Source organism: Ranitomeya imitator, chromosome 2, assembly GCF_032444005.1.
Source record: "Ranitomeya imitator isolate aRanImi1 chromosome 2, aRanImi1.pri, whole genome shotgun sequence".
Lineage (NCBI taxonomy): Eukaryota > Metazoa > Chordata > Amphibia > Anura > Dendrobatidae > Ranitomeya > Ranitomeya imitator.
In genome coordinates, this window is record NC_091283.1 from 268,304,352 (window position 1) to 268,365,299 (window position 60,948).

At 39.3% G+C, this 60,948-nt stretch overlaps 1 protein-coding gene across 1 annotated transcript; it reads left to right on the plus strand.

Annotated features, from left to right (window-relative positions):
* The first annotated feature begins 27,219 nt into the window (after window positions 1-27,219).
* LOC138666389 (myosin-1B-like) lies at window positions 27,220-57,745 on the plus strand. Its single transcript, XM_069754617.1, has 39 exons — window positions 27,220-27,423; window positions 27,505-27,648; window positions 29,094-29,250; window positions 29,385-29,412; window positions 32,086-32,206; window positions 32,415-32,507; window positions 32,707-32,770; window positions 34,910-35,008; window positions 35,091-35,194; window positions 35,437-35,575; window positions 35,954-36,072; window positions 36,252-36,401; window positions 36,484-36,654; window positions 36,760-37,069; window positions 37,153-37,220; window positions 37,308-37,395; window positions 37,521-37,638; window positions 39,085-39,208; window positions 39,521-39,657; window positions 40,511-40,766; window positions 40,903-41,145; window positions 47,096-47,272; window positions 47,373-47,518; window positions 48,142-48,232; window positions 48,728-49,117; window positions 49,288-49,414; window positions 51,328-51,446; window positions 51,522-51,718; window positions 51,999-52,182; window positions 52,289-52,454; window positions 52,550-52,674; window positions 52,951-53,259; window positions 53,422-53,625; window positions 53,859-53,984; window positions 55,482-55,652; window positions 56,396-56,500; window positions 56,618-56,713; window positions 57,036-57,167; window positions 57,574-57,745. Exons 1-39 carry the CDS (start codon window positions 27,220-27,222, stop codon window positions 57,592-57,594), a joined length of 5,823 nt encoding a protein of 1,940 aa, XP_069610718.1. The 3' UTR covers window positions 57,595-57,745.
* Window positions 57,746-60,948: the final 3,203 nt, after the last annotated feature.

Below are 60,948 nucleotides of genomic sequence, written 5' to 3' on the forward strand. Positions count from 1 at the left end.
TTTATACCTCCCCTGAGCCTCCTCTATATTCCTCTGAACCTCCTGCCACACCTCTCTCAAACGTTGCACAGCTAGATCAGCCCCAGGGCACCCTGAATTCAGTCTGGAAAACTCCCCAAAATGAGGGTGAAACCCATAATTGCAGAAGAAAGGGGAGGTACCCGTGGACTGATTAATGCAATTGTTAAAAGCAAATTCAGCCACAGGCAAAGAGGAACACCAATTGTCCTGCCGGGTAGTGGTCAAACAATGCAAGATTTGTTCCAAGGACTGATTGGTTCTCTCTGTGAGACCATTAGACTCAGGATGACTCAAACTTAGCCACATCCGAAGCCAACAAGGACCACCAAAACAACCTAGAAACAGCTTTACAGGTAGCCGAGATTCCAGGATGTCCACTCAGGGCAGAATCATGAAACTCCCAAAGTTTCCTGAAATTAAACTGAATGAGCTTATTAACAGTCAATGATGGAGGTGCTAAAGACTGAGACTCATTATTTTCTCACTCCAACACCGAGGACACCCCAGCCACAACCACACCATGCTGACTAGTGGAGGAAGGAGGTTCTGGAGATGATATCGGGTCCAGACTAGGCATCAACCTTGACATTTTTAGAACCGGGCCAAAAGGTAATAGAGAATTGAAACCATGAGAAAAAAAGTGACCATCTTGCCTGTCTCAGTGTCAACCTCTTGGCAGACTCGATGTAAGCCAGATTCTTATGATCTGTAATCAAAGTGATTCGATGGACTGCCCGCTCCAAGAAATGCCTCCATTCTTCAAATGCTAGCTTAATGGCCAATAACTCTGTTACCTACATCATAATTCTTTTCTGCAGAAGAGAATTTCTTCGAGAATAAGACACAAGGTCTTAAGTTGGTTAAAGTGGCAGGTCCCTGGGAAAATACCGCCCCCACCTCTGAGGCATCCACCTCCACAATAAACGGTTCAGATAGATCCAGTTGAATCAATATGGGCGCAGTCATGGAACACTTCTTTAACGCCGAAAATGCCGCTGCGGCAAGAGCAGGCCAATTCTTGATATCAGACCCCCTTTGGGTCAAATCAGTGAGGGGCTAAACAAATTGAGAAAACCCCTTATAAATTTCCTATAATAAGTAGCGAACCCCAAGAGATGCTGAAGACCTTTAAGATCCCTGGGTTGAATCCAGCCAACAGTGGCGAAATCCCTCAGCAGACAAGACGAACCCCAGGAAGGACAACTCCTGGACCAAAAACAAACATTTCTCTGGTTTAACAAAGAAGCAGTTCTCTCGGAGTCTCTGGAGAACTGCACACAGATGACCTATGTGGGCCTGCTTCTCCACAGAGTACACTAGAATATCTTCAAGATACACACCCAAAAAGCGCCCAATAAAGTCAGAAGACATGGTTGATGACATTTTGAAAAACAGCTGGCGCATTAGTCAACCCAAAAGGCATAACCAATTTTTCGAAAAGCCCCTCAGAGGTGAGAAACACAGTTTTCCACTCATCCCCCTCTCGAAAATGGATGAGATTGTATGATCCCCGGAGATCCAATTTAGAAAACCACTTAGCCCCAGGCGGTTGTATAAATCAGGGATAAGTGAGAGAGGGTAAGTATTTCTCACAGTGATCTTATTCAATTCTCGGAAATCGAGGCATGGGCGCAAACCACCATGTTTCTTTTTCACGAAAAAGAACCCAGCCACCACATGAGTCATGGAAGGGCAAATGTGCCCTTTGCGAAGACTCTCAGAGATGTATTCCTTCATGGCTGTACACTCGGGACTGGATAAATTATACAAACGGGCCTTGGGCAATTTAGCATCAGGAACAAGATCAATGGTACAATCAAATGGGCGGTGTGGTGGCAGAACCTCAGCCTCCATTTTGGAGAATACATCCGTAAAGTCCTTTAGATACTCCGGAATACCCTCTAGACTGACGGATAACGTAGACATAGTAGTAAGACAAGCTTCAGAACAATTAGGTCCCCACTTCACAATATCCCGGGACCCCCAGTCAATCACTGGGTTATGAAGTTGCACCAAGGAAACCCCAACACCAGGCCAGCAGGGAGATTATCCAAGACAAAACATGAAATACGCTCCTGGTGTAGGGCCCCCACCTTGAGGGTGAACTCTTTAGATATGAAATTAACCTCACCCTTGTGAGGGGTGTAGAGTCAATGGCCACCATTTTAATAGGAATGTCCAACCTAACTGTCCCTAACTTACAGCTGGCCACCAATTTAGAGTCAATCAGGTTCATGGATGACGCACAGTCCACAAAGGCCAAACTGGGAGTGAAGCAGTTCTCTACACCAAGTTCCACTTTTAACAGTACTTTAAGGAATGAGGAAAATGGTACCTGTGAGTCTGGGCAACCTCCTCGGTAGTTACCCAGACTTAGACGTTTCCCGACACCTTGGGAGTAAGAGGACAGGAGGGACAGTAATTCCAATGTCCTGGAGCACTGCAGTAAAAACAAAGTTTGCCTTCCCATCGATGTCTCCTCTCTCTTTCCTTGAAGGTGATGGCCCCTAATTCCATGGGCTTTGCAGGTTGTGAAGGTTTCGATTTAACCAGAAGGAAAGGAGCCTCCCGTTGCACGACTCCTCTCTCCCGTAACCTCCGATCCATGCGAATGGTCATGGCCTCCTCCAGAGAGCACCAGAGCGTCCTTTAAAAGATCAGACAGTCCCCTCCGGAACTGAAACATGAGTGCCGAATCGCTCCAGGACACCTCCAGGGACCATCTCTGAAATTCCGAACAGTACCATTCGGTAGAGAGCTTTCCTTGCAATAGACCCATAATAGTGTCCTTTGCCAATCTGACTCGTCAAAGATGAGGCCCAGAGCCTCCAAAAATGTATCAACAGACATTCTCTCAGGGACGGTCGGGGGTAAGGAGAAAGCGCACAAGACTGCGGACCCTCCCTCAGTAAAGATAAAATAATTCCCACCCGCTGACTCTCATGCCCTGAAGATTGGGGGCCAAGGGAAAATAATAATCTGCAACCCTCCCTCAATGTGTGGAGGTGTCAGGGAGTTTCACTGAAGGTTTAGGAGAGTGCAGAGACACATCAGTCACCTCACCAGACTTAATGACAGAGGAGGTCCCCCGGGTTAGCTTAACTGTCTCAGCCATCTCCCTCTGCACCTGCTTCTGAGAATTAACCAAGACCCTGTGCTCCACAGATAATTCCTGCATCATCTGAGAGAGGTTAGCCACCTGGTCCACCAAAGTACTGAGGGAATCCATACCAGAAGACAAAAAAGTGTAAACTCCCTTTTAAAATGTAGGTCAGTGATAATGTAATGCAACTGAGAAGCAGTTGCGCTCAGCCACAACCAGGGGGCGATTCTACAGAAAAAGAGTTGCCCTTACTGTGTAGCACTTCGGTGCAGAAGTGCAAGCCGTCACCAGGAGGCAGCAGAGTGGTCACACAGGCCAAAGTCAGCAACAAACAGTGAGATGAAGTACCAGAGGTCACAGCAAAGCACAAGGTCAGAGACGAGCCAAAAGTCAGAGCCAGATGGGAGCTCGGTATCTAAAATGTGAGACGGAAAGAGGAGTCAAGGTACAAGCCAGAAAGTCAAAAGCCAGTCGGGGAACGCAGTACAAGAGACAGAGAAACCGAAGGCGGAGTTCAGAGTTCAAGCCGAGTCATACACTGTAGGGAAATCACCAAACGTACACTGAGTCAGGGATTGGGAACAGGTCAAACACACACACGAGAAGTCAGAGGCAGAATGATCACTAGGGTATACAGATCAGCTGCTCCAGCCAAAAACCAAAACTATCACTGACAAAGGCTACCAAAAATAGCACCAATAAATAGCCAACCAAGAACCAAAGATAGGCAGGAAAAGTTAACCCCCAAAACCAGGCCGGGGAAAGAGAAGCAAAAAGCAAACCCTGACCTGGATCATGACAACTGCCTCTATGTACAGCAATGTAACTGTTATAATACTGCCTCTATGTACAAGAACATAACTGTTATAATACTGCTCCTATATACAAGAATAGAACTACTATAATACTGCCCCCTATGTACAAGAATATAACTACTATAAAACTGCTCCTATGTACAAGAATAGAACTACTATAATACTGCTCCTATGTACAAGAATATAACTACTATAATACTGCCTCCTATGTACAAGAATATAATTCCTATAATACTGCTCCAATGTACAAGACTATAACTACTATAATACTGCTCCCTATGTACAAGAATATAACTACTATAATACTGCCCCTATGTACCAGAATATAATTCCTATAATACTGCTCCAATGTTCAAGAATATAACTACTATAATACTGCTCCTATGTACAAGAATATAACTACTATAATACTGCCCCTATGTACCAGAATATAATTCCTATAATACTGCTCCAATGTTCAAGAATATAACTACTATAATACTGCTCCTACAGTTAGGGCCAGAAATATTTGGACAGTGACACAATTTTCGCGAGTTGGGCTCTGCATGCCACCACATTGGATTTGAAATGAAACCTCTACAACAGAATTCAAGTGCAGATTGTAACGTTTAATTTGAAGGGTTGAACAAAAATATCTGATAGAAAATGTAGGAATTGTACACATTTCTTTACAAACACTCCACATTTTAGGAGGTCAAAAGTAATTGGACAAATAAACATAACCCAAACAAAATATTTTTATTTTCAATATTTTGTTGCAAATCCTTTGGAGGCAATCACTGCCTTAAGTCTGGAACCCATGGACATCACCAAACGCTGGGTTTCCTCCTTCTTAATGCTTTGCCAGGCCTTTACAGCCGCAGCCTTCAGGTCTTGCTTGTTTGTGGGTCTTTCCGTCTTAAGTCTGGATTTGAGCAAGTGAAATGCATGCTCAATTGGGTTTAGATCTGGAGATTGACTTGGCCATTGCAGAATGTTCCACTTTTTGGCACTCATGAACTCCTGGGTAGCTTTGGCTGTAAGCTTGGGGTCATTGTCCATCTGTACTATGAAGCGCCGTCCAATCAACTTTGCAGCATTTGGCTGAATCTGGGCTGAAAGTATATCCCGGTACACTTCAGAATTCATCCGGCTACTCTTGTCTGCTCTTATGTCATCAATAAACACAAGTGACCCAGTGCCATTGAAAGCCATGCATGCCCATGCCATCACGTTGCCTCCACCATGTTTTACAGAGGATGTGGTGTGCCTTGGATCATGTGCCGTTCCCTTTCTTCTCCAAACTTTTTTCTTCCCATCATTCTGGTACAGGTTGATCTTTGTCTCATCTGTCCATAGAATACTTTTCCAGAACTGAGCTGGCTTCTTGAGGTGTTTTTCTGCAAATTTAATTCTGGCCTGTCTATTTTTGGTATTGATGAATGGTTTGCATCTAGATGTGAACCCTTTGTATTTACTGTCATGGAGTCTTCTCTTTACTGTTGACTTAGAGACAGATACACCTACTTCACTGACAGTGTTCTGGACTTCAGTTGATGTTGTGAACGGGTTCTTCTTCACCAAATTAAGTATGCGGCGATCATCCACCACTGTTGTCATCCATGGACGCCCAGGCCTTTTTGAGTTCCCAAGCTCACCAGTCAATTCCTTTTTTCTCAGAATGTACCCAACTGTTGATTTTGCTACTCCAAGCATGTCTGCTATCTCTCTGATGGATTTTTTCTTTTTTTTCAGCCTCAGGATGTTCTGCTTCACCTAAATTGAGAGTTCCTTTGACCGCATGTTGTCTGCTCACAGCAACAGCTTCCAAATGCAAAACCACACACCTGGAATCCACCCCTGACCTTTTAACTACTTCATTGATTACAGGTTAACGAGGGAGACGCCTTCAGAGTTAATTGCAGCCCTTAGAGTCCATTGTCCAATTACTTTTGGTCCCTTGAAAAAGAGGACGCTATGCATTACAGAGCTATGATTCCTAAACCCTTTCTCCGATTTGGATGTGGAAACTATCATATTGCAGCTGGGAGTGTGCACTTTCAGCCCATATTATATATATAATTGTATTTCTGAACATGTTTTTGTAAACAGCTAAAATAACAAAACTTGTGTCACTGTCCAAATATTTCTGGCCCTAACTGTATGTACAAGAATGTAACTACTATAATACTGCCCCCTATGTACAAGAATATAACTACTATAATACTGCTCCCTATGTACAAGTATATAACTACTATAATACTGCACCTTATTTACAAGAATATAACTACTATAATACTGCCCCTATGTACAAGAATATAACTACAATAATACTGCTCCTATGTACAAGAATATAACTACTATAATACTGCCCCCTATGTACAAGAATATAACTACTATAAAACTGCTCCTATGCACAAGAATATAACTACTATAATACTGCTCCTATGTACAAGAATATAACTACTATAATACTGCCTCCTATGTACAAGAATATAATTCCTATAATACTGCTCCAATGTACAAGACTATAACTACTATAATACTGCCCCTATGTACAGGAATATAACTACTATAATACTGCCCCTATGTACCAGAATATAATTCCTATAATACTGCTCCAATGTTCAAGAATATAACTACTATAATAGTGCTCCTATGTACAAGAATATAACTACTATAATACTGCCCCCTATGTACAAGAATATAACTACTATAATACTGCTCCTATGTACAAGAATATAACTACTATAATACTGCACCCTATGTACTGTACAAGAATATAACTACTATAATACTGCTCGTATGTACAAGAATATAATTCCTATAATACTGCTCCAATGTACAAGACTATAACTACTATAATACTGCCCCTATGTACAGGAATATAACTACTATAATACTGCCCCGATGTACCAGAATATAATTCCTATAATACTGCTCCAATGTTCAAGAATATAACTACTATAATAGTGCTCCTATGTACAAGAATATAACTACTATAATACTGCCCCCTATGTACAAGAATATAACTACTATAATACTGCTCCAATATACAAGAATATAACTACTATAATACTGCCCCTATGTACAAGAATATATCTACTATAATACTGCTCCTATGTACAAGAATATAATTCCTATAATACTGCTCCCTATGTACAAGAATATAGCTACTATAATACTGCCCCTATGTACAAGAATATAACTACTATAATACTGCCCCTATGTACAAGAATATAACTACTATAATACTTCCCCCTATGTACAGGAATATAACTACTATAATACTACCCCCTATGTACAAGAATATAACTACTATAATACTGCTCCTACGTACAAGAATATAACTACTATGATACTGCCCCCTATGTACAAGAATATATCTACTATAATACTGCTCCTATGTACAAGAATATAATCCCTTTAATACTGCCCCTATGTACAAGAATATAACTACTATAATACTGCCCCCTATGTACAAGAATATAACTACTATAATACTGCCCCTATGTACAAGAATATAACTACTATAATACTGCTCCTACGTACAAGAATATAACTACTATAATGCTGCCCTCTATGTACAAGAATATAACTACTATAATACTGCTCCCTATGTACAAGAATATAATTCCTATAATACTGCCCATATGTACAAGAATATAGCTACTATAATACTGCCCCTATGTACAAGAATATAACTACTATAATACTGCTCCTATGTACAAGAATATAACTACTATAATACTGCCCCCTATGTACAAGAATATAACTACTATAATACTGCCCCCATGTACAAGAATATAACTACTATAATACTGCTCCTATGTACAAGAATATAACTACTATAATACTGCCCCTATGTACAAGAATATAACTACTATAATACTGCCCCTATGTACAAGAATATAACTACTATAATACTGCTCCTATGTACAAGAATATAACTACTATAATACTGCTCCTATGTACAAGAATATAACTACTATAATACTGCTCCTATGTACAAGAATATAACTACTATAATACTGCCCCCTATGTACAAGAATATAACTACTATAATACTGCTCCTATGTACAAGAATATAACTACTATAATACGGCCCCTATGTACAAGAATATAACTACTATAATATTGCTCCTATGTACAAGAATATAACTACTATAATACTGCCCCCTACGCACAAGAATATAACTACTATAATACTGCCCCTATGTACTAGAATATAACTGCTATAATACTGCCCCTATGTACAAGAATATAACTACTATAATACTGCCCCCTATGTACAAGAATATAACTACTATAATACTGCCCCCTATGTGCAAGAATATAACTACTATAATACTGCTCCTATGTACAAGAATATAACTACTATAATACTGCCCCTATGTACAAGAATATAACTACTATAATACTGCCCCTATGTACAAGAATATAACTACTATAATACTACCCCCTATGTACAAGAATATATCTACTATAATACTGCTCCTATGTACAAGAATATAATTCCTATAATACTGCTCGCTATGTACAAGAATATAGCTACTATAATACTGCCCCTATGTACAAGAATATGACTACTATAATACTGCTTCCATGTACAAAAATATAACTACTATAATACTGCCCCCTATGTACAAGAATATAACTACTATAATACTGTCCCTATGTACAAGAATATAACTACTATAATACTGCTCTTACGTACAAGAATATAACTACTATAATGCCGCCCTCTATGTACAAGAATATAACTACTATAATACTGCTCCCTATGTACAAGAATATTATTCCTATAATACTGCCCATATGTACAAGAATATAGCTACTATAATACTGCCCCTATGTACAAGAATATAACTACTATAATACTGCTCCTATGTACAAGAATATAACTACTATAATACTGCCCCCTATGTACAAGAATATAACTACTATAATACTGCCCCCATGTACAAGAATATAACTACTATAATACTGCTCCTATGTACAAGAATATAACTACTATAATACTGCCCATATGTACAAGAATATAACTACTATAATACTGTCCCTATGTACAAGAATATAACTACTATAATACTGCCCCTATGTACAAGAATATAACTACTATAATACTGCTCCTATGTACAAGAATATAACTACTATAATACTGCTCCTATGTACAAGAATATAACTACTATAATACTGCCCCCTATGTACAAGAATATAACTACTATAATACTGCTCCTATGTACAAGAATATAACTACTATAATACGGCCCCTATGTACAAGAATATAACTACTATAATACTGCTCCTATGTACAAGAATATAACTACTATAATACTGCCCCCTATGTGCAAGAATATAACTACTATAATACTGCCCTTATGTACTAGGATATAACTGCTATAATACTGCCCCTATGTACAAGAATATAACTACTATAATAATGCCCCCTATGTACAAGAATATAACTACTATAATACTGCCCCCTATGTGCAAGAATATAACTACTATAATTCTGCTCCTATGTACAAGAATATAACTACTATAATCCTGCCACTATGTACAAGAATATAACTACTATAATACTGCCCCTATGTACAAGAATATAACTACTATAATACTGCCCCCTATGTACAAGAATATAACTACTATAATACTGCCCCTATGTACAAGAATATAACTACTATAATACTGCTCCTACGTACAAGAATATAACTACTATAATGCTGCCCTCTATGTACAAGAATATAACTACTATAATACTGCTCCCTATGTACAAGAATATAATTCCTATAATACTGCCCATATGTACAAGAATATAACTACTATAATACTGCCCCCATGTACAAGAATATAACTACTATAATACTGCTCCTATGTACAAGAATATAACTACTATAATACTGCCCCTATGTACAAGAATATAACTACTATAATACTGCCCCTATGTACAAGAATATAACTACTATAATACTGCCCCTATGTACAAGAATATAACTACTATAATACTGCTCCTATGTACACGAATATAACTACTATAATACTGCTCCTATGTACAAGAATATAACTACTATAATACTGCCCCCTATGTACAAGAATATAACTACTATAATACTGCTCCTATGTATAAGAATATAACTACTATAATACGGCCCCTATGTACAAGAATATAACTACTATAATACTGCTCCTATGTACAAGAATATAACTACTATAATACTGCCCTCTATGTACAAGAATATAACTACTATAATACTGCCCCTATGTACTAGAATATAACTGCTATAATACTGCCCCTATGTACAAGAATATAACTACTATAATACTGCCCCCTATGTACAAGAATATAACTACTATAATACTGCCCCCTATGTGCAAGAATATAACTACTATAATACTGCTCCTATGTACAAGAATATAACTACTATAATACTGCCCCTATGTACAAGAATATAACTACTATAATACTGCCCCTATGTACAAGAATATAACTACTATAATACTACCCACTATGTACAAGAATATAACTACTATAATACTGCTCCTACGTAAAAGAATGTAACTACTATAATACTGCCCCCTATGTACAAGAATATATCTACTATAATACTGCTCCTATGTACAAGAATATAATCCCTATAATACTGCTCCCTATGTACAAGAATATAGCTACTATAATACTGCCCCTATGTACAAGAATATAACTACTATAATACTGCCCCTATGTACAAGAATATAACTACTATAATACTGCCCCCTATGTACAAGAATATAACTACTATGATACTACCCCCTATGTACAAGAATATAACTACTATAATACTGCTCCTACGTACAAGAATATAACTACTATGATACTGCCCCCTATGTACAAGAATATATCTACTATAATACTGCTCCTATGTACAAGAATATAATTCCTTTAATACTGCCCACATGTACAAGAATATAGCTACTATAATACTGCCCCTATGTACAAGAATATGACTACTATAATACTGCTTCTATGTACAAGAATATAACTACTATAATACTGCCCCCTATGTACAAGAATATAACTACTATAATACTGCCCCTATGTACAAGAATATAACTACTATAATACTGCTCCTACGTACAAGAATATAACTACTATAATGCTGCCCTCTATGTACAAGAATATAACTACTATAATACTGCTCCCTATGTACAAGAATATTATTCCTATAATACTGCCCATATGTACAAGAATATAACTACTATAATACTGCCCCTATGTACAAGAATATAACTACTATGATACTGCTCCTATGTACAAGAATATAACTACTATAATACTGCCCCCTATGTACAAGAATATAACTACTATAATACTGCCCCCATGTACAAGAATATAACTACTATAATACTGCTCCTATGTACAAGAATATAACTACTATAATACTGCCCCTGTGTACAAGAATATAACTACTATAATACTGCCCCTATGTACAAGAATATAACTACTATAATTCTGCCCCTATGTACAAGAATATAACTACTATAATACTGCTCCTATGTACAAGAATATAACTACTATAATACTGCTCCTATTTACAAGAATATAACTACTATAATACTGCCCCCTATGTACAAGAATATAACTACTATAATACTGCTCCTATGTACAAGAATATAACTACTATAATACGGCCCCTATGTACAAAAATATAACTACTATAATACTGCTCCTATGTACAAGAATATATCTACTATAATACTGCCCCCTATGTACAAGAATATAACTACTATAATACTGCCCTTATGTACTAGAATATAACTGCTATAATACTGCCCCTATGTACAAGAATATAACTACTATAATACTGCCCCTATGTACAAGAATATAACTACTATAATACTGCCCCCTATGTGCAAGAATATAACTACTATAATTCTGCTCCCATGTACAAGAATATAACTACTATAATCCTGCCACTATGTACAAGAATATAACTACTATAATACTGCCCCTATGTACAAGAATATAACTACTATAATACTGCCCCCTATGTACAAGAATATAACTACTATAATACTGCCCCTATGTACAAGAATATAACTACTATAATACTGCTCCTACGTACAAGAATATAACTACTATAATGCTGCCCTCTATGTACAAGAATATAACTACTATAATACTGCTCCCTATGTACAAGAATATTATTCCTATAATACTGCCCATATGTACAAGAATATAGCTACTATAATACTGCCCCTATGTACAAGAATATAACTACTATAATACTGCTCCTATGTACAAGAATATAACTACTATAATACTGCCCCCTATGTACAAGAATATAACTACTATAATACTGCCCCCATGTACAAGAATATAACTACTATAATACTGCTCCTATGTACAAGAATATAACTACTATAATACTGCCCCTATGTACAAGAATATAACTACTATAATACTGCCCCTATGTACAAGAATATAACTACTATAATACTGCCCCTATGTACAAGAATATAACTACTATAATACTGCTCCTATGTACAAGAATATAACTACTATAATACGGCCCCTATGTACAAAAATATAACTACTATAATACTGCTCCTATGTACAAGAATATAACTACTATAATACTGCCCCTATGTACAAGAATATAACTACTATAATACTGCCCCTATGTACAAGAATATAACTACTATAATACTGCCCCTATGTACAAGAATATAACTACTATAATACTGCCCCTATGTACAAGAATATAACTACTATAATACTGCTCCTATGTACAAGAATATAACTACTATAATACGGCCCCTATGTACAAAAATATAACTACTATAATACTGCTCCCTATGTACAAGAATATTATTCCTATAATACTGCCCATATGTACAAGAATATAACTACTATAATACTGCCCCTATGTACAAGAATATAACTACTATAATACTGCTCCTATGTACAAGAATATAACTACTATAATACTGCCCCCTATGTACAAGAATATAACTACTATAATACTGCCCCCATGTACAAGAATATAACTACTATAATACTGCTCCTATGTACAAGAATATAACTACTATAATACTGCCCCTGTGTACAAGAATATAACTACTATAATACTGCCCCTATGTACAAGAATATAACTACTATAATACTGCCCCTATGTACAAGAATATAACTACTATAATACTGCTCCTATGTACAAGAATATAACTACTATAATACTGCTCCTATGTACAAGAATATAACTACTATAATACTGCCCCCTATGTACAAGAATATAACTACTATAATACTGCTCCTATGTACAAGAATATAACTACTATAATACGGCCCCTATGTACAAAAATATAACTACTATAATACTGCTCCTATGTACAAGAATATAACTACTATAATACTGCCCCCTATGTACAAGAATATAACTACTATAATACTGCCCTTATGTACTAGAATATAACTGCTATAATACTGCCCCTATGTACAAGAATATAACTACTATAATACTGCCCCTATGTACAAGAATATAACTACTATAATACTGCCCCCTATGTGCAAGAATATAACTACTATAATTCTGCTCCTATGTACAAGAATATAACTACTATAATCCTGCCACTATGTACAAGAATATAACTACTATAATACTGCCCCTATGTACAAGAATATAACTACTATAATACTGCCCCCTATGTACAAGAATATAACTACTATAATACTGCCCCTATGTACAAGAATATAACTACTATAATACTGCTCCTACGTACAAGAATATAACTACTATAATGCTGCCCTCTATGTACAAGAATATAACTACTATAATACTGCTCCCTATGTACAAGAATTTTATTCCTATAATACTGCCCATATGTACAAGAATATAGCTACTATAATACTGCCCCTATGTACAAGAATATAACTACTATAATACTGCTCCTATGTACAAGAATATAACTACTATAATACTGCCCCCTATGTACAAGAATATAACTACTATAATACTGCCCCCATGTACAAGAATATAACTACTATAATACTGCTCCTATGTAGAAGAATATAACTACTATAATACTGCCCCTATGTACAAGAATATAACTACTATAATACTGCCCCTATGTACAAGAATATAACTACTATAATACTGCCCCTATGTACAAGAATATAACTACTATAATACTGCTCCTATGTACAAGAATATAACTACTATAATACTGCTCCTATGTACAAGAATATAACTACTATAATACTGCCCCCTATGTACAAGAATATAACTACTATAATACTGCCCTTATGTACTAGAATATAACTGCTATAATACTGCCCCTATGTACAAGAATATAACTACTATAATACTGCCCCTATGTACAAGAATATAACTACTATAATACTGCTCCTATGTACAAGAATATAACTGCTATAATACTGCCCCCTTTGTACAAGAATATAACTACTATAATACTGCCCTTATGTACTAGAATATAACTGCTATAATACTGCCCCTATGTACAAGAATATAACTACTATAATACTGCCCCCTATGTACAAGAATATATCTACTATAATACTGCCCCCTATGTACAAGAATATAACTACTATAATACTGCCCCCTATGTGCAAGAATATAACTACTATAATTCTGCTCCTATGTACAAGAATATAACTACTATAATCCTGCCACTATGTACAAGAATATAACTACTATAATACTGCCCCTATGTACAAGAATATAACTACTATAATACTGCCCCCTATGTACAAGAATATAACTACTATAATACTGCCCCTATGTACAAGAATATAACTACTATAATACTGCTCCTATGTACAAGAATATAACTACTATAATACTGCCCCCTATGTACAAGAATATAACAACTATAATACTGCCCCCATGTACAAGAATATAACTACTATAATACTGCTCCTATGTACAAGAATATAACTACTATAATACTGCCCCTATGTACAAGAATATAACTACTATAATACTGCCCCTATGTACAAGAATATAACTACTATAATACTGCCCCTATGTACAAGAATATAACTACTATAATACTGCCCCTATGTACAAGAATATAACTACTATAATACTGCCCCTATGTACAAGAATATAACTACTATAATACTGCCCCTATGTACAAGAATATAACTACTATAATACTGCTCCTATGTACAAGAATATAACTACTATAATACGGCCCCTATGTACAAGAATATAACTACTATAATACTGCTCCTATGTACAAGAATATAACTACTATAATACTGCCCCCTATGTACAAGAATATAACTACTATAATACTGCCCCCTATGTACAAGAATATAACTACTATAATACTGCCCCCTATGTGCAAGAATATAACTACTATAATTCTGCTCCTATGTACAAGAATATAACTACTATAATCCTGCCACTATGTACAAGAATATAACTACTATAATACTGCCCCTATGTACAAGAATATAACTACTATAATACTGCCCCCTATGTACAAGAATATAACTACTATAATACTGCTCCTACGTACAAGAATATAACTACTATAATGCTGCCCTCTATGTACAAGAATATAACTACTATAATACTGCTCCCTATGTACAAGAATATAATTCCTATAATACTGCCCATATGTACAAGAATATAACTACTATAATACTGCCCACATGTACAAGAATATAACTACTATAATACTCCTCCTATGTACAAGAATATAACTACTATAATACTGCCCCTATGTACAAGAATATAACTACTATAATACTGCCCCTATGTACAAGAATATAACTACTATAATGCTGCCCCTATGTACAAGAATATAACTACTATAATACTGCCCCCTATGTACAAGAATATAACTACTATAATACTGCTCCTACGTACAAGAATATAACTACTATAATGCTGCCCTCTATGTACAAGAATATAACTACTATAATACTGCTCCCTATGTACAAGAATATAATTCCTATAATACTGCCCATATGTACAAGAATATAACTACTATAATACTGCCCACATGTACAAGAATATAACTACTATAATACTCCTCCTATGTACAAGAATATAACTACTATAATACTGCCCCTATGTACAAGAATATAACTACTATAATACTGCCCCTATGTACAAGAATATAACTACTATAATACTGCCCCTATGTACAAGAATATAACTACTATAATACTGCTCCTATGTACAAGAATATAACTACTATAATACTGCTCCTATGTACAAGAATATAACTACTATAATACTGCCCCCTATGTACAAGAATATAACTACTATAATACTGCTCCTATGTACAAGAATATAACTACTATAATACGGCCCCTATGTACAAGAATATAACTACTATAATACTGCCCCTATGTACAAGAATATAACTACTATAATACTGCCCCTATGTACAAGAATATAACTACTATAATACTGCTCCTATGTACAAGAATATAACTACTATAATACTGCTCCTATGTACAAGAATATAACTACTATAATACTGCCCCCTATGTACAAGAATATAACTACTATAATACTGCTCCTATGTACAAGAATATAACTACTATAATACGGCCCCTATGTACAAAAATATAACTACTATAATACTGCTCCTATGTACAAGAATATAACTACTATAATACTGCCCCCTATGTACAAGAATATAACTACTATAATACTGCCCTTATGTACTAGAATATAACTGCTATAATACTGCCCCTATGTACAAGAATATAACTACTATAATACTGCCCCTATGTACAAGAATATAACTACTATAATACTGCCCCCTATGTGCAAGAATATAACTACTATAATTCTGCTCCTATGTACAAGAATATAACTACTATAATCCTGCCACTATGTACAAGAATATAACTACTATAATACTGCCCCTATGTACAAGAATATAACTACTATAATACTGCCCCCTATGTACAAGAATATAACTACTATAATACTGCCCCTATGTACAAGAATATAACTACTATAATACTGCTCCTACATACAAGAATATAACTACTATAATGCTGCCCTCTATGTACAAGAATATAACTACTATAATACTGCTCCCTATGTACAAGAATTTTATTCCTATAATACTGCCCATATGTACAAGAATATAGCTACTATAATACTGCCCCTATGTACAAGAATATAACTACTATAATACTGCTCCTATGTACAAGAATATAACTACTATAATACTGCCCCCTATGTACAAGAATATAACTACTATAATACTGCCCCCATGTACAAGAATATAACTACTATAATACTGCTCCTATGTACAAGAATATAACTACTATAATACTGCCCCTATGTACAAGAATATAACTACTATAATACTGCCCCTATGTACAAGAATATAACTACTATAATACTGCCCCTATGTACAAGAATATAACTACTATAATACTGCTCCTATGTACAAGAATATAACTACTATAATACTGCTCCTATGTAAAAGAATATAACTACTATAATACTGCCCCCTATGTACAAGAATATAACTACTATAATACTGCCCTTATGTACTAGAATATAACTGCTATAATACTGCCCCTATGTACAAGAATATAACTACTATAATACTGCCCCTATGTACAAGAATATAACTACTATAATACTGCTCCTATGTACAAGAATATAACTGCTATAATACTGCCCCCTTTGTACAAGAATATAACTACTATAATACTGCCCTTATGTACTAGAATATAACTGCTATAATACTGCCCCTATGTACAAGAATATAACTACTATAATACTGCCCCCTATGTACAAGAATATATCTACTATAATACTGCCCCCTATGTACAAGAATATAACTACTATAATACTGCCCCCTATGTGCAAGAATATAACTACTATAATTCTGCTCCTATGTACAAGAATATAACTACTATAATCCTGCCACTATGTACAAGAATATAACTACTATAATACTGCCCCTATGTACAAGAATATAACTACTATAATACTGTCCCCTATGTACAAGAATATAACTACTATAATACTGCCCCTATGTACAAGAATATAACTACTATAATACTGCTCCTACGTACAAGAATATAACTACTATAATGCTGCCCTCTATGTACAAGAATATAACTACTATAATACTGCTCCCTATGTACAAGAATATTATTCCTATAATACTGCCCATACGTACAAGAATATAGCTACTATAATACTGCCCCTATGTACAAGAATATAACTACTATAATACTGCTCCTATGTACAAGAATATAACTACTATAATACTGCCCCCTATGTACAAGAATATAACAACTATAATACTGCCCCCATGTACAAGAATATAACTACTATAATACTGCTCCTATGTACAAGAATATAACTACTATAATACTGCCCCTATGTACAAGAATATAACTACTATAATACTGCCCCTATGTACAAGAATATAACTACTATAATACTGCCCCTATGTACAAGAATATAACTACTATAATACTGCCCCTATGTACAAGAATATAACTACTATAATACTGCCCCTATGTACAAGAATATAACTACTATAATACTGCCCCTATGTACAAGAATATAACTACTATAATACTGCTCCTATGTACAAGAATATAACTACTATAATACGGCCCCTATGTACAAGAATATAACTACTATAATACTGCTCCTATGTACAAGAATATAACTACTATAATACTGCTCCTATGTACAAGAATATAACTACTATAATACTGCCCCCTATGTACAAGAATATAACAACTATAATACTGCCCCCATGTACAAGAATATAACTACTATAATACTGCTCCTATGTACAAGAATATAACTACTATAATACTGCCCCTATGTACAAGAATATAACTACTATAATACTGCCCCTATGTACAAGAATATAACTACTATAATACTGCCCCTATGTACAAGAATATAACTACTATAATACTGCCCCTATGTACAAGAATATAACTACTATAATACTGCCCCTATGTACAAGAATATAACTACTATAATACTGCCCCTATGTACAAGAATATAACTACTATAATACTGCTCCTATGTACAAGAATATAACTACTATAATACGGCCCCTATGTACAAGAATATAACTACTATAATACTGCTCCTATGTACAAGAATATAACTACTATAATACTGCCCCCTATGTACAAGAATATAACTACTATAATACTGCCCTTATGTACTAGAATATAACTGCTATAATACTGCCCCTATGTACAAGAATATAACTACTATAATACTGCCCCCTATGTACAAGAATATAACTACTATAATACTGCCCCCTATGTGCAAGAATATAACTACTATAATTCTGCTCCTATGTACAAGAATATAACTACTATAATCCTGCCACTATGTACAAGAATATAACTACTATAATACTGCCCCTATGTACAAGAATATAACTACTATAATACTGCCCCCTATGTACAAGAATGTAACTACTATAATACTGCTCCTACGTACAAGAATATAACTACTATAATGCTGCCCTCTATGTACAAGAATATAACTACTATAATACTGCTCCCTATGTACAAGAATATAATTCCTATAATACTGCCCATATGTACAAGAATATAACTACTATAATACTGCCCCCATGTACAAGAATATAACTACTATAATACTCCTCCTATGTACAAGAATATAACTACTATAATACTGCCCCTATGTACAAGAATATAACTACTATAATACTGCCCCTATGTACAAGAATATAACTACTATAATACTGCCCCTATGTACAAGAATATAACTACTATAATACTGCTCCTATGTACAAGAATATAACTACTATAATACTGCTCCTATGTACAAGAATATAACTACTATAATACTGCCCCCTATGTAGAAGAATATAACTACTATAATACTGCTCCTATGTACAAGAATATAACTACTATAATATGGCCCCTATGTACAAGAATATAACTACTATAATACTGCTCCTATGTACAAGAATATAACTACTATAATACTGCCCCCTATGTACAAGAATATAACTACTATAATACTGCCCTTATGTACTAGAATATAACTGCTATAATACTGCCCCTATGTACAAGAATATAACTACTATAATACTGCCCCTATGTACAAGAATATAACTACTATAATACTGCCCCCTATGTGCAAGAATATAACTACTATAATTCTGCTCCTATGTACAAGAATATAACTACTATAATCCTGCCGCTATGTACAAGAATATAACTACTATAATACTGCTCCTATGTACAAGAATATAACTACTATAATACTGCCCCTGTGCACACTGTGCACTTCTGCTCTTCACGCTCATTACATGCAGTGTGAGATAAATTAGTACATCATTGTGCTGGATTCTGGAGATTTGTATCTGATTTTCTTTAAGCAAATATCAAGATGTTCTTTCCTAAGTGCCAGACAAGTTGCCAGATTCTTTGGTGCCATTTCTGGGTCCGTCTTGGATAGTGAAATGCCGGCATCAGTTTTAATTCCACTTTGGCAATCAAATAACATTGACTCAGGAAATGCTAGCCGCAGCTGCTCGTATGCTGCGTGTTCCAGTAAGTAAAGAGGATCATCCCTTTCAGACTGCATTTACAAATTAATTTATCAGCTTAAAAATGTAATATCATCCGATGCAGTAGTCATCATCCTACACGGCACCAACATCCTATATCGCAGTCATACTCTACAGCAGTGGCGGCAATAAGTTTTACCATGGGGCCACATGATAGGCCGTGACTGTTTTGGAGGTTAAACCAATAGGTTGAAAATTATTCTGCTCAATATTAATATTAGCATAATAATTATAAATATTGTGTAGTAATGTTAATTGTATGACCTAATATTGAGCAGAATGAAGTATGCTGACATCACACAGCCCCTATATACCATATAGCCCCCTATACGCCACATAACATTCTAAATACAGTATGAGCCCCACATAGCCTCCTATATATAGTATGAGCCCCACATAGCCTCCTATATATAGTATGAGCCCCACATAGCCTCCTATATACAGTATGAGCCCCCACATAGCCTCCTATATACAGTATGAGCCCCACATAGCCTCCTATATACAGTGTGAGCCTCCACATAGCCTCCTATATACAGTATGAGCCCCACATAGCCTCCAATATACAGTATGAGCCCCACATAGCCTCCTATATACAGTATGAGCCCCACATAGCCTACTATATATAGTATGAGCCCCACATAGCCTGCTATATATAGTATGAGCTGAACATAGCCTCCTATATACAGTATGAGCTCCACATAGCCTCCTATATACAGTTTAAACTTCCACATAGTCTCCTATATACAGTATGAGACCCACATAGCCAAAATATATATAGTCTGAACCCCACATAGCCTTCTGTTTACAGTATGAGCCTGCACATAGCCTCCCATATACAGTATGAGCCCTCACATAGCCTCTATATATACAGTATGAGCACATCATAGCCTCCTATGGGCCACATCCATCATGCCATGTCATTCTATGGGGCCCGCTAGGAAAGTGGAGAGTCGGTCTGAGCAGTTTTGAAATGTGCGCCGGAGCTCAAAATCTAATATGGCAGCCGCACCCTGAGATGGCTCTGCCTCTCAACTAAGTACTGGCTGTGTTCTATGTCCACTCAACCAGTGCTCAGCAGAGAAAGATGGAGTCGGCACAGGGAGCTGTTGTCATCTTTGAATCTGAGCAGATGCAGTGACCTGTAAAAAGGGGCATAAGTAGCAGGTGCCATCTTTGTCAGAACAATGCATGCCATGAACATGGTCAGTCTGCATAAACAGTGAACGCAGTGATCGCAGTCAGCCTGCACAAAAAGTGAACGCAGTCAGCCAGCACAAAAAGTGAACCCAATCAACCAGCACAGTAAATGCAGTGAATGCAGTCAGCCAGCACAGTGAATGCTGGACAGCTCTCTTAGCCCTACTACCCAGGGACAGCTCTCTTAGCCCTACTACCTAGGGACAGCTCTCTTAGTCCTACTACCCAGGGACAGCTCTCTTAGCCCTACTACTCAGAGACAGCTCTCTTAGTTCTACTATCCAGGCTCAGCTCTCTTAGTCCTACTACCCAGGGACAGCTCTCTTAGCCTTACTACCCAGGGACAGCATTCTTAGTCCTACTACCCAGAGACAGCTCTCTTAGTCCTACTATCCAGGCTCAGCTCTCTTAGTCCTACTACCCAGGGACAGCTCTCTTAGCCTTACTACCCAGGGACAGCATTCTTAGTCCTACTACCCAGAGACAGCTCTCTTAGTCCTACTACCAAGGCTCAGCTCTCTTAGTCCTACTACCCAGGGACATCTCTCTTAGCCTTACTACCCAGGGACAGGTCTCTTAGCCCTACTACCCAGGGACAGCTGTTATGGACCTGGTGGTTAGGAGCACCCGGCATGACCTGATAGTTAAACTCACACAGGACAAGCTCTGGGATGTGGGAGCTCTGCTGACCGCAAGCCCTAATCCTATCACAACAACTAGAAATAGCCGTGGAGCGTTCCTGACTCTCCCTAGACGCCTCTTCACAGCCTAAGAGCTAGCTAGCCCTAGAGATAGAAAATATAGCCTACCTTGCCTCAGAGAAATTCCCCAAAGGAAAAGGCAGCCCCCCACATATATTGACTGTGAGTAAAGATGAAAGTCACAAACGCAGAAATGAAACAGGTTTCAGCAAAGGGAGGCCAGACTTACTAAACAGACTGAGGATAGGAAAGGTATCTTTGCGGTCAGCACAAAAAACTACAAAAGACCACTCAGAGTGTGCAAAAAGACCTCCGCACCGACTCATGGTGCGGAGGTGCCACTCTGCATCCCAGAGCTTCCAGCTAGCAAGACAAAATCATGATAACCAGCTGGACAAGGAAACAATGAACAAATAATAACTATCAGGAACTTAGCTTCTGCTGGAGAAGACAGGTCACCAGAAAGATCCAAGAGCGAACTGAACCAATGCAGGAACATTGACAGCTGGCATGGAGTAACGATCTGAGTGGAGTTAAATAGAGCAGCCAACCAAAGGATAAACCACGTCACCTGTGTAAGGAACCTCAGAAGCAGCAGCTTCACTCACAGCCACCAGAGGGAGTCCATGGACAGAACTCGCCGAAGTACCATTCACGACCACAGGAGGGAGTTCGACAACAGAATTCACAACAGACAGCTCTCTTAGTCCTACTACCCAGGGACAGCACTCTTAGTCCTACTACCCAGAGACAGCTCTCTTAGTCCTACTACCCAGGGACAGCTCTCTTAGTCCTACTACCCAGAGACAGCACTCTTAGTCCTACTACCCAAAGACAGCTCTCTTAGTCCTACTACCCAGAGACAGCTCTCTTAGTCCTACTACCCAGGGACAGCTCTTTTAGTCCTACTACCCAGAGACAGCTCTCTTAGTCCTACTACCCAGGGACAGCTCTCTTAGTCCTACTACCCAGGGACAGCTCTTTTAGTCCTAATACCCAGGGACAGCTCTTTTAGTCCTACTACCCAGAGACAGCTCTCTTAGCCCTACTACCCAGGGACAGCTCTCTTAGTCCTACTACCCAGGGACAGCTCTCTTAGCCATACTACTCAGACAGCTCTCTTAGTCCTACTACCCAGGGACAGCTCTCTTAGTCCTACTACCCAGGGACAGCTCTCTTAGCCCTACTACCCAGGGACAGCTCTCTTAGTCCTACTACCCAGGGACAGCTCTCTTAGCCCTACTACCCAGGGACAGCTCTCTTAGCCATACTACTCAGACAGCTCTCTTAGTCCTACTACCCAGGGACAGCTCTCTTAGTCCTACTACCCAGGGACAGCTCTCTTAGCCCTACTACCCAGGGACAGCTCTCTTAGTCCTTCTACCCAGGGACAGCTCTCTTAGCCCTACTACCCAGGGACAGCTCTCTTAGTCCTACTACCCAGAGACAGCTCTCTTAGTCCTACTACCCAGAGACAGCTCTCTTAGTCCTTCTACCCAGGGACAGCTCTCTTAGTCCTACTACCCAGGGACAGCTCTCTTAGCCCTACTACCCAGGGACAGCTCTCTTAGTCCTTCTACCCAGGGACAGCTCTCTTAGCCCTACTACCCAGGGACAGCTCTCTTAGTCCTACTACCCAGAGACAGCTCTCTTAGTCCTACTACCCAGAGACAGCTCTCTTAGTCCTTCTTCCCAGAGACAGCTCTCTTAGTCCTACTACCCGGGGACAGCTCTCTTAGTCCTACTACCCAGAGACAGCTCTCTTAGTCCTACTACCCAGAGACAGCTCTCTTAGTCCTTCTACCCAGGGACAGCTCTCTTAGTCCTACTACCCGGGGACAGCTCTCTTAGCCCTACTACCCAGGGACAGCTCTCTTAGCCCTACCACCAAGTGACAGCTCTCTTAGCCCTACTACCCAGGGACAGCTCTCTTATAGACCCACTACCCATGGACAGCTCTCTTAAGTAGAGGAGGGTCACTTCTGGTCTAGGCTGTTAGATGGATTTATGTTAAATTCCCTGTTTGTCTAGGGTGTTATATAGGTGTTTTGTATATTTATAGGTAGTCTAGATTTTGAGAGGCTTTTTGTTTTATAAATTCCCTGGTGGTCTAGGGTGATATAGGGGGTTATTATACATTCACTGGTGGTCTAGGGTGATATAGGAGCTTATTATAAATTCACTGGTGGTCTAGGGTGATATAGGACGTTATTATAAATTCCCTGCTTGTTTTGGTAATATACAGGGTTATTATAAATTCCCTTCTTGTTTTGGTGATATACAGGGTTATTATAAATTCCCTGCTTGTTTTGGTAATATACAGGGTTATTATTATAAATTCCCTGCTTGTTTTGGTAATATACAGGGTTATTATAAATTCCCTGGTGGTCTGAATTGTGGGAGGTGTTTAATATAAATTTCCTGTTGGTCTGGATTGTGAGCGGGGTTTAATAAAGATTCCCTGGTCGTCTAGGGTGTTATATAGGTGTATTCTATATTTATTGGTAGTCTGGTTTGTGAGAGTCTTTTTTTTAAATAAATTCTGTGATGGTCTCGGGTGATCAAGGAGTTTATTATAAATTCCCTAGTAGTCTGGATTTTGGGAATGGTTTATTATATTTTTTTTGGTAAACTAGTGTTATGTGTTTAAAATAAATTCCCTGGTTCTCTATGGTGTGAAAGGAGTTTTTTTAATAACTTCCCTGGTGGTCTAGGTTCTGGGGGAGGTCGATAATAAATTCCCAGGTGGTATAGTTTGCTTGATGCCTTTTTTATATAAATTCTCTGATGGAACTATGGTGATATAGAATTGTAATATAAATTCCCTGGTGGTCTAGGGTGTGAGTGTTTTCTGTATAACTTTCCTGCTTATCTAGGTTGTGGGGGAGGTCGATAATAAATTCCCAGGTGGTATAGTTTGCTTGATGCCTTTTTTATATAAATTCTCTGGAACTATGGTGATATAGAATTTTAATATAAATTCCCTTGTGGTCTAGGGTGTGAGTGTTTTCTGTATAACTTTCCTGCTTATCTAGGTTGTGGGGGAGGTGTATAATAAATTCACAAGTGGTATACTTTTTTATATAAGTTCCCTGGTGGTCTAGGGAGCTAAAGGGGTGTATTATAAATTATCTTGTGGTCCTGGTTGTATGAGAAGTTTATTGTTTATTACTGGTGGCCTACATTTGCAAAGGGGTGTACTGTAAATTTCTTAATGGTCTAAGTTATTGGAGGAGTTTATGATAAATTCCCTGGTGGTCTATGGTATTAAAGAGGTTTATTATAATTTTCAGGGAGGTCCTGGTTGTGGGAGGAGTTTATTGTAAAATTACCTGGTGGTCTAGTGTTTTAAAAAGGTTTATCAAAAATCCTTTGGCGGTCTAGCATTTAAAAGAACTTAATTTTAAATTCCCTGGTGGTCTAGGGTTGTTAAAGGGGTTTATAATAAACTCCCTGGTGGGATGGGTTTATATTAAGTTTATAATAAGTTCTCTGGTGGTTTAGGTTGTGGAATAGTTTTATTATATGCTTCCTTCTGGCCTAGAGTGATAATGTAGTTTATTATATATTCCATGGTGGTCTAGGGAGCAAGAGGGGTTTGTTATAAATTTCATGTAGGTGTTGGATAATTTATTATAAATTACGCAGTGGTTTTGGGTTATAAAAAGGTATATTTTTACATTTCCTGGTGGTCTAGGGTGATAAAAAAAAGTTTATTATTAAATGCCCTGGTGGTCTAGGGTGATAAAGAAAAGTTTATAATTATATCCCATGGTGGTCTCGGATGTAACAGGGGTTTCCTATAAATTTCCTGGTGATCTAAGTTGTAGGAGGGGTTTATAATAATTTCCCTGGTGGTGTAGGGTGTAAGATGAGTTTATTATAAATTCACTGGTTGTTTAATTTGTAGGAGGGATTTATAATAATGTCACTGGTGGTGTAGGGTGTAAGAGGGGTTTCATATAAATTCCCTGGTGGTCTACGGTGTACGAAGGGTTTATTATAAATTTCCTGGTGGTCTAAGTTGCAGGGGGGGGGTTATAATCATTTCCCTGGTGGTCTAGAGTATAAGAGGGGTTTATTATAAATACAATGTTGGTCTTGGATGATAAAGGGGATTATCCAAAATTCCCATATGGTCTATGGCAATAAAGGGGTTCATAAAAAATTCCCTGGTGGTCTAGGGTGATGAATGGGTTAATAGGTAGAGGGGATTTAAAGGGAACCTGTCAGCAGGAATTTACATATTGATGTAGGGGTATAGCTGTATAGGAGCTTATAAAAATGATACCCCAAAAAATCTAGAATTGGGCTGAAAGTGCTCTGGGGGCGTGGCAATGCACTTGGAGTGCTTCTTCACTCACTAGTGCTGCATTGCACTTTCTGCTGCTGCCATCCCCGTAACCAGAGCCATGCAATTAGAATTTTTCCTGTAAGACTTTTAGACCGCAAGCTGGCACACAAAGCGCTCGATGCATTAATAAAGAGATTATCAACTTTCCGGGCATCTGGCTGGCAGCGGACGCCGGTTATGTGATCTAGTTGTTTATGTACAGGGGGATTCTCATGCAATGAACGAAACTATTATAACCCCACTCATAACATTTATATTGTTAGTGAAATGGCAAGTCCTCAAAATTTATGACCGATCGCGCCCCCTAGGGGGAAGTCTTTTAATGTTTCTTGACCTCACGTAGATTCTGGGGGCGACCGTATGTTCAGATCCGTACGTTACCGCTTTCACCTGTCTACCGTTTTGTTGTGTCAGTCTTCACTGTATCGCTGGCATTCTATTCATTGAGGTCTTACATTTTTCAGAAAATTTGCCGACATGAGTGGAGATCGTGAAATGGCGATTTTTGGGGATGCCGCGCAATACCTGCGCAAGTCTGAAAAAGAGCGGATTGAGGCCCAAAATCAACCATTCGATGCCAAGACGTTTGTTTATGTTGCGGACGCTAAGGAGCTCTACCTGAAGGGGATTGTTCAGAGGAAGGAGGGGAAGAGCGCCACCGTACAGACGGACGGGGGAAGTGTAGGTTCTGGAAGGATTTTCCCGCTATGTTCAAGGGTTTTACATGTGATGACCAAACTCTACTACTGTTATTATTTGTAGGTCGTCACAGTGAAGGATGATGAGGTTTTTCCCAGAAACCCACTGAAGTTTGATAAGATTGAAGACATGGCGCTACTCACACATCTCAACGAGCCATCGGTTCTCTTCAACCTCAAAGAACGTTATGCCGCATGGATGATCTACGTAAGATACAATCTTGACCACCAACATCTTCTTTGGTAAAACTTTGTTTCGCCCCTAAGGGACTACCACAGGAAGAACAAAAAAAAAAGCTTCATGAATCTTAGTCATTGGTATGCTCTTCAGGATTTGAGTTTCTCTTGGGTCTCTGGGTTCCTCTTTGACTTATTCATTATTTGTCATGGTCTCTATCAATCCTATCATTCATTATTTATTTTCTTAGTTTTCCTTAATTATCTCCAAAGATTAGGATCTTCTCGTAGTCAGCTTAGAATACAACACTTTGGTCTAGTAGAAGGTCCCTTGGCAATTGAAGGGTGATGATATTTTCCCAATAAACCCACCGAAATTTGATACAATTGAAGACATGGCACTACTAACATACCTCAATGAGCCAGCGGTTCTCTTCAACCTCAAACAACGTTATGCCGCATGGATGATCTACGTAAGATGCATTCTTGACCACCAATATCTTCATTGGTAATACTTTGTTTTGCCCCCAAGGGACTTCCACCGGAAGACCAAAAAAATGCTTCTCCAATCTTAGTCATTGGTATGTTCTTCAGGATTTGAGTTTCTCTTGGGTCTCTGGGTTCCTCTTTGACTTATTCAATATTTGTCATGGTCTCTATCAATCCTGTCGTTCATTATTTATTTTCTTAGTTTTCCTTAATTATCTCAAAAGAGTAGGGTCTTCTCGTAGTCAGCTTAGTATACAATGTAGGTTCACTTTGGTCTAGTAGAAGGTCCCTTAGCAATTGAAGGACGATGAGGTTTTACCTAGAAACCCACCGAAGTTTGAAAAGATTGAAGATATGGCCCTACTCACCTCAACAAGCCATCAGTTCTTTTCAAACTCACGGAACATTATGATTCATGGATGATCTATGTAATAAGCTTTTTTGACCACCAACATCTTCGTTGGTAAAACTTTGTTTTTCCCCAAGGGACTTTCATAGGAAGAGCCAAAAAAATGCTTCTCGAACCTTAGTCATTGGTACAGTATGTTCTTCAGAACTTGAGTTTCTCTTAGGTCTCTGGGTTCCTCTTTGACTTATTCATTATTTGTCATGGTCTATCAATCCTATCATTCATCGCTTCTCTTCTTAGTTTCCCATAATTATCTCCAAAAAGAGTCGGGTCTTCTTTTAGTCAACTAAGAATGCAACGAAGGTTCACTTTGGTCTAGTAGAAGGTCCCTTGACAACTCTACATCTACAGTCTCATAAGTTAAAGGCAAGGTATCCTGGTCATCCAGAGTACGGCAACTCAACCATAACAAGGTCTTCATTATCACCTACATCACCCACATTTTCTATCAAAATCATTACTGAAAATTTGTTGACCTCGGATATAATTTTTAAGTCCTTGGTTGACTATGATTGTTGGTCAAGGTACTAATCCCAAGTATTCACAGCTGTTAATATTGTCTCTCTGTTTGATTCTAGACATATTCTGGATTGTTCTGTGTCACTGTCAATCCCTACAAATGGCTGCCTGTGTACAACCCCGAGGTGGTCAATGCCTACCGAGGCAAGAAGCGTATGGAAACCCCACCACACATCTTCTCTATCTCCAATAATGCCTATCAGTTCATGCTGACTGGTGAGAATAAAATTTCTTTAGTCTGTGCATGAGTAGTATGTGCATGAGCCTTCAAACTATCTATTACCAGGTCTACATGAAGACTCATTACCTGAGATAGGATATTAATTCTGTTTTTGCTCCTTCATATATAGATCGAGAAAACCAGTCAATCCTCATCACGTGAGAATTAGTTTTACTATCTTGTTTTTATGTTTGAAACTATTCATATACAGTCATGGCCGAAAATGTTGGACCCTTGAAATTGTTCCAGAAAATTAAGTATTTGTCCCAGAAAATTTCTGCAATTACACATGTTTATTTCCTTTGTGTGTGTTGGAACAACACAAAAAAAGAGAAAAAAAGGCAAATTGGATATAATTTCACACAAAAGCCCAAAAATGGTCCGGATAATATTGTTGGCACCTTTCCAAAATTGTGGGCAAGTGACTTTGCTTCCAGCATGTGATGCTCATTCACAATCACCTGTGGCAAGTAGCAGGTGTCGGCAATATGAAAATCACACTTGAAACCAGATAAAAAGGGGGGAGAAGTTGACTCAATCTTTGCATTGTGTGTCTGTGTGTGCTACACTAAGCATGGAGAACAGAAAGAGGAGAAGAGAACTGTCCGAAGATTTGAGAACCAAAACATCACCACTTTGTCAGAAGAGTCATCCAAGATACCAGCTGAGAGGAGTAAGAAGCTTTTGGATGGTTATAGGAAGCGACTGAGGGCAGTTATTTATTCCAAAGGGTGTGCAACCAAATATTAAGTGGAGGGTGTCAACAATTTGGTCCGGCCCATTTTGGGGGTTTTGTGTGAAATTATGTCCAATTTGCCTTTTCTCTCTGTTTTTTCGAGTTGTTCCAAAACACATAAAGGAAATAAACATGCGTATAACAAAACGTGGGGAATTGCAGTAATTGTCTAGGAGAAATACAGAACGTCATTTTCTGGAACAATTTCAAGGGGCCAACACTTGGACTTTAAAAAAAGAAAGAAAAAAGAATGAACACTAAACTTTCTAAAACCACCTGTTTTAACACCATCTTTAAGTACCTAATCCATTGCTTTGGAATTTAACCTTCCCTTCCACCAGGATTGTAGCTCATTAACTTCCTACACAGAAAGTTATTCTTCTTCTCCTTCCTCTTCTCCTCCTCCTCCTCCTTCTACTCCTTTTCCTTCTTCTTCTCCATTCCCTCCTTATTCTAGTCCTTCCCCTCTTTCTCCTTTTTCTCCTTCTTACTCTCCTTTTCCTCCTTCTTCTTCTCCTCCTTTTCCTTCTTCTTATACTCCTCCTTTTTCTTCTTCTTCTCATTCTCCTCCTTCTTCCCCTTCTCCTTCTCCTTTTCCCCTTCTTCTTCTCCTTTCCCTCCTTATTCTAGTCCTTCTCCTTTTCCTCCTTCTTACTCTCCTTTTCCGCCTTTTTCTCCTCCTTCTCCTTTTCTTGCTTCTTTTTCTCCTTCTCCTTTTCCTCTTTCTTCTGCTACTTTCACATGTAAAGCGCCATGGAATAAATGGCGCTATAATAATAATAATAATATTTCTTCTCCTTCTTCTTCCCTCCTTATTCTAATCCTTCTCCTATTTCTTCTTCTTACTCTCCTTTTCCTCTTTCTTCTTCTACTTTCACATGTAAAGCACCATGGAATAAATGGCGCTATAATAATAATAATATTCCTTCTCCTTCTTCTCCTTTTCCTCCTTCTTCTCCCTCTTCTCCTTCTCCTTTCCCACCTTCTTCTCCTTTTCCTCCTCCTTCTTGTTCTTCTACTTTTCCTCCTCGTTCTCATTCTTCTCCTTTTCCTCCCCTTTCTCACCGTTCTCCTTCTCCTCCTTCTTCTTCTTCTTCTCCTTTTCCTCTTCCTTCTTCTTCTCCTTCTTTCCCTCCTTCTTCTTCTCCTTTCCCACCTTCTTCTCCTCCTTACTCTTTTTCTTCTTCTTCTCCTTCTTCTTCTCGTTCTACTCCTTCTCCTTCTACTCCTTCTCCTTCTACTCCTTCTCCTTTTCCTCCTTTTCTACTCCTTCTCCTTTTCGTCCTTCTTCTCCCTCTCCTCCTTCTCCTTTTCCTCCTTCGTCTCCTTTTCCTCCTCCTTCTTTTTCTTCTTCTTCTCCTTATCCTTCTACTCCTTTTCCTCCTTCTTTTTCTTTTTGTTCTTCTCCTTCTCCATTTACACCTTCTCCTTTTCCTCCTCCTCCTTCTCCTTCTTTCCCTACTTCTTCTTCTCCTCCTTCTAATCCTTTTCCTCCTTCTTCCTCTTTTTCTTCGTCTCCTTCTCATTCTACTCCTTCTCGTTCTACTCCTCCTTTTCCTACTTCTTCTTCTTCTATGCCTTCTCCTTTTCGTCCTTCTCCCTCTCCTCCTTCTCATTTTCCTCCTCCTTCTCATCCTTCTCCTTTTTCTCCTCCTTCTCATTCTTCTCCTTTTCCTCCTCCTTCTTCTTCTCCTCTTTCTCCATTTGCACCTTCTACTTTTTCTCCTACTTCTTTCCCTCCTTCTTCTTCTCCTCCTCCATCTACCTTCTTCTTCTTCTCCTTCTCTTTCTCCTTCTTCTCCTTCTACTCCTTTTCGTTCTATTCCTTCTCCTTTTACGCCTTCTCCTTATTCTTCTTCTCCTTTTCTTTCTCTTCCTTCTCCTCTATCTTTCATAAAAAAGCACCAAAAAAGTTTGCGATGCTTGAAAATATAAATACAAAAATTGTATTTTAGGCTTTGTGTTCATATATATATTGTTTTGTTAGATTTTTTGGGAATAAAATATTAGACTTCAGTTTTTATTTGTATTTTTTGCAATGTTTAAAATATTTTTGTTTTTAATCTATTTCTTACATTTTCTTTGTTTTATTCAGTGGAGAATCCGGTGCCGGGAAGACTGTGAACACGAAACGCGTCATTCAGTATTTTGCAACAATTGCAACTACTGCAGATTCAGGGAAAAAGAAAGAAACTTCCTCAGCAAACAAGATGCAGGTTAGGATCATTTATGTTTTTCAACTTTGGGGAACTTTCTTTTTTTTTTACTTTTATGCACGCACTATAGGCTAACAAATAATTTGATTTCATTAAAAAAATTTGCAGCAGTTACCGTAGCTTTTACGGGTTCTTTGCTTCCTTGCATTTTGTTTTCTAAAAATATAATAAAAGTTTTGTAAACTTTTTTTTTCTGATTTTTCTCTAGGGAACCCTGGAGGATCAAATCATCCAGGCTAACCCTCTTCTGGAGGCCTTTGGTAACGCCAAGACCGTCAGAAACGACAATTCGTCTCGTTTTGTAAGTTGCCACCAGGTGAAATGTAACATCCCAGAGTACTGGAGAAAGTTCCCTTTATCAGGAATTCCATTTTCCTGCAATTAAAAAAGGTTCTGATATCGGCCCCAAAAATAGAGATTTTACCACCACTTTATTTAACCCTTTGCAGCAATATCTGGAGAAGAGATGCCATTTATAACTTTAGTAATTTATTATGCAGGGAAAATTCATCCGAATTCACTTTGGAGCCACCGGAAAACTGTCCTCTGCGGATATCGAAACATGTGAGACCCGGCTGATTGTTGTGTTATTAATCTCACATTTTACAATAATAATTGTGTCTGATTTCAGTTTTCAACATTCTTTGTATCATCATTGCTATCATTTCTTAGGCTTTGTAATATTTATTGCATTACTATGGAAATAATTTTGGGCATTTGTTATTGGAAATTATTTAATATTTCTCGGTTTTATCGCTATTTTGTTATTATTATACGTTTTGATATTTGTTTTTATCATTTACTTTGCTTATGTAGTTAATAATCTTATTAGATCAGACTCTATACTCTATTTACACTGCGCTGGAGCCTTCTGTCAGAGGAGTCTTGGCATGGCTTCTAAAAAAGCATGGTCTTCCTATATAGAGACAAAGACCTGCCCTACGTCCTATAAGGAGACAAAGACCAGCCCCCCATTTCCTGTAAAGAGATACTGACCAGCACCTTACTTTCTGTAAAAAGACAAATACCCACCCCCTCACTTCCTGTAAAGAGTAGAAGAACCTCCCCACTTCCTGTAAAGAGATACTGACCAGCACCTTACTATCTGTAAAAAGACAAAGACCCACCCCCTCACTTCCTGTAAAGAGTAGAATAACCACCCCACTTCCTGTAAAGAGATACTGCCCAGCACCTTACTTCCTGTAAAACAACAAAGACCCACTCCCTGACTTCCTGTAAAGAGAAGAACCACCCAACTTCATGTAAAAAGATGAAGACCCGCTCCCACTTTTTGTAGAGAGACAAAAACTTGTCACATGTCCTGCATTGAGACAAGGACCAGTTCTCCACTTCCTGTAAAGAGACAATAACCCGCACTCAACTTCCTATAATGGACAAAAACCAGTTCTCCACTTCTTGCAAAAAGACAATGACCTGCCCTTCATGTCCTGTAAAGAGACAAAGGCTGATTCCCCACTTCTTGTAAAGAGACAATGACCCACCCTCCACTTCCTGTAAAGCGACAAAAACCTTCCCCCACTTCCTGTAAAGAGACAATGACCCGCCCTTCACTTCCTGTAAAGAGACAAAGACCGGTTCCCCACTTCTTGTAAGGAGACAATAACCTGCCCTCCACTTCCTGTAAAGAGACAAAGACCAGTTCCTCACTTCTTGTAAAGAGACAATGACCTGCCCTACACTTCCTGTAAAGAAACAAAGACAGACTCCACACTTCTTGTAAAGAGTAAATGACCCACCCTCTACTTCCTGTAAAGAGACAAAGACTGATTCCGCACTTTTAAAGAGACAATGACCTGCCCTCCACTTCTTGTAAAGAAACAAAGACCGATTCTCCACTTCTTGTAAAGAGAAAATAACCCACCCTCCACTTCCTGTAAAAGAGACAAAGATCAGTTCCCCACTTCCTGTAAAGAGACAATGGCCTGCCCTCCACTTCCTGTAAAGAGACAAAGACCTGTTCCCACTTCCTGTAAAGAGACAATGGCCTGCCCTTCACTTCCTGTAAAGAGACAAAGACCGATTCTCCACTTCTTGTAAAGAGAAAATAACCCACCCTCCACTTCCTGTAAAGAGACAAAGACCTGTTCCCACTTCCTGTAAAGAGACAATTGCCAGCCCTCCACTTCCTGTAAAGAGACAAAGACCTGTTCCCACTTCCTGTAAAGAGACAATTGCCTGCCCTCCACTTCCTGTAAAGAGACGAAGACCTGTTCCCACTTCCTGTAAAGAGACAATGGCCTGGCCTCCACTTCCTGTAAAGAGACAAAGACCGATTCCCCACTTCTTGTAAAGAGACAATGACCTGCCCTCGACTTCCTTTAAAGATAAAAAGACCTGCCCCCACTTCTTGTAAAGAGACAAAAACCTGCCCCCACTTCCTGTAATATATCTCAATGTCTCTGCTGCTAGTGATGGATGACATTTAACAATAGGTAGTGGACAGCAAACTACACAAAACGAAGACTCCTAGTGGACGGAACTTTGGACTTTTCAGGAATAAGATGACATAATTAATTTAAAATAAGATGGAAGAGTGGGTTTCATTTTTGGTCTCTCCTATAGATTTATATTGTATCTACCATATATTATGTAGGATTTCTTAAACACGAGACTGATATGTTCCTTTGATTCAGATGAGTTCATAATTTAAATCTTTTACTGTATATGTTTTCATTTTCGCAGATTTGCTGGAGAAGTCCAGAGTGACCTTCCAGCTTCCCAAAGAGCGCAGCTACCATATATTTTACCAGATTCAGTGCAACAAGAAGCCTGAGATTGTAGGTCAGTTCAATGCTTCGTGTTGAGTTCACTTTTTTAATAGGTGCCTGCTCCATTGTGACACCTGATTACATTTTTTTTTCAGAAATGTTGCTGATAACAACCAATCCATATGATTACCAATACACAAGTATGGGGGAAATCTCTGTGAAGAGTATTGATGATGAAGCGGAACTCATGGCGACGGATGTGAGTATGACAAAACAGAGGAGCAGCAGGACAATTTGTGCTTCATGTCATGGACAGACCGAGAGGTTCACCGTAGGAGTAACCCCTAGCGAGAAATAAATTGCCCAAACATTGATCCCTTCATCAGGTCTTCTCCTACATTGAATATGACCAAAAGGCCAATTTCACCATAGGCGCTCCATAGCTGTAGGATATGCCCATTCATCTTATTGTTATGTCTGTTATTTGCATTGACCTCTTAGGAAGCCATAGACATCCTTGGCTTTAACCAAGAAGAAAAAATGGGGATCTATAAGTTGACTGGTGCTGTCATGCACTATGGCAACCTAAAGTTCAAGCAGAAACCCCGCGAGGAGCAAGCGGAGCCAGATGGCACTGAAGGTAAGAAGGTTTTTGGGTGGACTGGTAGTTAAAACCCAATGAAACTTGGTCCAGGAAACAGGTAAATATCTCAGCCAATGTTGACCATAATAACCTACATATTACAGACTACTGGGACAAATAATGAGAAGAAAAAGACATCCATCCAATCAGGTCCACAACGTTTCAGAGCTTCTAGCATCATGTTGTAAAATATGCTCAGGCTAGATTCAGATTTCTGTTACTTGGCATATAGGATATTGGTATCTAGGCTTCTTACTTTGACACTGTTTATGATATCAATAAGCATCAAACAACTGCCATCTTAGATGTATGGGCAACTTTGTGTATTTGTCATTGTGTTCCCCAATTTTTGGACACCAGTATTTTTTTCTGCAGATGCAGATAAAGCGGCTTACTTGATGGGCCTTAATTCCTCAGATCTGGTCAAATCTCTCTGCAACCCAAGGGTTAAAGTTGGAAACGAGTTTGTGACAAAAAGCCAAAATGTGCAGCAGGTAAGGACAATGGTCAGATTGTTATGAGCTCCCGAATAACAATGTATCGAGGATTGAATTCCAACCAGTCCACCAGTCATGTCGAAACCAGAAAACCTGAGATTGTGGCTGGTTTTGGGTAAATATTGTTGGAAATTAAGCAAATGAAAAACTTATGGATCAGCAACATTTCCCTTTAGGTCTACAACTCAATCGGAGCTCTTGCCAGGTCAGTTTACGAGAAACTTTTCTTATGGATGGTGACTCGTATCAATCAGCAGCTCGACACTAAGCAATCCCGGCAGTATTTTATTGGAGTTTTGGATATTGCCGGGTTCGAGATCTTTGAGGTAAGTGGTGAACTTTAGAACTTGTATTTATCTATATTTTTAATGGATTTTTTATAAGGTATTTTCCCATCTTTTTGGTTAGTTCAACACTTTTGAACAACTTTGCATCAACTTCACCAACGAGAAGCTGCAGCAGTTCTTCAACCACCACATGTTTGTCCTGGAACAAGAGGAGTACAAGAAGGAAGGGATTGACTGGGAGTTTATTGACTTTGGCATGGACCTGGCCGCCTGCATCCAGCTAATTGAAAAGGTAGATCTGTCCAAACGTCCAAAAATTAAACTTTGGCAAAATTAGCATTATCAAAAGGTAACAACGATATCACAATCATCTTTATTGATCTTTCTACTCCTTTAGCCCATGGGAATCTTCTCAATCCTCGAAGAGGAGTGTATGTTTCCAAAAGCTTCTGATATCACTTTCAAGAACAAACTATACGATCAACACCTTGGCAAGTCACCGAATTTCCAAAAGCCTAAACCAGGTAAAGGTAAAGAAGAAGCTCACTTTTCCCTGGTGCATTACGCTGGTACTGTAGATTATAACATCACCGGCTGGCTGGAGAAGAACAAAGACCCTCTGAATGAGACCGTGGTGGGACTGTATCAGAAGTCTTCTGTCAAACTTCTCGCCAATCTCTTCTCCACCTTTTCCTCTTCAGAAGCAGGTACATTTCAGGGTCATTTCTTGAACATTTCTATAGTGACCATTTGATTAACGTTCTTCCACAATTATTTTGTTTCTGCCCAGCTGCCACCAGCAAAGGAGGGAGCAAGAAGAAGGGGTCTTCCTTCCAGACTGTGTCGGCATTGTTTCGAGTAGGTCCACCAAGGGTTGTTAGAAGGAGAGATATTTTGTCTTACTCAAAAATATTTCTTCTAATTTTCATTATTTGTAAATTACAGGAAAATCTGAACAAACTGATGACAAACTTGAAGACCACTCACCCACACTTCGTCCGTTGTTTAATCCCTAATGAGACTAAGACTCCAGGTACAATTTAGATATGGAGGGAGATTTGGGGAACCATAAATTCCATCACATATCCTCACTGAGGCCGTGCTGTAGGACAACACACAACCTGTGTAAATCTTCCAATTCCACTTTTATCTTTTTAGGGGAGATGGATAACCACCTCGTCATCCACCAGTTGCGGTGCAATGGAGTATTGGAAGGAATTCGAATTTGTCGAAAAGGTTTCCCAAACAGAATACACTATGGAGACTTTAAGCAACGGTAAAAACAAAAAACATTACCCAATAAGTGAACATTACAGGAAAATCATGTGCTTGATATAGGAAAAAAGTTTTAAATTTTACAGGAGTGCGTATAGGCACCATGCTAAGCCCCACCATAAAAAAAACTTGCCCTACACGCCGTGCTGATCATCAGACTATGATAATTTTTACACTGTAGGGATCAAGTCTCCAAGTATGAAGTAGGCACTACTAATGGCATTGAAAAAAAGGCCTGGTGTGACGCTTGTAAATGTCACTTCTCACAGATAAGATTTGAGGCAAGGGAGTTAAGAGGTCCTGGGTCAAATGCCATCAGACTTCATCATAAACAGAGGGGCAAGACAAAGGAGTAAGGTCACAGTCTGAGGTCAGAATTCCAGGGAAGTAAGGGGATCAATACAACGGGGCTAGGCAAACGGACGGACAAAGGCAAGATCCAAGGACGGACAGCAAAAGATCAGCATAACAGAGCACTAGAGAACAAGGCAAACACACCACTCTGCAAAAGCTATGACTGGCAATAATCAAACCATCGTCAGCCAACTAAATAAGCCAAGAAATTATTATTATTATTATTTATTGTTATAGTGCCATTTATTCCATGGCGCTTTACATGTGAGGAGGGGTATACATAATAAAAACAAGTACAATAATCTTAAACAATACAAGTCATAACTGGTACAGGAGGAGAGAGGACCCTGCCCGCGAGGGCTCACAATCTACAAGGGATGGGTGAGAATACAGTAGGTGAGGATCATTCAGATCGGGAGACACCTGGATGAAACTCAGCAGCCCAGATCTAAATTGGCAGCTGAGCTGTCACTCACAATACAGAGGGTGTGACGCTTGTAAATGTCACTTCTCACGGATAAGCTGTAAGGTAGCGGAGTAAAGAGTTCCGGTGTCAAATGCCAAGAGATTTCATCATAGAAAGAGGGGCAAGACAAAGAAGTACATAGGTCACAGTCCGAGGTCAGAATTCCGGGGAGGTAGCGGATCAAGACAAAGGGGCTAGTCAAACTAATGGTCAGAGGCTAGGTCCAAGGTTGGGCAACAAAAGATCAAAATAATAGAGTACTAGAAAACAAGGCATACACATCACCAAGCTAAAGCTATGATTGGCAATGATCTAACCATTGCTAACTAAATAGCCAAGCAATGATTTAGAACAGGAGACACCTGGACAAAACTCAGCATGCCAGACATACATTGGTGACTAGGCTGCCACTCACAATACTGAAGAACCCATCACGCCCCTGCTACTGATTAAGTGACTGGGCTGTCATTCACAAAACCAAGCATGTACCTGCATTTTATATAGTGGCTGAGCTATGACTCACTGCGTCCCTAGGGTCTTTTGAGTGGCCGGATTGTGCCCCCGGGATGGTCGCACACCCTTTCCCATGGGGTCGCTAAATAAAAATTATCCTTATTTCCATGCCAGGTATAAGGTCTTGAACGCCAGTGCCATTCCTGATGGGCAGTTTATCGACAGCAAGAAGGCCAGTGAGAAACTGCTCGGTTCCATTGATATTGATCACACGCAGTATAAGTTTGGCCACACAAAGGTTTGTATGATCCAGTACAGTGGTCTTCTAGTTTTATAAAAAGTTTTGCAACTTTTTGGTAAACTTTGCTTTTCAGTTCCTCAATTTTTTCTTTTAAAAAATCACAGTTTGATTTAATTGAATAAGAACATTAATGTGGAAGCTAAAAACTCATAATGTGCCGCATTTGTTTAGCTTACAGAGGATTGTCTAGATAAGAAACCATGCAACACTCAGTCTGCTGTGCCGGCAGCACTAGGGCTCCACGCTTCTTACATTTCTGAAGAGCAGTAAAGGGAAGAGACTCAACGAGCCCAAAATCTTTTGTTCTAGGTCTTCTTCAAAGCTGGTCTTCTGGGTATTTTGGAAGAAATGAGAGATGAACGTCTGGCGCAGCTGATCACGCGCACCCAGGCGATCTGCAGAGGATTCCTCATGAGACAAGAGTTCAAGAAGATGATCGAAAGAAGGTTATTTTTCTTACAATCTTCAGCTTCATAGCTGCCGCCTAGTGTGTTGCAAAAATATATGGCGGTCAGTATTGCTTTGTAGGAAAAGTGGTGCTATTATCTGGTAATGTATTGTGAGTGATCATCTCCATGGTTGCGAAGCCCTCACATATTGCGAGTGAGCCCCTGCCATGGATGAGAAGCTCCCACACATTGTGAGTGATCCCTCCATGGATGAGAAGCCTCCACACATTGTGAGTGATCCTCTCCATGGATGAGAAGCCCCCACCCCCTTTGGAAAATGTGAGTGATCCTCAACCATGGATGAGAAGCCCCCACACATGAATGGTCTCAGGAGACTTTACTGCTGGCAGACACAGGTCTCATAGCAGTGGTTATCTTTTCTTCCAGATGTCCCAAAAAGTCCGAAGGAGCTTTATCAGAGCAAAATAACTACAATGCAAGGATTGGACTGCAGAGGACAGTGGAAAAGTCATTTTCTCTGATGAAGCCCCTTCAGATTGTTGGAAACATATGGAAGAATGATTGGAGAAAGAAAAGAAAGGTAGGGGATAACTTATTGATAGCTGGGGATTCGACCTCCGAGATACCAACCAATCCTGAGATTAGGGTTCTGAAGACCCCATCTCAATGGAGCTGAGCTTGAACAGGAACACCTCTACTCCATTCATTCTTTATGGGAAAGCTGACCTCTGTACTTGGCAATATTTGGCACCTCCAAAGAGAATGAATGTGGCAGAGATGTACTCACTTGTCCTCTGCTCAAATGGGGGTACTCAATGCCCTTATTTGAAGATTGGTGGGGTCCCAATATGCTGTATACCATAACACACACTCCTGCTCTGTTCAACAGAGATGCCATCACCACCATTCAGTACAATGTCCGGTCGTTCATGAATGTCAAGAACTGGCCATGGATGAAATTATTCTTTAAAATCAAGCCGCTCCTGAAGAGTGCGGAGACAGAAAAGGAACTGCAGAGCATGAAGGAAGAAATAGAGAAGATCAAGGATGAACTGGCCAAGTCAGAAGCCCGGAGGAAGGAGGTTGAGCAGAAAATGGTGTCTCTTACGCAAGAGAAGAATGACCTGTTACTCCAAACCCATTCGGTATGTCAACATGATCATGGACAAAATATATATCCATCCATGGATCGCTGCTACATCATGGTCTTCAAGACTAAAGTGTTCCTCTAATTATCTTAATAGGGATAATAAAAATAAACTTTTTCTATTTCAAAACTAGGAAAACCAGACATTGGCTGATGCAGAGGAAAGATGTGATGAGCTGATAAAGAGTAAGATTCAGCTGGAGGCAAAAGTGAAGGAACTGACGGACCGACTGGAAGATGAAGAGGAGATGAGTTCTGACCTCACAGCCAAAAAGAGGAAACTGGAAGACGAGACCAGAGAACTGAAGAAGGACCTTGATGACCTGGAACTGACCCTGGCCAAAGTAGAGAAAGAGAAACACGCCACAGAAAATAAGGTGTGTAAATTTTTGTCATCACATTCCTGTACATAGGGGGCAGTATTATACACTGTGTGCAGAATTATTAGGCAAGTTGTATTTTGATCACATGATACTTTTTATACATGTTGTCCTACTCCAAGCTGTTCAGGTTTGAGAGCCAACTTCCAATTAAGTAAATCAGGTGATGTGCATCTCTGAAATGAGGAGGGGTGTTGTCTAATGACATGAAAACCCTATATAAGGTGTGCTTAATTATTAGGCAACTTCCTTTCCTTTGGCAAAATGGGTCAGAAGAGAGATTTGAGGGGCTCTGAAAAGTCCAAAATTGTGAGATGTCTTGCAGACGGATGCAGCAGTCTGGAAATTGCCAAACTTTTGAACCGTGATCACCGAACAATCAAGCGTTTCATGACAAATAGCCAATAGGGTCCCAAGAAGCATGTTGGCCAAAAAAGGCGCAAAATAACTGCCCATGAGTTGAGGAAAATCAAGCGTGAAGCTGCCAAGATGCCATTTGCCAGCAGTTTTGCCATATTTCAGAGCTGCAACGTTACTGGAGTAACAAAAAGCACAAGGTGTGCGATTCTCAGGGTCATGGCCAAGGTAAGGAAGGCTGAAAAATGACCACCTTTGAACAAGGAACATAAGATAAAACGTCAAGACTGGGCCAAGAAATATCTTTAAGACTGACTTTTCAAAGGTTTTATGGACTGATGAAATGAGAGTGACTCTTGATGGGCCAGATGGATGGGCCAGAGGCTGGATCAGTAAAGGGCAGAGAGCTCCACTCCGACTCAGACGTCAGCCAGGTGGAGGTGGGGTACTGGTATGGGCTGGGATCATCAAAGATGAACTTGTGGGACCTTTTCGGGTTGAGGATGGAGTGAAGCTCAACTCCTAGACCTACTGCCAGTTTCTGAAAGACAACTTCTTCAAGCAGTGCTACAGGTAGAAGTCAGTATCGTTCAAGAAAAACATGATTTTCATGCAGGACAATGCTCCATCACATGCCTCCAACTACTCCACAGCGTGGCTGGCCAGTAAAGGTCTCAAAGAAGAACAAATAATGACATGGCCCCCTTGTTCACCTGATCTGAACCCCATAGAGAACCTGTGGTCCCTCATAAAATGTGAGCTCTACAGGGAGGGGAAACAGTCCACCTCTCGGAACAGTGTCTGGAGGCTGTGGCGGCCGCTGTATGCAATGTTGGTCGTAAACAGATCAAGCCACTGACAGAATCTATGGATGGAGGCTGCTGAGTGTCATCATAAAGAAAGGGGGATATATTGGGCACTCATTCTTCGGGGGTATGTTTTTGCATGTCTGAAATGTTTATTTCTAAATTTTGTGCAGTTATATTGGTTTACCTGGTGAAAATAAACAAGTGAGATGGGAATATATTTGGTTTCTATTAAGTTGCCTAATAATTCTGCACAGGAATAGTTACCTGCACAAACAGATATCCTCCTAAGAGCCAAATCTAAAAAAAAAAAACACTCCAACTTCCAAAAATCTTAAGCTTTGATATTTATGAGTCTTTTGGGTTGATTGAGAACATAGTTGTTGATCAATAATTAAAATAATCCTCTAAAATACAACTTGCCTAATAATTCTGCACACAGTGTAGTGGCTATATTCTTGTACATAGGAGCAGTATTATAGTAGTTATATTCTTGTACATAGGAGCAGTATTATAGTAGTTATATTCTTGTACATAGGAACAGTATTATAGTAGTTATATTCTTGTACATAGGAGCAGTATTATAGTAGTTATATTCCTGTACATAGGAGCAGTATTATAGTAGTTATATTCTTGTAAATAGGGGCAGTATTATAGTAGTTATATTCTCATACATAGGGGCAGTATTATAGTAGTTATATTCTTGTACATAGGGCAGTATTAATAATAATATAATATAATAATTTTTATTTATATAGCGCCAACATATTCCGCAGCGCTTTACAAATTATAGAGGGGACTTGTACAGACAATAGACATTACAGCATAACAGAAATACAGTTCAAAACAGATACCAGGAGGAGTGAGGGCCCTGCTCGCAAGCTTACAAACTATGGGGAAAAGGGGAGACACGAGAGGTGGATGGTAACAATTGCTTTAGTTATTCAGACCAGCTATAGTGTAAGGCTCAGGTGTTCATGTAAAGCTGCATGAACCAGTTAACTGCCTAAGTATGTAGCAGTACAGACACAGAGGGCTAATACTGCATAAAGTGTATGAGAGCATGATGCGAGGAACCTTTTTTTTTTTTATTTTTTTTTTTATTATAAATAGGCCACACAGGGATCGTTAGGTTAATGCATTGAGGCGGTAGGCCAGTCTGAACAAATGAGTTTTTAGGGCACGCTTAAAACTGTGGGGATTGGGGATTAATCGTATTAACCTAGGTAGTGCATTCCAAAGAATCGGCGCAGCACGTGTAAAGTCTTGGAGACGGGAGTGGGAGGTTCTGATTATTGAGGATGCTAACCTGAGGTCATTAGCGGAGCGGAGGGCACGGGTAGGGTGGTAGACTGATACCAGGGAGGAGATGTAGGGTGGTGCTGAGCCATGGAGTGCTTTGTGGATGAGGGTAGTAGTTTTGTACTGGATTCTGGAGTGGATGGGTAGCCAGTGTAATGACTGGCACAGGGTAGAGGCATCGGTGTAACGGTTGGTGAGGAATATGATCCTGGCTGCAGCATTCAGGACAGATTGGAGCGGGGAGAGTTTTGCAAGAGGGAGGCCGATTAGTAGAGAGTTACAATAGTCCAGACGAGAATGAATAAGTGAAACAGTCAGAGTTTTTGCAGAGTCGAAAGTAAGAAAAGGGCGAATTCTAGAAATGTTTTTGAGATGCAGGTAAGAAGAGCGAGCCAGTGATCGGATGTAGGGGGTGAATGAAAGGTCAGAATCAAGGATGACCCCAAGGCAGCGGGCATGTTGCTTTGGAGTAATGGTGGAACCGCACACGGAGATGGCAATGTCAGGCAAAGGTAGGTTAGTAGAGGGAGAGAACACGAGGAGTTCAGTTTTTGACAGGTTTAGTTTCAGATAGAGGGAGGACATGATGTTAGAGACAGCGGTAAGACAATCACTGGTGTTTTCTAAAAAGGTCGGTGTGATATCAGGAGCAGAAGTGTATAATTGGGTGTCGTCAGCATAGAGATGGTACTGGAAACCAAATCTACTGATTGTTTGTCCAATAGGGGCAGTATACAACGAGAAGAGTAGGGGGCCTAGGACTGATCCTTGAGGAACCCCAACAGTAAGGGGAAGGTGAGAGGAGGAGGAACCAGCAAAACATACAGTGAAGGATCGGTCAGAGAGATAGGAGGAGAACCAGGAGAGAACGGTGTCCTTGAGGCCGATGGAGCGGAGCATAGTGAGGAGGAGCTGATGTAGTATAGTATTATAGTAGTTATATTCTTGTACATAGGGGCAGTATTATAGTAGATATATTCTTGTACATAGGAGCAGTATTATAGTAGTTATATTCTTGTATATAGGGAGCAGTATTATAGTAGTTATATTATTGTACATAGGAGCAGTATTGTAGTAGCTATATTCTTGTACATAGGGGCAGCATTATAGTAGTTATATTCTTGTACATAGGGGCAGTATTATAGTAGTTATATTCTTGTACACAGAAGCAGTATTATAGTAGTTATATTCTTGTACATAGGAGCAGTATTATAGTAGTTATATTCTTGTACATAGGAGCAGTATTATAGTAGCTATATTCTTGTACATAGGGGCAGTATTATAGTAGTTATATTCTTGTACATAGGGAGCAGTAATATAGTAGTTATATTCTGGTACATAGGAGCAGTATTATAGTAGTTATATTCTTGTACATAGGAGCAGTATTATAGTAGTTATATTCTTGTACATAGGGGCAGTATTATAGTAGTTATATTCTTGTACATAGGGAGCAGTAATTTAGTAGTTATATTCTGGTACATAGGAGCAGTATTATAGTAGTTATATTCTTGTACATAGGAGCAGTATTATAGTAGTTATATTCTTGTACATAGGGGCAGTATTATAGTAGTTATATTCTTGTACATAGGGAGCAGTAATATAGTAGTTATATTCTGGTACATAGGAGCAGTATTATAGTAGTTATATTCTTGTACATAGGAGCAGTATTATAGTAGTTATATTCTTTTACATAGGGGCAGTATTATAGTAGTTATATTCTGGTACATAGGAGCAGTAATATAGTAGTTATATTCTGGTACATAGGAGCAGTATTATAGTAGTTATATTCTTGTACATAGGGGCAGTATTATAGTAGTTATATTCTTGTACATAAGAGCAATATTATAGTAGTTATATTCCTGTACATAGGAGCAGTATTATAGTAGTTATATTCTTGTACATAACAGCAGTATTATAGTAGTTATATTCTTGTACATAGGTGCATTATTATAGTAGTTATATTCTTGTACATTGGGGCCGTATTATAGTAGTTATATTCTTGTACATACGGGCAGTATTATAGTAGTTATATTCTTGTACATAGGAGCAGTATTATAGTAGTTATATTCTTGTACATAGGAGCAGTATTATAGTAGTTATATTCTGGTACATAGGAGCAGTAATATAGTAGTTATATTCTGGTACATAGGAGCAGTATTATAGTAGTTATATTCTTGTACATAGGGGCAGTATTATAGTAGTTATATTCTTGTACATAAGAGCAGTATTATAGTAGTTATATTCCTGTACATAGGAGCAGTATTATAGTAGTTATATTCTTGTACATAACAGCAGTATTATAGTAGTTATATTCTTGTACATAGGTGCATTATTATAGTAGTTATATTCTTGTACATTGGGGCCGTATTATAGTAGTTATATTCTTGTACATACGGGCAGTATTATAGTAGTTATATTCTTGTACATAGGGGTAGTATTATAGTAGTTATATTCTTGTACATAAGAGCAGTATTATAGTAGTTATATTCTTGAACATAGGAGCAGTATTACAGTAGTTATATTCTGGTACATAGGAGCAGTATTATAGTAGTTATATTCTTGTACATAAGAGCAGTATTATAGTAGTTATATTCTTGAACATAGGAGCAGTATTACAGTAGTTATATTCTTGTACATAGGAGCAGTATTATAGTAGTTATATTCTTTTACATAGGGGCAGTATTATAGTAGTTATATTCTGGTACATAGGAGCAGTAATATAGTAGTTATATTCTGGTACATAGGAGCAGTATTATAGTAGTTATATTCTTGTACATAGGGGCAGTATTATAGTAGTTATATTCTTGTACATAACAGCAGTATTATAGTAGTCATATTCTTGTACATAGGTGCACTATTATAGTAGTTATATTCTTGTACATTGGGGCCGTATTATAGTAGTTATATTCTTGTACATACGGGCAGTATTATAGTAGTTATATTCTTGTACATAGGGGCAGTATTATAGTAGTTATATTCTTGTACATAAGAGCAGTATTATAGTAGTTATATTCTTGAACATAGGAGCAGTATTACAGTAGTTATATTCTGGTACATAGGAGCAGTATTATAGTAGTTATATTCTTGTACATAGGAGCAGTATTATAGTAGTTATATTCTTGTATATAGGGGCAGTATTATAGTAGTTATATTCTTGTACATAGGGGCAGTATTATAGTAGTTATATTCTTGTACATAGGAGCAGTATTATAGTAGTTATATTCTTGTACATAGGAGCAGTATTATAGTAGTTATATTCTTGTACATAGGGGCAGTATTATAGTAGTTATATTCTTGTACATAGGGGCAGTATTATGGTACTTATATTCTTGTACATAGGGGCAGTATTATAGTAGTTATATTCTTGTACATAGGAGCAGTATTATAGTAGGTTTATTCTTGTACATAGTAAGCAGTATTATAATATTGATTTTCTTATATATGTTTAGTGTTATTTGAGACAAACTGCATTCTCTCATTAGGTGAAAAATTTGACAGAAGAAATGGCGGCATTAGATGAGAGCATAGTCAAGATAAGCAGAGAAAAGAAAGCCATCCAAGAGGCCCATCAACAAATGCTTGATGACCTGCAGGCAGAAGAAGATAAAGTAAACAGTCTTACGAAACAGAAGATGAAACTAGAGCAACAAGTGGATGAAGTATGTGTTTGCCCAAAGTCAGAAAATAAATTTACGGAATGTGCTCAGTAGACTTGTGGTTACATTTGATATGTGAATGTTTGTATTCCCTGAATTTCAGCTGGAATCGACTCTCGAGCAGGAGAAAAAAGTGAGGGCTGACTTGGAAAGAATCAGGAGAAAACTGGAGGGTGATCTGAAGCTGACCCAAGATACGATAATGGACCTCGAAAATGATAAAGACAACTCAGAGGGCAAACTTAAAAAGTAATGAAAACTACTTAACATTCTGAATTGTTCCTTGTCCTTCATAATTAAACCTTGGGCTGTGCCTCCATGTCTCTTCTCTTGGCTGCTGGAGGCATAGTCATTGAAGAATTATGAATATGATCCAGATCTTCATCTTTTGGACACCTAATAAAGTGTTGAGATCTGAGGTTGTCATTTGCAGGCCATGTTTGCCATTGATAACTAACCAACTATGCATCTGTTATGTTTTTTCCCAGCATGAACAGCTTTCCGATAATGTCGAAACTTGAAGAACTTTGAATTTTGTTTTATGAATGAACAGAGTAGAAGACTACATTTTTGAAGCAAATGTATACTTGATTCTACATGTGGATTACCAATAATTGAAGCTTGAGATGAGCCCAAAATTATGAGTCCTGGGTCCAGCTTTGAAAAAACAGGACAATGTTCACTTCTTTGGCCAGCATCCTAAGAGCATCTGGTGTTTATAGGTGTCCTCAATATCATGAGGCACCCAAGATATTTGGACGAAGATGCCAGTTAATGAAGTGAACATTACCCTGGTCCACCTGCCACGAACAGCATACATTTTTTTGCTCTTCTCCAATTAAGATGTAGCTTTGTTTTCTGTTTTACCCCAGAAAGGATTTTGAAGCTGTTGAGATACAAAAGAGAATTGAAGATGAACAGATGGTCAATGCTCAACTGCAGAAGAAAATCAAGGAATTACAGGTACCATCAAAGAAAAGAGTTGTGTTTTATGGGTTCTCCAACATGGTGTTCAATTTCCCTGTAGAAGCTCCAGAGGGAATATTAATTATCAAACAGTTCTTATTCATATCAGTTGGTTGCCTCTGTCAAGGCAGAAGTTCCAAAGAAGAAACACTCTTTGTAATCGGGCTTGCCTACAAATACGATTTCAGAAGCCTGCTCACATTATATTTACAACTTTTGGGTAGATTTTTCGCTGCATTGTAAAAAAAAAATTTGCCATGAAAATAAATAACATTCTGCTTCTTTCTGTGGATTTCATATGGAAATGCTGAAGGTGTGAAATCTTGTGTGGGTCCTTGTGAACTTGTATGAGGGGAAATCAATAATGCCGCACCATGTACATTTGTAAAGTCGGACGACTGTAGAATTATAATGTCATCACAATGTATTCATAGATACTAGACCAAGCCATCAAAGTTTTAATCAGATTTTTTGTGTTTCACTTTGTTATAGGCGAGTAATGAAGAACTACATGAAGAAATCGAATCAGAACGGGCAGCACGGGCCAAGGTAGAGAAACAGCGGGCAGAATTATCTAGAGAGTTAGAAGACATCAGCGAAAGACTAGAGGAAGCTGGAGGAGCGAGTGCCGTTCAAGTCGAAATGAACAAAAAGAGGGAGGTAGATTTCCACAACCTACGTCGAGATCTAGAAGAAGCCAACCTACAGCATGAATCTGTTGTGGCTACCTTGAGGAAGAAACAGGCTGACAGCATGGCTGAACTCGGGGAACAAATTGAAAACCTTCAAAGGGTCAAACAAAAACTTGAGAAAGAGAAGACTGAACTCAAAATGGAATCTGATGACCTGGCAGGAAACATGGAGTCCATCTCCAAGTCCAAGGTGAGAACTCAACTGTTCCGAATCTTTGAATTTCAACTTGAACCTACCAACTAAAATTCGGCTTAAGAATGATAGGTACACTGTTGGTGAATTGTTTTTTTTTTTGTTTATAATGTTTCCGGTTCAATTTTTCAATGCTTAAATAAAAGGCTAAAATGATCATATTCTAGGCTAATTTAGAAAAGATGTGCCGGCTCTTGGAAGATCAAATCTCCGAAATGAAGATTCAGCATGAAGACAACACCCGGCTTATCAGTGACCTCAGCACTCAAAAGGCTCGCCTACAGAATGAACATGGTTTGTGCAGTTTTATTGCTTGGTTGTTCCACCGAAATGGAACAACACTCCAATAACAAGACCATAGGAAAAACCTTTAGAGGTTTACAAAGAGTGAGAGGTCGAGACAGGTTTAGAGGAGGGAGAATTGGCAGATTATCACCTAACGTCAGTTTTATAGACCAGGATGTCAGAACTGGGAGAGCTCAGCGATTATCCACCTAGTTCAACTGGTATAGGACTCTTTACGTCCCTTAAAAATAGAAGCACTAAGATGTCTCCAGAGTTGAGAGACCTCTCCGCAATTGATGTATTTGTAAATATGGTTACCAAAGAATTGGCGAATATAGACACAAAAACATTTGGGCCAAACCTCTCGAAGGAGGAAAGTAAGGTACTCAATAGTCTAGAAGATGACAAGACCACAGTGAACAAAAAATCAGACAAGAGAGGCAAGACGGTGACCATGGATGTGCAAGGATACAGGGAAATGAAGATTTTATCAGACAAAGACGGATACACCACTCTACCTAATAATCCCATTTCTGATATTTCTAAAGAATTAACTGCTATACTAACAGAGGTCAAAAACAGCAATTTGATCAGTAATTAAAATTTTTTATACCAGCGAACCCAAAGACTGCGACTTATTATGTGCCGCCAAATATTCATAAAGGCCTAGACCAGATAACAGGTAGGTCCATTGTACAGGGGATTGGAAGCTTGGCCCAGAATGTTGGCATATACTTAGATCAGGTCTTGAGATCTTTTGCTCTAGCACTTCATTCGTACACAAGGGACACTATGGACCTGTTGCAAAAAATAGAAGGTATTCAACTTGATGACCAGACATGGATGGCGAGCATAGATATAGAGGCATTGTACTCCTTGACACCACATGAGAGGGGTATTGAGGCAGTGCAATATTTCCTCCAGATAAGAGGCATACAGTTCCAGGCACATAATGATCTGATACTAACCCTTCTGAAACATGTACTTACCACCAAAATCTTCCACCAGCTCAGGGACATGGCCATGGGTAATTCCTGTGCACCGACTTATGCCAACCAGTTCCTGGGCTTGTGGGAGGAAACGGGAGTCTTTGTGGACTGGATGAATGACTATACGGCACATGTTGAACTGTGAATAAGATACATAGATGATATACTAATATTATAGCGGGGACCAAAATACAAGTTTGTAGATTTCGTGGAAGCCCTGAATGATGACTTACTAGGTTTAACATGTACCTGGGAAATTAAACAGACATGTCTGCCCTTTCTGGATCTTCTAATTTCCAAACAAACTGATGGTGTCACAATATTCTGAAAACCTCCAACAACTAATTTCCTTCTTTGGTGGCAGAGTCATCATCCTCTCCCTCTGAACAAGGGAATCCCAAAGGGCCAATATATCAGGCTAAGGAGGAATCCTTTACTAAGAATGAGTTTATACAACAAGCTAGGGACTTCAGAGATAGGTTCCGTATGAGGGTGTACCCAGATTGGGTCCTTAGAAGGGTTTATCAGTCCGCTGCAAGACAAGATAGGGGAACTCTACTGGGAAAATGCCTTACTTGGGTACTGCCCTGGTTAGGGCAGGAGCTAATGCAGGGGGCAGGAGAGGGTAGATTGAAGTATGCTTCTACTTATATGGACGTGAGACAGATGCTTTTAATTGATATAAATGAATGTTAATTTTTAGAGTATCTTCTAAGCTGTTAATATATATGCTCGAAGGTTACCATGTTATGCATAAAGCAAGGGTTTTTCCTACATATATTCAGGAAAGTGCTCAAATAAAAGTTGTTCTGGAACATTAGAATAACATTTAATTGATGCTTTTACGTCACAATGATTATTTGTGAATCAACAACACCAAATCATTTTAAAAACTTGGAAATGTTGGCCCTAAAGTAAAGGTTTGTATCTTAGGGTCGTTATCACATTTGGTGGAAGAAAAAGAGGCTCTGATTTCTCAATTTAGCAGAGGCAAAACAGCCATTACTCAACAGATGGAAGACTTTCGAAGACTCTTCGAAGAAGAGACCAAGGTAAGATGGCTTTGCTCAACACAAAAATTGTTGACAAGTCAAAATATGTCACTCTAACGGGAAAATTAATTTCAGGCTAAAAACGCCCTTGCCCATTCTCTCCAATCGGCTCGCCATGACTTTGATCTGCTTCGTGAGCAATTTGATGAGGAACAAGAAGTTAAAACAGAACTTCAGCATTTGTTGTCCAAAGCCAACAATGACGTGGCAACATGGAGAACTAAGTATGAGACAGATGCCATTCATCGGACCGAAGAACTGGAAGAAGCCAAGTGAGTTGTTGCACTACCTAACCATCTCATACTCAATTCCTCTAAATCTAGATTGCTTTCAATATTTTAAATATCCACAAGAGGTGGTGAGTTCTACTTCAATGGAAGTCCTCAAACAGAGGCTGGACAGACATCTGTTTGAGATGGTTTAGTGAATCCTGCATTGAGCAGGGGTTGGACACAATGAACCTGGAGGTCTCTTCCAACTCTAGTATTCTATGAAAACTCAACGCACTCAATTGTCTTGTCGGTAATGTGTTTGCACTGCATTGAATGATAGGAAGAAACTAGCTCGGCGACTACAGGAAACTGAGGAGCAGTTCGAGATTCTGAACTCCAAATGTTCTTCTCTGGAAAAAACTAAGCAGAGACTACAGATGGAAGTGGATGATTTAATGATGGACGTAGAGAGATCAAATGCAGTGGCAGCTGCTCTGGACAAGAAGCAAAGGAACTTTGACAAAGTAAGTACGGTACATCTACTTACCTAATACTGTAGGTCTTTATATGGACAAGTCTAACCACTACAGAAAAAGTTTCTTCAACGATTTCTGGATCTTGGTATTGCAGGTAGTAGGTGAGTGGAAACAGAAGTGTGAAGAATACCAAAGTGAGCTAGAGCTCTCTCAAAAAGAATCAAGGAGTTTGACCACAGAACTTTTCAAGTTGCGTAATGCTTACGAAGTTACTTTGGATCAACTGGAGACGATCAAGCGCGAAAACAAAAATCTCCAGCGTAAGTTGATGCTTTACTTTCCAAGGATTGGTGAAAGGTTTGACAGAAATGTGTAGCACATTGCGTCACTCCGTGTTTTTTTTATTTCAATACAGAGGAAATATCAGATCTGACAGATCAAATTAGCGAGACATTGAAGAACGCCAGTGAGCTTGAAAAAAACAGAAAGCAGGTGGAACAGGAGAAAGCTGACTTACTCTCTGCTTTGGAGGAGGCTGAGGTTTGTACACAAGAAATTAATGATATATCTTATCTAGAACAACCAAAGCATGGTTAATTTGGGAGCTGTTTGATCCTATGCAGTAAAGTTGGACTAAAATAAAAAGGGTCAACCAGAAGAAAGTGTCCTCAGGCCACAACTTACAGCTCCACATCAATAAGAATTAGAAAATGTTCCCCAAACATTGATTTGCAGATGGGGTTTGGCTAAACTTTAGGATTTTCATGTCATTCTGGTTGTGAACTAACAATAATTGAAAAAAGGTTCTTTCTCTAGGGAAGTCTTGAGCACGAAGGAGCAAAAATCCTTCGCATCCAACTGGAGATAAACCAGGTAAAGGCAGAGGTAGACAGGAAAGTAACGGAGAAGGATGAAGAGATGGACCAGCTGAAACGCAGCAGTCAGAGGACCATAGATGCCTTGAATTCGACTCTTGAGTCTGAAACAAGGAGCAGAAATGATGCTCTTAGGGCTAAAAAGAAAATGGAAGGAGACATGAATGAAATGGAAATGCAGCTTGGTCTTGCCAACCGGGCAGTGGCTGAGAGCCAGAAACAGCTGAAGAACCTACAAACTCAGCTAAAGGTCAGTTCCTGTTACTTTCAATCCATAATTACATTCATTCATCACACGTAAACCTTCAATGTTAGTTCCATCTGAGATATGTGTTGATTTTCAGCCTAGTTTTTATTTTATTTTTTTTTTAAGAATTGTCATCATGGCTTACTAGTTATTTATTTTACACAGGAAGCCCAAGTACAACTGGATAAGTTGACTCATGCCAATGAGGAACTGAGAGAGAACTTGGGTGTTGCAGATCGACGCAATCTCTTGCAGCAGACAGAAATTGAAGAGCTACAGACGGAGCTGGAGCAGACTGAGAAAGTTCGAAAACTGGCCGAACAAGAACTTCTGGATGTGACTGAGAGGGTTCAGCTTCTACACAGTCAAGTAATGGTTTATAATTTCTTCTGATTGTTATAGGAAAAAGATGGGCTCTATTGGCTAAGCACCTTCAATAGCCATAGTCATACCTTTCCATAGATATGCATGCTCAGTTCAGCATTGAGGAGAAAGAAGTATAGCTCTACCAGATATCGAATTTGACCAAATCTCTCAAATTTGAATTCAGGTTCCTGTGTATTTTTTTTCCTTAAACCGATTTCTCAATTTTCAATATTTAGAACACTGGATTAATCAATGCCAAGAAGAAGCTGGAAAGCGATGCAGCTCAGCTCCAGTCTGAAGTTGAAGATGCCATCCAAGAATTACGAAACGCAGAAGAAAAAGCTAAGAAGGCAATCACAGATGTAAGAAATTTTTTTTTACAGTCAAATTTGTGTTTATAATGCTATAAGGTTATTCACCAAGCTTAGTTATGTTGGTTCATTCACCAAGGTTTGTTTTCCAAATTTTGTTGCACTCAACCTAAGAGTATCTTGCGTTATTCTTAGTGACCACTTAGAGGTTACTCTACGATACAACTGTAATGTGCACAGGGTGGTAGTCATGGTCGAGGGGCTGCTTCTCCACACCCTAGCGCACCCCACAAATAAACAGTGTCCCAGTTCCAATGTGCTATGTGCAGTACACTCATGGTTCGGCTGGAGGCCTCTACTGTCTCCGGGCTCCTGGATCCAGGAACAGCCACACATTAATCAGTGGACACTCATTTCTTTTCAATCAGTTCAACTTTACTTAACAGTCTGAGTTCAATCGATGACAAAGCACAGTATGTTTTCATGTTCTCTGTTTGTTCAGCCTGAGGGCTCCTTCAGCCCAAGGGATTTTCCATTCGGCTCCTCAGTATTCTCGAGACCCGCCTCAGCTACCTCAAGCTTTTTCCCATCCAACATCCCCTTGTTGGAAGGGAACAAAAAAGGAAGTGTATGACCATCCCTGTCACACCCTTACAGTACCACCGAGTGGCCGGCGGAGTTCAGGGCATGTGTTGTAGTCAACCTAAATTTTCTATTCTGATTTGACCATTAGGTTGCTCTAATTTGTGCAGTTTGCAGCCATAATTTCAGCAAGTCGGTTCAATTCACATGCTATATTAACAAAAAAATTTGCTGCTTGGTGGTGGCACTCCTTAAGACCCTTTCATCAGTCCAACATGGAAACAGTTATCTCCCCAGCACGGAGAAAATACTGATGTAATTATAGTTTGATTTTAGACCACTTTGTTTTTTTTCTGCATTTTGCTGAACTCTATTTTTTCAAAAATAAAAAGTTAAATATTGTTTTATTTTCACCTTTTTATTATGACTTTTTTTCATATCGATATTTTACTACCATAGCCTTAGCTCTAACCTTAACCCTTTCTTTAGTCATAGCCCGAACCTTTACTCTAGACTTAACCCTAATCTCAACACGATAGGGTTACAAAAAATATAAAAACATAAAAGCAGCTCTTAGTAATGAGTGAAGACATGACATGATTCAATATTGTCTTCTTGCTTTAGCTGCTGGGCTTCTGTCATCTGCTGCTGCACTCTACATGGGCAGCGACCGAGATGACAAAGCCCACTTCATTTGACTACTGAGGGCTTCATCATCTTGGTTGTTACTTATGCAAACTCATTGCAACTGCTGTACTCCACAGGGGCAGTTCTAGGCTGGCACTTTCTGAACTTCTCCAAGAAGAAGGGGAGCCTTCTAATGCCACTCATTTGATATTCCTCTCTTGTGGCTTCCACCATGCTACACCACTGGCGTTTTGTTGGCTTCATAGACATATTTGTCACAGACCTGTGTCAATCAGATATCCCGACCTGAAATAATATAACACATTCTTTCCTTTCCAGGCAGCCATGATGGCGGAAGAACTGAAAAAGGAACAGGACACCAGCGCCCACCTGGAAAGGATGAAAAAGAACATGGAGCAGTCTGTGAAGGACCTTCAGCATAGGCTCGATGAAGCTGAACAAGTGGCATTGAAGGGGGGCAAGAAACACCTTCAGAAACTAGAAGCCAGGGTGAGATTATAGAAAGAATACGACATTTATTGGAGTCATGTTGGTTTCGGATGAGCGAACTGGAAAATTTGCTCAAATTTGGTCAGGAAATTTGATTTGAAATTATTTGATGCAAATGAAATGTTCCTTATTATGCTGTAAAATCTCTCCAGAGCATACTAAATGTAGTATGAAAATTAAAAAGTGGTCACCAATCCCTTGACCACAGCCCTCATGAAGCTTCCTTGGCCCTTCCTCATCTTGGCACTACGTGCAACGTCTTCTTCTCGAAACTTCATTCTGTGTTAGGGTCTCCAGCGCCAAGTAGAGCTTTGACGTCACAAAGTACGTTGCCCAAGGGCTAGTAAGTCCTTCGGTCATCACACGACATGATGTCATCAAGATTTCCAGAAGCCTATTCGACACTGGAGCCCCAGGGCAGAGTAAAGATGTAGAAAGAGGACATTGAGTGTGTGGTGCCAAAGGAAAGATGTGGACAGAGGTCCTTTCCCAACCCAACCATCAGCAAAATAAAAAAAATTTGGATTCAGGAGAACCCATATTTTGGGTGAAATTATAGGTGAGTTCAATTTGCCGCAAACTTATATTGGGTGAAGCATGAATGCAGAACTCTTTTTATCGTCAGACACCAAATGAACCAGCCAAAAAAAATCATTGAGGTCCCTCTGTTTGCATAAGACTGGGGGAAACGGAAATGTGAACTTAGCCGAAGTTGTTAATGATTCATTTTTCAATGATCTCAGATCCGGGAACTGGAGAATGAACTTGAGGCCGAACAAAAACAAAGTGCGGAGAACACAAAAACGTATCGGAAAGTGGAGCGGCAACTGAAGGAAGTGGCTTATCAGGTGAGGAAATGAGGCACGACTAAAACTAGTCAGAGCAAGTTTATCTGCAGGATGACAAACTTGGAACTGTGAGTGCAGCTCTGGAATATAATAAAGCTAATCCTCTATTACCTACAGTCAGAAGAAGACAGGAAAAACGTTGTGAGGCTTCAAGACCTGGTGGACAAGTTACAAGCTATGGTCAAGTCCTACAAGAGACAGACTGAGGAATCGGTGCGTATTCCACCTCTCCACCTTCAGATCCTTATTGCCTTCCTTATATGTTGTATACATGGATGACGCGCGTCAGGTGCGACTGCATGAATCGGGCTCAGGAGCTGTGTTACGCAGCTGGCATCTGTCTGTAGCAGCAGTGCCAGGAGCTGAGCTCTAATTACTGCTGTTTAACTAAAACTTCAATGCCACCGACAGTCAGTGAAAGCAGCAATAAAAAGTGTGGAGGGTTTTTTAAGCAGAAACAGTAACTAGTCTCATGGGTGCACACATGGGTACAACCCACATGCAGGATTTGTCACGTATTTGCCTTTTTTTATAGGAGGGGCAAACAAACATTCATCTCTCAAAGTTGCGGAAACTTCAGCATGAGCTGGACGAAGCGGAGGAACGAGCGGACATCGCTGAATCCCAACTCAACAAGATGCGAGCTAAGAGCCGCGACTTTGGAAAGGTATTGAAGACATCCGGTCCGCAAGTTCTCTACTCTAGGGGATGTGTCCTGCAGAGCAATCTCCCTGATAACAGAGAGCAATACATTGTAGTCTCCTGTCCTACTGTTACAGTACCCAGAAATGGCTGATAACAGGGAGTAATAGATTGTAGTCTCCTGTCCTACAGTCACCTCCCCCAGTAATGGTTGATAACAAGGAGTAATTGATTATAGTCACCTGTCCTACAGTCACCTCCCCCAGTAATGGCTGATAACAGGGAGTAATAGATTGTAGTCACTTGTCCTACAGTAAGCCTCTTTGCACATAAGGAGGTAGAGTAGAGAGGTTATAACCCTTCTTCCTGACAGTTTCCTTGTGGTGGGTGATGGATTTTTGGGAGAAGTGACACTTTCTTGTGTTCCACAGGTGAAGGAAGGAGACATGTGAGTGAAGACTCCGCTCTGCCACGTGTGGGAGATCACGGCGCCATGTCGTATTCCACATAGCGCATTGTTCCTTGTGATGTAGATAATAAATAGTTCTGCCCATTTTAATGCGTTTCCTGTCTTGTTTTGCTTCAGTTTTGTGAATATTTTAAATAAATGGGGATTAATTATCTGCTGTCATTGAATATGAAACTGGATTATTTACTTCCAGCCGTTAGAAATCTGTGCCTGTCAGGAATCCAGCAGGGGTTTTGGGTGGTCACATGGACTATCTCTGAGGCATGTAAGTGTTGCATGCACGCCACTCAGTATGTGAGGGCGATACAAAGGAAACATGAGCTCTTGTTGGGATCCTGGGGAAACCTTACTCAGGGTGACCACTAGTTATAATTGTTCCCAGTAGAAGGGAGGTAACTAGTGTTGAGCATTCCGATACCGCAAGTATCGGCCGATACTTGCGGTATCGGAATTCCGATACCGAGATCCGATACTTTTGTGATATCGGGTATCGGTATCGGATCAATAGGGAATGTAAAATAAAGAATTAAAATAAAAAATATTGATATGCTCACCTCTCCGGCGGCCCCTGGACATCACGCTGCTAACCGGGAGGCTTCTTTGTTTAAAATGCGCGCCTTTAGGACCTGCGAATGACGTCCCGGCTTCTGATTGGTCGCGTGCCGCCCATGTGACCGGCACGCGACCAATCAGAAGCCGTGACGTCATTCGCAGGTCCTCAATTCCTAGAATTAGGAGTTTAGTGAATGAGAATGACGTCGCGGCTAGGAATTCTAGGAATTGAGGACCTGCGAATGACGTCACGGCTTCTGATTGGTCGCGTGCCGGTCACATGGGCGGCACGCGACCAATCAGAAGCCGGGACGTCATTCGCAGGTCCTAAAGGCGCGCATTTTAAACAAAGAAGCCTCCCGGTTAGCAGCGTGATGTCCAGGGGCCGCCGAAGAGGTGAGCATATCAATATTTTTTATTTTAATTCTTTATTTTACACATCCCTATGGATCCCAGGGCCTGAAGGAGAGTTTCCTCTCCTTCAGACCCTGGGAACCATGAGAATACCTTCCGATACTTGATGTCCCATTGACTTGTATTGGTATCGGATATCGGTATCGGCGATATCCGATATTTTTCGGGTATCGGCCGATACTATCCGATACCGATACTTTCAAGTATCGGACGGTATCGCTCAACACTAGAGGTAACGGTTTGCACACAGCTATGACACAGGAGCAGGAGCTGATCAAAGGGTTTTTATTCAAGCTTCTTTTCATCACACAGAATCACTTCTCTTCATGCAATGCTTCATCAACATATATGAAATTCTGTTCACAGATAACTTGTCTTCACAGCTAACTTCTCTTCACACAAAGTGTCTTAACTTAAATAGGACTGTATCTTGCTCATGCAGTGCAGTGGGTGGAGGGGATGAGTCTGGTGCTGTAGCTCTCTCACTTCTGTTGTGAGGATAATGAAGATGCTCCTTTCTGTCCTGACTGTTATGACCTGGTGGTGAGGACAATAATGGACCTGGTGGTTAAGAGAACACGGAATGACCTGATAGTTACTAATAATACAGGACAAGCTCTGAGACGTGGGAACTCTGCTGACCGCAATCCCTAATCCTATCACACACACTAGAAATAGCCGTGGAGCGCTCCTGACGCTCCCTAGGCGCCTCGTCACAGCCTAAGGAACTAGCTAGCCCTAAAAATAGAAAAATAAAGCCTACCTTGCCTCAGAGAAATTCCCCAAAGGAACAGGCAGCCCCCCACATATAATGACTGTGAGTAAAGATGAAAATTACAAACACAGAGATGAAATAGATTTAGCAAAGTGAGGCCCGACTTACCGAACAGACAGAGGACAGGAAAGGTAACCTCGCGGTCAGCACAAAAAACTACAAAAAGACCACGCAGAGGGCGCAAAAAGACTCTCCGCACCGACTCACGGTGCGGAGGCGCTCCCTCTGCATCCCTGAGCTTCCAGCAAGCAAGACAAAAATCAAAATAGCAAGCTGGACAGAAAAAAGTAGCAAACAGAGAAAAACAAGCAGGAACTTAGCTTCTGCTGGGAAGACAGGTCACAAGAACGATCCAGGAGCGAACTAGACCAATACTGGAACATTGACAGGTGGCATGGAGCAATGATCTAGGTGGAGTTAAATAGAGCAGCCAGCTAACGAATTAACCTCGTCACCTGTGGAAGGAACCTCAGAAACCGCAGCCCCACTCACAACCACCAGAGGAAGCCCATGGACAGAACCAGCCGAAGTACCATTCATGACCACAGGAGGGAGCTTAACAACAGAATTCACAACACCTGACTGCTTCTATGATTACAGCAATCGCTTGCAGGAAGAATTGGTCTGCTGCCCATAGTAAACTCCCAGGGAGGAGGGGGTGGAGTTACGGCCGGGCATGCCCAGTTTAAAATGCAGGACACGGCATACGAAAACTCTACTTCTGCACCATGTCCTCACCAACCACATATTAACACCAATCACACATTAACAGTTCCAGTAACATTGAACACCAGATCACATTCGTAACCAGCAGCATTTGTTTTGGCCAAAAAAAAAATTAAGTCGCCACCACAACAAGGTAAACTCTTTTAGCCGGGCCCTGCTCTACTCTAGCCTATTAAACATTTCTTAAAATATCCAATACTCGTTTTAGGTATATATTTATTTATCTTTCTTTAAGGGAATGTATCACATACATTTTTAAAATGACCAAAAATACAGTATACAAGGGACAAATGCTGCTATACCATAACCAAACCATATATTACCACCACATAGTGACCGAATAATACCATATACAAGGGAGAAATACTGTCACACCATAACCAGAACACATATTACTACCACATAGAGACCAATAGTACCATATATAAGGAGCAAATACTGCTACATTATAACTAGACCACATATTACCACTATATAGTGACAGAATAATAGCACATACAAGTGACAAATACAGCCACGCCATGACCGGCCCACATATTACCACCACATAGTGACCAATAATACCATATACAAGGAACAAATACTGCTAGACTATAACTAGGCCACATATTACTACCATATAGTGACAGAATAATAGTACATACAAGTCACAAATACTGCCACACCATGACCGGATCACATATTACCACCACACAGTGACCAATAATACCACATACAAGGAACAAATACCGCCACACCATGACGATATCACATATTAACACAAAATAGTGGCTGAATATTATAATACTGATCATTAATAAAAAAAAGCACAATGGTACTATTACCATAAGTGCCATTATACACATGAGCTCTGCACATAGTATACAGTGT

Bases quoted from the DNA above. Each gene is read 5' to 3' on its own strand.
- LOC138666389 (XM_069754617.1), top strand. From the start codon at position 27,220: ATGAGTGGAGATCGTGAAATGGCGATTTTTGGGGATGCCGCGCAATAC. The intron at 29,413-32,085 runs GTGAGAATTAGT...TGTTTTATTCAG, and splicing joins AACCAGTCAATCCTCATCAC to TGGAGAATCCGGTGCCGGGA. The intron at 57,168-57,573 runs GTATTGAAGACA...TGTGTTCCACAG, and splicing joins AGAGCCGCGACTTTGGAAAG to GTGAAGGAAGGAGACATGTG.